We start from the raw sequence: 72,089 nt of genomic DNA, 5'->3' as shown, positions 1-72,089 counted from the left end.
TAGAAATGAGTTATAAATGCAATAAATTTGCGATTAAGCTATTTCACAAAAAATAAAGTTTAAATTTATTTAAGTAATATTTTATTTAAAAATTTTTATGTTTAAATTGTAATGAAATTTTAAAGAACAGCTTTTCATAGATTATTTGAAATTTGTTATCATATGATAAAAGTGAGATAGATAATCAATAAATCTTAAATTAACACTTATTTTACACGTATCACACGGGTGTAATTTCAGTGCAACAATGCCTGAATTTCAGTTTACGCTCACTTTTCATTCTATGAAATTTACAAATAAAAGTAATAAAAAAATATTTATTCGCATAGAGATAAGAAAATGTGAATAAAAATTAAAAAAAAAAAAATATGTAGCAAATAAGAAGATAATAAAATATCTAATAGCTATGCAAATAAAACAAAATGATGAATTAATAAAAAAAAAATATGAATAACAATGATCAGATTTATAACATTTTCATAGATTTTTTCGTTTCGTTTTTTTTTTTTTTAATCATCAAATTGTCATTTTAAAATTGTCTGTCTGATTTAAATAACAAATATGACAAAATAATAAAAAAAAAAGATAATTTCTGACTTAATGCTATTTCTTATTGTTAAAATTTTTTTATTCTATTCATTTCTAAAAAAATTATTCACTTATCCAAAAAAAAGAGATAAAACATAAAAAATAAGCAAAAAAAAAAGAAAATATAGTTAATAAAATGAAAAATATTGTAACAATGAAGTAATACATTAAAATTTTTGAAAATTTCCTTATAATGATAGTAAAAAAAAAAAGATTAAAAAAAACGAACGAACAAAAGGAATAATTAATTCAATGAAATACGATAGAAAAGAAAAAATAATAAAATAATTTGAAATTGAAAAACTTAAATAATGAAGAACTGAATTCAAAGCAACTATGCTTATACACATATATATTGAAAAGCAATGAAAACAAATGAAAGAAAGATGAAAGGTAGAAGGATGACGAAAAATAATGATGAAGGAAAGAGGTAGAAGAAAAATGAAAAAAAAAGAAGGAAAACGATTAGATAAAAAAAAAAAGTTGAAATTTCTAATTGCTCTTTCATTCTTTCAATTTTTCACTCTTTCACTCAACCATTTAACTTTTTACCGTTTTTAAATATTAAATTATTTGATTGTATGTATGTTTTCAACAACAAAAAAAAATTTTTCTGACTAATCATTTGCTTACTTTGTTTGCTTGCTTGCTTATTGTTGAAGAGTTAAGTAATTAAAGTTGTAAAAGAAATGAAAACAAAATGAAGAAATGTTAGAATTAGAGAATGAAGTAAGGTTATAAGCTATATTATATGTAAAATTTCTTTTACTTTTTTCTTTTACATTTTAACTCTTTATATATTAATGTGATATTTTAAAAAAGAAGAATTAAAAAAATAAGAAAAGAATAAGATGATAAGGATGATAATCATCAATTAGATGAAAGAATTATATCGCATCGAAAAAGCGATATTATTAATTAGTATCAATTCTTCACTTTGATCATCATTACCACTATCATTATTATCATTGTTTTCATCGTTATTATCATTATTATCAGTGTTACAAAATGAATGAAATAATATCAGGACGATAATTTCATATTATGCTGTTCTCAAAGCAGAAAAAATTGCTTATTTATACTGTCAACGAAAAAAATACGAAAAGAATGTGATTTTATCAAAAAAAAAAAAGTAATAATAAAAATAAAGAATAAGTAAATAAACAAATAAGTAAAAAAATAGAAAAAAAAAGAAATTAGAAAAGAAAACTTCAGACAATGAGAAAATATGAAAATATTTTTGATCAAATTAGGAAAATAACAAAAACACATGGGATAGTGTTAATACTAGTAATTTAAAAATGAATAAATTTAAATTATTGTAATGGAAAATTATATTGATAAATTTATATGTAGTTATTTTAACTAATTTTATTTCACTAAAAAAAAAAATTTTCAAATTTTAATTAAAAATTTATTAATTAATAAAATGATAAGTCAGTTATGTCTTTCTTTCTTTTTTAGTGAAAAAGAATGGAGTGGAAAATTTAAAAAAAAAAAAATAATAATTCAATTTAAAACATTTGAAGATGATAGTGTATGATTAATAATTACTATCAATTAACACATTTTTTTTTTTGTTTAAAAAAAAAAAAAGAATGATGGATAAATATTTTGTAAAGATCTAAAATAGGAAAGGATGGCGAATAGAAATTTTTTCAATTCCAATATTATGTTAATGAAAGTGTTAGCTATGGAATGACACAGCTAATAGATAACATTCCTTTTTCTTTTTTTTTTTTTGTTATATATAACCATTATTATAGGAAATATTAGCTAAAAAAGTAGGAACATATTTGAATTGATAAAAAATATAATTGCATACAAAATTGAAATTCTATTTTAGATTAACTTTAATATATTCAATTTAAATAAGAATAAAAAAAAAAAAAAAACCAAAGCAATGAAATAAATGGAAATAATACGATGAGATAAATAAATGAATGAATTTAAAAAATTTGAAAAATTAAATATATAAAAGTTGATGAGCTCCGTATCATTCTATAGCTATAAATTGCATTGAAAAAGAAAAAGAAAATGTAAAATAAATATTAAATTTAAAGATAAGAAATAAAAATGAATAAAATGAATTTTTTGATTCCAAAATACAAAAATGCAATGAAATTTTTGAGAGAAAAAATAAAAAAAGAGAACATAATTTGATGCCGGCTAAAAATAGAATAAATGGTGGAAAAAGCAAATTCTTTGATTTCAAGAAGTACTATCAAAAATCATTGTTCGTTTTTTTTTTAATTTATCATTTTATCATATTTTATCTTTTCTTCTTTCTTTCTTTCCTCTTTTCTTTTTTTTTTTCTCTTTCTTTTTATTGTTCATTTTTTTTTTGGCACGCTACTGATCTAATCTTTTATCACCTTTAATTTTCAACTTTTAATTCGTTGTTTTTTTTTTCCTTTGTTTTTATTTATTTAATTCTTTCGCATATTTTAATTCTCATTCGTCACATCTTTTCTTATCCGTAATCTTAATTCTTTAATTTTAAGCTTTTTTTTTTTTCACATTATTAATTTAATTCTTTATTGTATATTTTAACTTTATCATTTATTTTTTCAACTTTGTATTTTTGTATCAAAAAAAAAATTTTTTTTATTTGAGAGATAAATTTTAAAACTGTATTTTATGCTTTTATTATCATATTTTATCATAATTCGAAACTTTTTTTTTCTCTTTTTTTTTTTTAATTTTATCCTTCATTTTAGTAATTTAAAGTGAGATAAAAGTATTACGTATATGTGTGCGTATTTATACGTATGTATGTGTTTTGTGTATACATGTATGTATGTTGTATGTTTTGATTCCAAGTAAGAAAAAAAAAATTGTTACTTATAAAAATAGCTTATCTGCTTGAAAAATTATTTATAGGCTGAAAAAAAGTTGAAAGGCAAACAATTTTTTCATTTAAAAAGAAAAAAAAAAAAGAAAAACATTGTAAATCAACGAACAACTTGTGGATGTTTTATATATATATATAAAAAATCGTTTTAAAAATATTAAAATATTCCATAAAAATTTATGTGCAAAAATTAAATTCTTTTTTAAAAAATTTTTTTCTTTTAAAAAGAAAAATTTAATTCTAATCTATTTTTATTTTTTATAACCTCTCTTCTTTTATTAAAATCAACTACTTCAAATCCTTTTATTTAAATTAACTAATTAAAAAAAAAAAAAAAAAAAAAAAACAAACAAATGAAAAAATAATGATAAAAAAAAAAATGACGAAGAAAATATTTATCAATAATTTTTATCTATCATTTTCTTCTTTTTCTTTTTTCTAATTTTATTTTTCAATGTTGAACGTTTACTACAAAACTGTTAGTTGCAAAAGAAAAGATAAGCAAAATAGAATGAACAAAAAAAAATTAAAAAAAAGGAAACGAAAAGGAAATGACAGAATGGGAGGACAAATTTCAGACCGGTTAAATTTTTCTTCATAATGTAGTTGATGAATTGATCGGTTGATTGGTTGTTCGTTTAGTCCATTGGTTTATTGGTTATTTTATATTTTTGGTTGATTTTTTGGTTTCAATTTAGTTTTGGTTGTATATAATTTGTTTAAAAATTATTTATTTTTTGAAAAAAAAAAAATGTTAACCCATGATATGTATTACTATTTATTAAACATTTTTCATTTATTTTGTTTTTGGTTTTCTTTTATTGAAATTAATAAATCTATCTTCTTTGTCTAAAATAAAATTTATTTTTTCATCCCTTTTTTTTCACACCTTTTTTTGAAAAAAATTAAAATAAAAAACATGGAGAGAGATTGATTAGAGAAATGATGTGCAATTTTTTAGTGATACATTTACGTAACAAATTTTCAACTAATTATTTCCTAACTTCTTGATAATGATTATAATTTTTTAAAGTTAATCATAGTTTTCAGATTAAATTACTTTATTCTACGATGAATTTCAAAGAATAATCATTATTTTTTTGATAATAATCATGACTTCCTAATTTAAATATTTGTTTTAGAAATCATTTGCTGAGTGATGGTTATAATAATCATAATTTTTGAATTTCAATTCTTATTTTATGATGAATTTTTTAGCAAATAATTTCTTTTCATTTTTAATTAAATAAGCAAAAAATTAAATTGAAAATTATGAAATTTTAAACTATCATTACAACTAAAATATTACTGCTCAAATAATTGATCCGATGTTTTAGATTGAAATTTAAAAATCTTTCATTTGTTTTTGTTTTTGTAAATAACAACATTTGTTATTTATTCTATTTATACCACATGCTGTGAACAAATGTTTTGAATTGAAGTCACATTGATTGATTTGACATGGAAATTTAGTAAACTATTTATCGATCATGTAGTTGCTATGATTGTCTATTAAAATCACATTTTTTCTCTCTCTTTCTTCTCAGTACTTTCCCTCATAACTATCAAAAAATGATTGGAAACATATTAATTAATTTGGTTTAAATGAAAAAACAGAAAAAAAATAAAGTATTTTTTTGTTTACTCAATAATTTAATTTGTTTTTATTTGTCTAATTTTTCCATGTTTTTTACTGCTATAAATAACAATATTAATCATTTCAAATACCATTAACAATTAGTATAGCAATTGGATTGTAAATACCATTTGAAAAGAAAAAAAAACGGGAAATTTCATCTTATATTTCATTCAATAGAATTTGAAAATTGTTTTTTAGGTGACATTTGATGGAGTCATTGCGATCATTTGATCCAAAAAACTATTGAATAGAATAAACAGCAATACGAAATATTGAACAAATAATTACAAAAGTTTACTTTTTTATTATTAAATGAAAATTTCTTATTAATATAATAATGATAAATGAATATTTAGTGATGGAAGGATGAATTATCAGTTAATTTATTTTCTGCTTAATTTCTATGTAATTGTTTGTTTCTTTGTTTCCTTTTCCTTCTTTTTTTTTTTTTTCATTTAAATAAAATTGTTTATTTAATTCGTTAATTTAACTGATTGATATTTTAGGATTAATTGAGGAAAATTATTCTCGATTAGTGAATGATGTTGAATACCATTTGTTATGTACTATTTTTGATGGTTTACAGCGGATCACTATTTGTACAACTTGGATATTGGATTATTGAAACATTTTGCCTGGAACATTTCGATCAATCGCAATATAATTTGTTATTACGACAATTTCACGAATGTAAAACTGTTTTTTCTTTTCTTTAATTATTATAATTTTGTTTGAATAAACCGTAAAATATGCTAATTTTATTATAACAAATAAAATATAATTTTAATCTATAATAATCATCTTAGTAAGTAGACAATTAAGCATTTATTTGATATCACTTCGAAATTGTTATTTCTAGAAATTCTGCATGTTTGTAAACAAACATTAACTTCGTATCAGAATTTTTGATTTATTTTATTGCAAATGATTGAAAAGAAATTAATTGCAAAAGATTAAATATTTAACACAATTTGATAATAAAATGATAAAATACTTTCGAATTATCAAAAATAACTTTTTTTTTTTCATTGTTCAAAAGAAAAAGAAGGATTGTTTTGAATTTTTAACAATTGAAATTATTTTTCAGAATAATATTGCTCAATTCAACATTTTCTTATTATTGTAAAACTATTGCGATTAATTTGATCGTAACAATGATGCGAATAGAATAAATTATACTTAATTTTTTTTTTACAACATCATATGATGAAGTTTATCATCCATGTAAGGTTACTTAATTTTTATTTGTTGTATGAAATTTTAACTTTATGCTAAAATTCCTTTCATCTATTTACCATTTTACTAATTTGAAAACAAATTTATTGTATTTTTTTTTTTCAATTTTTCTCACTTAAAAAATAATTTACAAAATAAGGAAATTTGTAATGAATGTTGTAGCAATTAATAATAATATATGAATAGTTGAAAAATTCTTCCTTTTCCAGAAGAAACCAAATTTAAAAAAAAAAAAAAAGGAAGATTGGGAGAGAAAATGAAGTGCTGAAAGAGGAATGAATGAGAGGAGGAATGGAGGAATGAATGAATGGAATGAATGATTGAATGAATGAATGAATGAATGGAATGGAATGGAATGGAATGGAATGAATGAATGGAATGGGATGAATGAATGGAATGGAATGGAATGGAATGGAATGGAATGGAATGAATGAATGAATGAATGAATGAAATGAATGAATGAGTGAATGAATGAATGAAATGAATGAATGAGTGAATGAATGAATGAATGGAATGGAATGGAATGAATGAATGAATGGAATGGAATGGAATGGAATGGAATGGAATGGAATGGAATGAATGAATGGAATGGGATGAATGAATGGAATGGAATGGAATGGAATGGAATGAATGAATGAATGAATGAATGAATGAAATGAATGAATGGAATGGAATGGAATGGAATGGAATGAATGAATGAATGAATGAATGGAATGGAATGAATGAATGAATGAATGAATGAGTGAATGAATGAATGGAATGAAATGAAGTGAAATGAAATGAAATGAATGGAATGAATGAATGAGTGAATGAATGAATGAATGAGTGGAATGGAATGGAATGAATGAATGATCAATTTTAAGTGTTACATTCGTTTATGTCATTTCCCCTCCTCTTATCATGAAACAACATTATTGCAATCGATCAGTTATCACTCAGGGACAGATTATATCGATACGATCTGTAAACGATAAAAACAATTTCTAGGAACAAAATTGTTAATGGTTCCACATTCCATTTGATACTCTTTTAGAAGTTATTTTTGCAATAAAATAGAAAATTCTAATTTACTTTTGTTTTTAAAAGATTTAAGATGTTTAGTTTATTTTTTTTATTTATAAATTCAACTGATATAAATAAATTATTAATGTGCTATTGTAAGATTTTGCATTCCTATATATATATCATAATTTATATTAATTAATATAAACAGGATTAATTGATGGAGAGATGGAAAAGATTGATTTTAAAACAATTTTATGAAACATTACGTTTTTTTTTTTTTTTTTTTTTTGTTGAAAAAATGATCATAAATTCATAATTCATGTAAGTTTTATTCAAAAATTATTATTTTTTGTATTGTGTTAAAAAGAAGGAAATTAAAAATAAATTTAGAAATTAAAAATTTTTGGCATTATCCTATGGGAATAGTTTATCTTTAGTCATTATTCTTGCAATGAACAAAATACTTTTTGTTCTTAGAAATATCTTGAAAAAAAAAGAAAACGAAGAAAATTTTTTACTAGAATTGTGAATTTATTAAATATTTGAAAGAAAAAAAAAACAAATTTTCTTAATCAATCAATTTTTAAAATCATATAGGATTAACATTCATTTTGAGTTACAATTATCAATATACATATTTAGATCTATTAATTAGCTCTTCATAATCAAAATTTCATATTAATCAAAAATTCAATGTAATAATTTAATACAACAGTAAAAAGGATGTATTAGATTGTAAACATGAATAAAAATTTAAAATAAGGCAAAAATCGTTGACAAATTACAATTTTAATAATTGGAATATTAATAAATTGTTATCATGTACTAATTATTGTGATGAAAAAAAAGAAAGAAGAAAAGAAACATTGAATCTGAAAACTAAAACGTCTGATTAAAAAATTTTCATATTCAGTTGCATTAATGGACATTTCAGGTTGGTAGCTGGTGAATTCTGAATATCAATTCAAGAAATTCGTTCTTCCACTTTTTTCTTTCGAGTTGAAAAATGTTCTAAAATGTTAAAAAAGTTTTAACAATTGCAGGTTTATTTTGAAAATAGCAAAAATTCAAAACGAATTTTTGGTGATTTGCGACTGCAATTTATCAAACCTTATCAATTATGCATTATAATAGAATTGGATGTTCGATTATATTATTTGATATTGTTTGATTACAAAATTCATCCATCAGCCATTGCTTATCAGTCTTATATCAGTAGTATCGATATTTAAGATAGGAAATATTTAAAAAAGAAAAAATCTGGAACACAGAACTAAAATAATTTAATTTCCGGTCAAAAAATTGTATGCATGAGATATGCAAACATTCATTATTTGCTAAAGTTAGATTTTTAAATTTGCTCAAGATCACTTCAAACAAGCACTGATTGTTAACAATTGAAATTATTATTGTCAATATCGCTACTTTTATTTATTTATTTATTTTTTTTTTTAAAAAAAAGAACAAAAACAAAAAAAATAATAATAATTCATCAATCTATTCAATGATTTTAATATGATAAGAAGAATGAATTAAGACGAATATGTGAAAAAGAAAATTTAGGTAAGAGAAGAAATATATAAATGCTATATAAATTTTTATAATGAAAAAGAAAAAAAAAATGCAATAATTAACTTTAACATCAACTTTTTCCTCTCTCCCTCTCTCCCCCTCTCTCTCTTTCTCTTGTTATTATTGAAATGTTTTATAAAAGATTGGTTTTAATTTAAGAATGATGTAAAAAAACAGAAAACAGGTTGTAAATATAATTTCAATAAAAATTTAATCAAAATCAAAAGCTACCATAACTTACCTTTAAAATTTTTTAAACACCATTTTACATTGCATCAATTATGACTAAACAATTTTTGCGTACTAAAAACAAAACAAAAAAAAAAAAGTTATAGAATTTATTTGCTGATTTGCTGATTATCATCAACTTTATCATCAACATTTCTTATGTTATCGATTTTTCTAAATGATTCTTTGTTTGTTTTTTTCTCTTTTTTTAAACTTGATAACTTAAAGTTTTTTCTTAGTTTTTTTAAAAAATTTTTTTTTCTTATTCGTTCGCTTTAATTTAGTAATTCTAACAAAGAAAGAAAAAGGTAAGGGAGAAAGCGGGAAAGAAAATCATTACATGGTTCCCGAGATTTACGATTTTTGTATATTGTTTTATTAAAATTATTAAAATTAAAGAAAAAAATTTTTTTTTTAAAAAAAAAACGAAGTAGCTAATTTTGAATAAATTGATAAATCGTTTTATTTTGCAAATTCATTTACCATATGTGTAACTTTTCCGCTTTACTATTTTTTCCCTTACGATTATTTAATAAATATTTTTAATTCGAAATAAATAAATAAAATATGTGGAAGTTCTACAAAGCGAAGTTATTTTTTAAATCTGGAAAAAATTTGATGATACAAAATTTTAATATTTTTCATTTTATTGTTTTGTAGAACTTTTCAGTTTTATTAAATTTGCCGTTTCAAATTACAAATATTGATGATTTAATTCGAGAAAAAATGAATAATGTTAAAGATCAAACTTTTCTATTTTGAATTTAATTACAAAAATGATCAAATTAGTTTTTCATATCTAATCTTCTGGAAAATTGATATGTTTTTCTTGCTTTTCTTTACTCCTTAATCATCTTTTTTTTCTCATTACTTAATACTGTACCATTATCATGTTAACTCAACTTAGAAGTTAGAATATTAATTAGATTTCATTGAGAGTAGTTTTAATTCTTTATTTTTTATCACCAGATATATACGGAGTAAGCTAATAAGTCAGAAAATAGCAAATTTAGTTTTTCATTTTGTAATTGATAGCAATTGAAATTCCAAGTTATTCTTCTTCTGTAATAATTACAAAAATATTATCCATTTTTAAATCTTTGAAAATTTCTGGAAAAAAAGTGCAATAAATTATTCCTTTCAGAACATTTATAATAGTTATTATCTATTTTGTCAAAATTAATTTTAACGATTGAACTAGCAGTAAGAAAATGTAAAATATTAATTGAAAAATTTATTTGGGAAAACGTATTATTTATTTTTTGTGAAACTACCATTTAAACTTTACAAATAGAAAGAACTGATAAAGAATGTTTTTCATCTCAATATTGTTTAATTTGTATCATTTTCACAGTCAAAACATTAAAAACAAGAATAAAAAAAAAAGAGAGAGAGTGAAAAAGAAAAAAAAAATGCAAAAATTGAAAGTAATGATAATGTGAAGGATTGATGATGGATAAGAAAAGTGTGAAAGAGAATAAAATAATTAGGAAAAAAAAAATGTTGAAAAATATGAGAATAATATGCTAATAAGTATATTTTTTAATTTTACACTTTTAACAGACCAATAAGCGCCAATAAAAATTATCAAAAGTTTTATGCTAAACATATCACAAAGTTAATCGAATGTTCTTGTTGTAAAATTTTAACTTTATCCATTCATTTCTTTTTTTTTTTTCTTCGACTGATAAAATTTGTTTTTTTTTTTTTTTTGTTGCTTTTGTTTTTTGATGGGATACTTTCTTTCGTTTTCTTTTTCTTTTTTTCATTAATACTTTTAATGCAATCGATTAATCTCCACGTGATAACAAATGATAATATAATTTCAGGTGATAAGCGCCTGTTCGCATTTAAGTTTTTTCGTTCGATTTTCTTTTTATACTAAAAAAGAAAAAAAGTGAGAGGTAAAAAACTGGAAATTTATTTATTCCGGTTCAAATCAAAATAACAAATTAGTAAAAATACGCAAGTAAATACACTGTTCAATGTTATAGACAAAATTTAAAATTGAAATTGGAAATATTTGGTGAATAATTCAACTTAATTTTAATAATATATATTAATTGATGAAAGATGTGATAATTTATTAATTAATAATAATCTTTGTTTTTGAAACTATTTAACTTTTAATATATTGAATAAACAAATTATGTTTTCAATATTAATTATTACAGCAAGAAAAAAAGATAAATGCATCGATTCAAATTATTTTGTCCTGTTAAAATTGTTTGAAATTTCAATTTTCCCATCATCATATTTCATTTCATTGCCAATATTACATACATTAATTTGCTTTAATTTAATTTAATTATAAATAATGAGAATAGAAAACATAGTGTTAATTAGTTCATCAAGCTATCCTTTCATGTATGATCAAATTAAATGATAAAAATTAATTCATAATGTAATCAGAATATGATTTCACAGTGAAGCGCAATCAGCCAAGCAATATTTGTTGGTAAATGTTTGTTCGTTTAAAATAGTAAGGAAAAAAAGAAAGAAGAAGAAGAAAAAAAAAAGGGAGCAAATCAACTCGATTTTATAATTTATATGTAAAAAATTTTTTAAATTTTACAAATTTCTCATATTCCACTTTTTTTTTCCCTCTCACTGTTTTTTTTTTTTTTTTTCAAACCAAAAATGACAGGTAGAAGAGAGAGAGAAGAAATTGAGAAGGGAAGATGATCAACGTAGATGGATGAATAAATAGTACCGAGGAAGTGTAACAGGTGGGGGAGGGGAATATGGGGGAGGGGAGAAGAGGGGGGAAAGCACACTACCGTTGTCGATTCTCACCGTGCAATCGCTATCAATATATATCAGTCCGGGAATGATTAGTGGTAGAGAATGTCATTCCAAGCATTCTTCGAAGTGTTGCACCTAAATCTACCGATAAAAAGAGCAAAATCGTTTTGTTTTTCCTCATTTATAGCGCCTATTCAACCCTTTTCTCCCCTATTTAAAATATCATTTAAGTTTTAATCATTTAAAAATATATCAGTTTACTTTTGCTTTAACTGATAACCAGAAGAAATCAAATAGTAATAATTATCATTGTTTATATAAATCTTTTTCAGTTTTTTTTTATGCAGTAAATTTATTGTATTATTTAAAAAATAAATAAGATTATTGTATTATTTAAATATAAACTTTTTTGTTATTTAAACTTTTATATTTATTTAAAAATGGAAATAGTAACAAACAAAATATGTTTATTATAATTGGTCAAAACATTCATAATAAAGGAATATTTAATTATGATAATAATGACAAATAATTTATTAAGGCTTAAATTTTTATTAATAATCATTCGTACAGGAACATTTCTAAAAATTTTGGTGTTAAATAGTTTACGATTAAAATAATATTGTAAAGGATTGTCTCTGTTTTTTTTCTCATTATTTTTCTTAGATTTAATTATGATTTAAATTTATCATTTTACTAGTACAATTAAAAAAAAAACAATTTAATGTAAAAATATTTGATAAGTTGTGTAAACAAGTTTCTATATATGTATCTTTCTTTCCCCAATCAATCAAACAAGTTATCAATCGATCAATCAATCAATCAATCAATCAGTCAATTAATTAGCATTCACACTTCATAGTTCATCGTATGATAACTTTGACATAACATAGTGATAACATAACAGTCAATATTTATCATAAGCACTAAAATTGCCCTAGTTTTGATAATTATTGCTGTGAGTGGCATTAATTGATCATTGTGATAATTGACATGATAAGTGAATGTCCGTATTAATACATATTTGTGGATCATTTTGTAGTAAAGTCGTACAATGTACAAAGTTTAAATTTATAAAAAATAACATTTATTAATGAAATTATTAGCTAACTGATAAAAATTGTTGATTTAAGCATATCTAAATAATAAAAAATTTAATTTAGGTATAATATGTGTAAGTATAAATGAAAATAATATATTTATCTGTATAGAAAAACATATTAAAAAAAAGCATACGTTGACATGTAAATGCACATATTAATAATAATATTTGAAACATTTTATATTGTCATTAAAGTATAGTGGCAAAATTATGTATGAAATATGCCAAACAGTTATTTTCATCAATTGATGCACCTTTTCCATTGTATACCTTTTATCTATAATTATGTTATTTTGAAATATTAGTATTGCTTTATGAATTTGATCTTTTGAACTTTTTCTTCCTTTCTTTCCTTCTTTTTCTTCATCTTCGCTTAAATTTCTTTGAATTTAATCCATTTATTTAAAAAAAAAGAAGAAATTATTATTTAAAGCTTCATTAGATATATATCTATTTATGTATTTCACTCTAATTTTGCTTCCTAAACCTTTTTTTTTTTTTCAATTCATTTATTTTCGGAAAGGAAAACCAGGACATATTAATACTAATTAGTTTGTATGATATGGTTGAATGCTTGAATAAAAATAAAATGAGTTCAACGGTTACATATTATGTCATAGTATTATTATTATTTCTTTTTTTTTGCTTCTTTTAAAGGTCGTTCTCATTTCAGTAATGTTGATAATAATGACAGGATAATATTCATTAATTTCTTCTTCTTTTAGCATCTATTCAAATATGACTTTTTTTTTCCTTTTAAAATAATCATTATCATTTTAATAATTGTTTGTTTACTTCGTTCTTTAAGTAATATTACAATCTTTATTGTGCCAATAACTTTATTAGAATAAATTTGCATATGAATATATACGATTATGCTAAAAAAACAATCATTTTGTTTTAATCAATCCACTCTGGCAAAAAAAAAAAGAAAAAAATCCAAAGTTAAGAAGAGAAGATAATAATAAAAGCATAATTAATTAAGTAATATCAAATAGTCAGAGAAATATGCCATCATTATTTGTAGTACTATTTAATATTATCACTATATTCTCTCTTCAAAGATAAAAAGAAGAAAGAAATAATAATTATGATTAGTAAAAACAAATTTTTTTTTTCTAAATTAACATAATTATCTTTAATCATTGCTTCTTTTCATTAAACACTATTTTTTTTTTTCTTCACATTTATTATAAAAAAATTTATTAACTATTAATTATAACATAATAAGAGGAGAAAAAGAAAAAGAAAGGAAATCTTTCAGGTAATTTATAAAAATAGAAAAGATATTTTAAATTGTTAATTTTAAAAATGAACAATTCATTGCTCTTCTCCTCTCAATCATATTGATACTACATACACATTCATAACACAGTCTTATCCTGTTCCGCATTTTTATCCATGTTAATATCACGGAATAACAGAAAAACAGATACAGTATAGTTTAGAAATGGGTGAAAAAAGGAGGAAGGGAGGAAAATTAGAAGAAAAAAAGGAAAGAGAGGAAGAAAGAGAGAGAGAGAGAGAGAGAGAGAGGGGGAGAGAGGGAAAGATGAAATTGTGTATGAGTAGGCCGAATCGGAAGTAAAAAGAGGAAAGAGAAGTGGAAGAAGTGGAATGATTATTGTGAAAACGACATGGTGAAGAACGATGGCACGAAGACTACAAACGTTCAAATACTTCAAATTTGCAAATTCCAGTTTTGCAACGACAATCAAGGCCTGCATTCCATTCAGCTCTTTCTCTCGCTCTCTCTCTCTCCCTCTCCCTCCCTCTCTCCCTTAGTTTTCTCCGCAAAATGCCGAAATGTCATCCAACCAATCTATCTATCTATTCATTCATTCATTAATTCATTCATTTATACTTTTACTCATTCATGGCATCAAACCATTTATGGTGTCAACATTTCCTGGAAGAGAGAGAGAGGAAGAGAGGAATGATTTGATCTTTTAGTTTCCGATAAAGTTTCAAGCAATATCCGCTTGAGCTTAACTTTTCATTTATTTATCTGACGGAAATAATATTATATTTGTGATAATTGTCAACGGTAAATTTGTAATTCCTCATTTCCTCTTACTTCGTTCTGTTGACCTTTATTATTCCTGATTTTTTTTTTTTCTCCTTTTTTCAAGGTCTCCCTATTATCATCAAGCATGAACCTCAAATATCATCTCTATTATTCTCATAGTTTCCTCTTCATTCTACTTTTATTCCAAACTTTTATCCATTTTACTTCAAACAAACTATCATCTTTTTACATCAATTTTCATTTTTCATTCAGTCATCATATCGCACATTCCATTCATTCAACTTTTGTAAATTTTCTTTAATCTTATCCTAATTTATATATATATATATATATACATTTTTTTTTTAATTTCCTTTTTTTTTCGATCTTTCAGCCATCTTTTTTTTTTCTTTTTCTTTATTGTAAGTTTGAAACATTGTTGAACAAAGACCAGAATAGCGGCACAATTTTTTAAATTTTTAAAATGTTTTATTCATCAGGAAAATTGGTAAAAAGTGCAACATGAAATATAAGTAATTTTGAAAAATTAAAACTCTTCAACTTTTCAAACTAACCAGTTATTTGTTTATTATTTGCTATGTTAATGATAAAAATTTACTCCCTAATTGTAATGCGAAAAATCAAGAAGTAAACTATATAACCATCAAAAACTTATTTACTTGATGCTTTTTCTGTTTTTGCGACTGACTATAGTTTACTGTCAATTATTTTATTTAATTTAATCATTAAACTTACTACTTTATCTTTATTCATTCATTACTGATATATTATAATCAAATCAATTTAATAGAATGATTTCATTGACAAAAATCACTTACATACTTCCATTTCTATTGCTACTATCATTTCCATTTTTTTTTTTTTTTTTCTTTTTTTGCAACACTATATTTCAGCAAATACTTTTGTTATTGATAGAAATGGATCATTCGTATAACAAAATTTGGAAATTTAACTTCAATCGTATATAAATTATACACAAAAGCACAAAATAGTTGATATGATCATTTCATCAATACAAGCATTGCTTCTTTATTTTTATTTTTTTATCTTTTTTCCATAAATAATAGTTATATTAGATGTAAGTAAATGTGAAAAATTCATTTTGATTTCTACAATTTGAAAATTTTCTGTTTTTTTTTTTTTTTCTGTAAAAAAAAAAAAAAAGAAGAAAGAAAGATTATAACAATACGAAGAAAAGCATTCATTATTATACAATCACTCTATACCAAGCATTTTGTAAAGACATTTTTGCATGAATATAACAATATCTGATGTCTGAAAATATTATTGAAATTAGAGTTTAAAAACTTCTAAAATAGCTTTGAATGTGCATTACTAATGAAATAATATTTTAAATTAAAAAAATTTCTTTTCTAAAAAAACTTTTTTTTTTGCTTTTAGGAATTTGTTAGAAACGAAAAAAAAAAAGAAAAAGAAAAGAAAGGAATAGTTTAAATTACCAAATGCAATGTACAGTTGTCCAATGACCCAACCACCGACATTATCAATTAATCTACCGTTAGGTAATCTAACAATACCTGTTCGTATATCACCATCTTATATACCATCAACAATTATATCACCACCAGTAACTAGCACTGTTACTTCATCATCCATTGTGCCACCACCACCATATCATACGATAAACATAAATAGCATACCATGTGATGCGGATATTGATGTTGTTGGAATTACCGATGTAGCACGTGATGTACACCTTGATGATGATGATGAAGAAGAGCAATATGATAAGGTTAATATATAAACTTTTAAAATTTCATTTCTTTAAAAAATTAAAAAAAAATTGTTGAGATTTTACGAAATTAAAAAAAAAAAGGAAAAGTATTAATTTTAGCCATTGGATTTATCGCTTAAAAAACGTGAAATGCGCTGTTTACCATCATGCTCATCCATTTTGAAATCACAACCTCGGCCAACCGTTATACGAAATGGTTATGGTATATTTTATTTTTTAGAAAGAGAGAGAGAGAATTGAAGAGAGGATAAAAAGATGAGAATTAAAATTCTAAATTTAACATCAACAATTGCTTTTTTTTTTCTCAATGAAATCAATTAATTAATTGATAGATGCAAATATTGTAGCGAAAAGGAAAAATTTTTGTTTTATTATCAAATTACCATTAGTGCAAAATTTTTGCAAGTACTTTTTTTTTTTTTTCATGAATTTATTGCATCCTTAAAAAGAAAACAAAAGAAAGAAAAAATTATTTTATATTCAAAGAAGAAAAAAATTTTTGATAATTGTTACTATTATTAATTATTATTATCATTGGTATTGTTATTATTATTATCACTATTATTAATTATTATCATCATTATCATTATAGATAGGTGAACAGATGAATTTATGGAAATAGCTTATTTCTGTTTTCTCTTTTTTTCCATCCGATAAGCATACTTTGACAAATTTTATTTTTTAATGCATCTTTTTGCTAAACTTTTGCCACTCAAATTTTTAAAATAACGAAAAAAGAAATTTATTAGAGAATCGAAAAATACCTCTGTTATAAATAATTATGTTTCATGAGACAAATAATCGCCTTTTTTTAACAAAAATTTCCTTTCATTAAGTTTATCCTTCATACATACCCCTTTCTCCCTTTTTTCCCACTTTATATTATCCTCTTATCACATTCTTTTGCATTTTTTCTCCTATTATCTCCTCCATAGTAATTTTTTTTTTTTTTAAAAAAAAAAGTAATTAATTAATAGAGGAGAGAAAAAAAAATCCTCTTATATTAATGAATGAAAGGCATTATATAACATTATCTATCGTTCCAAATCATTTATTTATTTTTTTTTTGTCCTTTTTTTTTAACCTTATAATGCAAGCATTGCTTGTTTTAATTATTCATATAAAAACCACAGGGTCCGTGAATTGTTTCCGAATGTATTATGCAATAATAGATCATTTCCGGTTACTAAAATTTTCTCACATGCTGACCAAATTACAATTTAGAGCAAGATAAGGTGAAAAATATTAAACATTACTTTCATTACACAATTTCATTCAGTCAAAAAAAGAAAAAAAAATTTTTTTGGAATATATGGCTGATACTTTTTATAATCATTATGTAAATGATAATTGATAAAAGATAGTATGAAATGGATAAAGAAGCATCTAAAAGGAAATTGAAATGATTAAATGAATCAATCATAGCTAAGATCAGATAAACTGGATCAATCAATAAATGAATAATAGAATATTATTGCAATATTTTAAGTTACAAATATATTTTACACTGAAACTTTACTTTGTTTCTTTTTGCTTTTTGCTTTTTTTTGTCTCTCAGATTTTACAAGTTGACAAAAATATTTTTGCATATGAAAACTTTGATTGGTATCGATGACAACTGGTATTAAGTGTAAGAAGGAATGTCGGAATATTCTTTTATGAAACAAAAAAAAGAAAAAACGAAAAACAAAAAAATTTTGCTGAAACATCAGATGATCGTGGTAGATGATAATGGTGATTGGTATTGTCGATGATGCCGATCGCATTCTTTTCCAATTTTTTGATTTTCCAATTTAAAAAAAAAAAGAAAAAAAAAGAAAAAGAAAAAATGGCATCAAGTAATTTTTTACATAATACAAAAAAAAGTTATGAAAATTTTCTTTCAGTTAGCTTTTTTTTTTTCAAACGTTTTCTTTTCAAAAAAGAAAGAGAAGAAACAAGTGAAAAAGAAAAGGAAAAAGAAATTACGACTTCAATTTAACACTTTCACTGAATAATCCAAAAAAAAAAAAAATTTTTTTTTTAAATTAACGAATGAAAAAATGATAGCTATACTTTGATATCAGAAATAACTAACATATCAATATAACAAAACAACATTGAACATTTACTGCCAATATATTATCATATTTTTGCATAATCTAACTTTTTATAGATTACTTATAAAATAATGAAAACTTAGTAGAGAAATGTGAATTCTCGAAATATTTCAAATTCATTTCTCAGTAAAAAATATGGATTTTTTAAAAAAATCTTTTCATGCATAGCTTTTTTCTTTTGTATATTTTATGTACATAAATATTTCCGTAGTTTAAAATGTTAGCAGAAGCGAAAATTTTGTTAACATATGGGAAAAACAAAAAAAACAAAAAGCAAAAAAAAAAAAAAAATAAGTAAATGAGATATTAAAACAAAATTAATTGAACAAGAGTTTCTGACGTTTTTTTTTGCTATTTTTTTATCTTTAAGCCATTTTGTTTGCTTGAATGAAATGAAAATATTATCATTAGTAATAAATTTATTTGGAATATCAAAAAATTTCAATATTAAAATTTGAAAAAAACAGGAAAAATTTTTAATTTGTCCACTAAAATGTACCTTCATTTTATTATTTTTTTATTAATCTGAAAATATTCAACAATTATGAATGATTATTGTTAAAATTTCAACTTTGCTGTAATTTCTAAAAATTCTTATTGTATTTTTAGTACGACGTAATGTTGATATGCGTCGATCAGCTTCCTCAGTAACATCACGACCCACTCCTGAACCAGATGTTTCGGAACATTTCCGGCGATCGCTTAGTGGTAAATGGCCAAGACGGCAAACAAATTATGTTCATTACACACCACCGGTTCAAACTGATGTTGACAAAAAAATTTCCGGTGATAATTTAATCTGTATAAATTATGATCCATATGTAATCCATTCAACAATTTATTTTAATCATTAACAAAAATTACAAATATGTGCACAATTAGCCACATTAGATATATCTAAATTTTCAGGATCACTACTACACCGTAAAAGCAATCAAACAACCGGTTTACGAAGCACTCTATCATGTAGCGTAAGCTCACCACAACAAATTGTTGTGAATAATTCCGGAATTGAAAGTGAGCAATTGAGGTTTTTTTTCATTCAAATTAGGAAAATTTAAATAAAGCAAATCTGAGAAAACCAAAGTAAAATGAAAAAATTTTTTGTTACTGCAATTAAAAAATAGTGATTTTATCTGTATGCAATATCATTTGATTATTCTAAACAAATGTCATAATTCTTTTAACAGAAAAATAAACAACAAATGCTTTTTACTATTTGAAAAAAGAAATTATTTTATTTTTTTTTATTTCTTCTAATTTATCTTTTTTGTCTTTCATAAAATGCATGGAACGTGCATTTTAAAATTAAAAATTGGATTATGGAATATCTTTAATATAGATATTTAATATAATTTAATGGTAAGAAAAAGTTAAATATTATTATTATTGCAATGAAATTGACTGATATTATTCCACCTACTATCACTGATCAAGGTTGATAAACCAGTAAAGGATTGTTAAAGAGAGCTTAAATATTTTATCACTTATTATCTTTCTATTATTTTTTTAAAACTCTGTTATGACTTTCAGCTAATTTTTTTTTCTGATGAAATAATCAAGTATAAGTAACGAATTTTGAGTAATAAAATATATCTATATGAAATTTCAATAATTAAATTCCTTTTTCCTTTTTCAGTAGAAGATCACTTTCGAAAAGCACTTGGAGCAGAGACTTACGAACTTCTTCGTGGAAATCGCTAAAATTCATCTATTACACATTATTTATTACTTGCATTCGATTCTTTTCTCATTCATATTTATTCGTCCAACCATTATTAATGATTAAAGGCATTATTTTTTTCATTTCAAAAAAATAAAAAAATTATTGTAACTTGTAATAATTGATGAAAAGTTATGTTAAAATTGTTTACTTTAATTTGTAGTTAATTTAAATAGTGTAATTTAAATTGTATCAACATTCATTTAGATTAAAATTGATCGAATAAATGATTGTACCTTTTTTTTTTTTTTTTTTATAATCACTAATAATAACATATTTTCACTCATTTTTTCAACGATAACTTTTTTTTCTCGTTTTTGTTGAAATAATTAAAATGAAAATCTCTGATGAATAATTCACAAATCATTAAGCATTAAATGATATAATATATTCTTCTCCAATTCATATAAAATTGATTTCACATAGCAATGTAATCAAACATTTAACCAAATTTTTGTTTTTTCCTTTTTTTTTTTTAAACTTACCACATTTCATTTTTTTTATTTTCTCATTCATATTTAAAAATTATCAGAGATTTATTTGATAATTTTAACATATCACAGTCTTTTTCTAACTTAATACAGTTATCATAATAGCTATATACATACATACACATATGCATTCATTCATTTTTTGGTTATATTGTTGTAAACAATTTAAGCTCTATATTTTAAAATATATATTCATTTGATGCTTCTGGAACAGTATCAAAAATATAATAATTGATCAGTATGATGCTGACAATTTCAATATAATTTCATTGTTTCTTAATGTCAATTATTGATAATATATCATTATTTCATTTAGCAATTATTGATTAGTCATAGTTCCGGAATGATCATCATTTCTATGTATCATTTTAATTAATTGTAATCTAATATTTATTTATTTTCACATATTAAACACATGTTTATCTTATTTCCTATCTTTTTTCAAACAATATAATTCAATTTATGAAATATTTGATGAAAATGGTAAAATTTCAGCAATGTGTAGAGCGACAGCTATTTGAGCATGTTTTTAGCGATTGCTAAGACAGAAAAGAACAAAACAAAACAAAATAAAAAACAAAAAAAGTGTGTCATGCTGTGTCTGTTTATTGAAAGGACCAAAATTAGGATCTTTGAACTGTTGAAGTTGATCACTGACCAAAATTGCCTTTATGTTTTGCTCTGTATATAAAACATTCTTAATTACAAAAAATTTTTTCACTGAATAAATTATTTATTATCATTATATTTAAATCCATAAACAGATACTACAATAAATCTTTACAAATCTGTTTATTTTCTCTTTTATAAAACATTATTTTTCAAAATATGAGATTTTCTACAGAAAGAAAAATGAAATTAAATTTTATTACAATCAAATTTACTATTGATTTGATAAAAATAATGCAACTGAAGCAATAATCCATTTGTCCGGATTTTTAGTACATGGCATTTGAACTTTAGCAATTAACTGATTTCGTTCAGGTGTTGCGTAAAGTGGTACAAATATTGATTTATCTTTTTCATACACATCCGAAGCATCCTGAAAATATTTTTCAAATCTACATTTCCAGAAAAAAAAAAACTTGTTCCTTCATTTTCACTCATTTGAATGTTGCTTTTGCATCGCTTCATACTTACCGCAGATATCCAAGCAATGTAAAGATTTGGAGCTGTTGCAACAGTTGGTGATGTCTGTTTTATTTCAACGATATGATCTTCAAATAAAGCTCCCTGAATGTGAATTCCGGATATTTCCATTACATTTTCATTCTTCAGAAATGCACCATTCCATGCAGTACCTAATTTTAATTCATCCATAGATATATGTTTTTTCCTGAAACTAAGTATACTTTGTTAAATCACAAGTAGGAAGAATAAATTTGAAACTGTCGTGTTAAGAAGTAAAAATTTCGAATTCAAAATTAAATTCAATTTAAAAATAATTATTTAGCACAACCTTGCAGTTAATTGCCGTAAAGCATTAAAGAATGCAGTAGGTCGAAAAATATTGCCAAGTTTGATTGGATTAGCTAATATTTTATAGCTATCATTGATATGTGATAATTGTTCGATTGATTTAGCTTTATGTATTAAAAGTGATAAATATTGAGCTGGATCCGATGGACCTCTCCATGCTTCTTGCCACTCTTCTGGTGTCTATAAATAAATGTAAACAAAATGAAAAGTGTCCTAAGGAAGATTTTATTGACGAATACATCAATAATAAATAAAACTCTTTGTTTTTTTTATAAAAACGAAAAGTAAACTTGATGCATCATTAATGCTCGTGCACCATTAGCAATTTCTGATGTGAATAATTGTATGCCACGTAAACATTTACTTATTGCACCAAGGTATTTATGCACTTTTTGAACCTAAAAATTTTTACATTTCAATTTCATTGCATATTATTAAAATTCAAGTTTATTTCTCTTTTTTCAATATATCAAAAATTATTACATATAATGTGTACCAATGTTATTGCATGAACATATTCCAGAGAAATAATTTCGAGAATGAGATCATCAGTATGTTGTATCAATGGTACATTCATGGAGTGTAATGTTGATTGAGAATTGAGCTGCTTCCAAAGTGTTATAATTGGATTCAAAGCTTTATTCCATACATTCCTGAAAAACTTTCACTTTATTTTAATTCATTTCATATCATTAATTTGCATTGCTAATTTGCTCAAAATTGTCATAACACTATGTATTATATCCATGCAATTTTCATCTTACATCCGATAATTGCTAGCTCATTTGATCGTTTAAATTACATTCATTATGTATTCATGAATGCCATTTAAAGTGATCAGAATTGTTGATAAATCATTTAACAAACATTTTTCGAAATCATTCAGAAAAAAAAAGTAACATGTTTTTTTTTTTCTCGCTTGACCAATATATTTGTTATAAACAATTGGTTGAGCATTGCTATTAAAACAAGAAATAACACCTCTCAAATGTAACTTCGGTAGCCACAGAAATTTGCATGCTACGTATTTGCAGAATTGTTTTATTCATTTCCGCCATTTCACGCGCAGTACTTATATTTGAGGATAAACCAAATAATGCCGGATTGTCTCCCTCAGGTATATTTGTATTAATGATGTTAATATAATCCTGTTAATTAAGCCATAATAAATTCCTTTCTTTTGGCTCCTTATTGTAAATTCTATTAATTAAAAGTGAAAAAAGAACAATTTCGAAAGTTATTGGAGAAATATTTAAAAAATCACTCTACTATAGATGTAATATACTGAAAAATATACCATAATATTGGTTGAAAATGGGACAGTAATGTTATGAGCAATTTCAGAAGCATTCATGCCAATAATGGATGAATTGAAATAGCGTTTCAAATAAACAACTAAAACATTCATATCAAAATCATTGTCAATACGTCCGCCATACGCAACTGTTTGTATAAGACCACGTAATAATTGCCAATTAGCAGCTGAAAAGGTAAATTTTATTTTGAAATGTAGGAAAAATAACTGATTTAAAATCATAATTATTCGATGATTTGATATGTTACTATGATTTCTTCCGAATAAAACTAGAAAGTAACAAAATATAGTGACTTCCATAAAGCAAATCATAAAATCAATCAATAAATCTATTGAGAAAAAAAAAACATTTCAAATACTTGACTACCCCCCCCCCCACCCAAATAACCTGAATAATTACCTCATTACTTAATGATTTTGCTAAAGGTTTTGATAGGTGTTATTAGTGTTATTCTTTAGAAAATAGGCTAACTCTAATGACGATTAAAGTCACATATATTTTCAAGCATTACCAAATCGTTCAAAAAACTGGAATCAAAAAAAAAAATTTTACACCTTTGTCATCTTTTGTAACTTCTTCAACAAACTTCTTGGCTACTCGTAGATCGCTGTTACTAAATTCATAAAATTTCGACCAAGCCTAAAATCGTTATTTCGTTTATGGAAGTTAACCGCTGATCAACATGCTGTCTATTGTTTTGCTGTCATAATATGACTGAAATAAAATTTAAATAGAAATTCATTCTCACTCATCTTTAATGAATCTAGTAATTAACATACAATCAGTTCTTAATGCAAGAAATCTTAATTATAAACTTGGAAAATAAATAATAATTCATCATTCTATATTTTTTGATACTGTGCAGATAAAAATTGCAATAAATTTAGTTTAAATTTAGCCAAAAAAAATTAGCTATTACAACTTAATTACACCTGTTACAAACATTATTTAATGGCTTAACAAAATTGAAAAAAAGCAGATATTTTCTAATTATCTAACAGATGAAGCACTCTTTCAGTCAATTTTTTTTTTTTTTGAATAAAAGAAAAAAAGAGAAAAAGTTCTTCATTTTTATTACAATTTTAACAAAACTTCACGAATTCCGATGGAAAACCATACCTCAGGTATGAACATTTGTCGCTCCTGTAGAAGTGCATGTAACCAAGCTAACATAAATAAACTTTGCAAACAAAAAGCACTAAAATTGAGCTCAGATTGTTGCCATTGAGCATAAATCCTTTTCATATTATTCTTAATTCCAGGTGGTGCTTCGTAAACAATTTTCAATGAAGTTTGCAGTAGCTGCGGTGAAAAATGTTCATTTGATTCAGATGTTAACCATAGACGAAAATTAGGATCATGTTTTGATGCTAAAAATTCCTGAAATTAACTTATTGTAACAATTTATTAATTTTTTTCTTGTTTTTCTTGAGGATGAAAAAACAAATTGATTTTTGAAATTTGGTGAAAGTAAAAAAGGAAAAAAAAAAAAACATAATATGCTAATAGGTTAAAATTTTTTCAGTTGTTACAAATTTATAAAATTATAAATTTTATTTGATACCTTTTCGATTGCCGCTAAATCATTGATGGCAAGATGTAAATTTTTCAAGCATACCCAACCACCATTTGTCGCACATGTTCGAATTGCTTCAAGAGCAGCTTGTCGTTGTCCTTGACCCATCGAAATTTGATAGAATTTCGCACTTGATATTTGTTTTCGAGCTAATTCTTCCAGTTCCTTCAATAGTAACTTCTTCAGCGTAAATTTATTACCATTTACCAAAAAAAAAAAAATAAGCTGCTATTACTCGAATTTGAAATTCATTATGAAGTACTAAAATTACACAAAGATTATAGAAAATTCTAACATATTAATTTATTTTGACTTTACTTTAAAATTCAAAGTTCAGCCGTAAAAAATATTGAAGTCATTGTATCACAGAAATTTAGCTCGATGATTGATTACATACTAGCTTAGTAAAAATTTTTGTATATAGTACAAAGACAACAGTGAAATAGATTTCAATTTTCGGCCACAAAAATGGTTGAAATTTAACTAATAGCATTGCAACTTTTTTTTCGCTGTATTTTTAAGACAAAAATTTAGAATATATCAAGAATACTTGTGAAGGATCTGCACCGGGACTAATCAATATCATGATCGGCTCATTTTCATTGCTTTCTGACTTATAGATCGACTTCAAATCTAGTGGTGATGGATTGATTGATGGAATTCCTGAAATTCCAGCTAAAAAATTTTGGCAATGCTAAATCCAGATAATTAGCATACAAATGGATTAATACCAGACCTAATATATTAGTAACAAAGCTAATCATAGTTGAATAAAGTCTCTCTGGTCGAATAGCCTGAATAACAAGTAATTTCTGAAATGCTGTTAAAACTGCATCGATAGCAGGTGGAAATGCTGTTTCGCAGTTTATCGTGCGAGCAAATTCACTCCACAATGCTTGATCCGTAAAGCGAAGATTGTTAAATAATGTCGGCAAATATTTCTGCAAAATTTTCTAAAATTTCAAAATTCATAGTTCTATTAGAAAAAATTTTAACTCATTTAATAATTATAAATTTATGTATTTGACATAATCTTCATTATAGTAATTTAAACTTCTAAAAAAGTTACTTTAAATCAACCTGCAATTTAGCAACATTTGCTTTTCGTTCACTACTGATCCAGCCAATCTCTTCTACGGAATAAGCGGTGGTATCATCAACAATTAAACCAGTAAATAATTCCCATTCCTGAAAAAGAAAAATCTTAGTTTGACCTCATTAACTGCTAAACAACTGATATGATGATGAATTTTTGAAAGAGTTATCAATACAATATCAATTAGTTTAATTCACTTAAACAAAATTAAATTCATATTAAAATGAAATATTAACATTTTGCGCAAAAAGAGATGGTTGTATTCCATGAATAAATCGCATTGAAAACATTAAACGATCTTTTTTGAAAAGTGCGCGTGATACATATTCATAGACTGTGTGTTGCAGTAATCGTCGTAATTTTTCCATTCGTCCCACTGTACTTTCCTAAAATGTCAACTTAACATCAATGTAAAATTTACGAATTTTTATGTTTTCAATTTACTAAATTTTTACTATTAGATTTTGAAATGCATAATAATGAATACAAACGAAACAGAATCAAAATTTCATTGTTTTATAGTCTAACAAATATGAGTTGATATAATTGATAAAGCAGTTGTAGTTTTATGCATCTGGATAAGTTCATTGTGTCCAATCATTTTACTTCAGTGCATCTGGTAATCAGTTCATATTATCTACTATTCATTCTTATCAGTTAATCATTTTATTGGTTTAAAAAATTCCAATAAATTTTTTTTTTTTTTTGTTCATTTTTTCTATAGCAAAAACTTACTTTAATTTTGCTGAATGTACGATTGTATAGGTTTATTACAGTATTAAGGTTGAAGTTATACATAGGATCTTGTTTGTGTAAATCCTGAATAATAAAATATAAATTACTTGTAGCTTCTGCTAACGGTCGATATATATCTTTTTCCTGAAAGAAAAAGAATAATACTCCAATAAACATTACATATTTCAATTAATTAAGAACTGAAATTAGAATAATTCTTATTTTTGAAAGAAATGCAACAGATGCGACAAACTTTAACAAATTGTTTTTGCAATTTATCAGCTTCAGCTAGTGATGCTGCAATCGTTTCTGCATTTTCTTTGCTTTTATTTAAAGAATCCAATAAATCCGTATTATCCAATAAACTTCCTTCGGATGAAGCCAATGTCTTAAATATAATAGTCAAATCCAAAGAAAAAAAAATTTCTTTTTTAAAAATATGTTTGCAAAATAAAACGAAATAAAATGCTATGATGCAATGATTAAAGGTAAACTAATGTGGTATTTGAACTATATATGACAGATTAATGTTATAAATATTATTTTAGAAATATAATTAACTGTTCACAGTGTCATGATCTACGATAAAGGCTACTTTTCCAATGCAAAAATTATACATGAAAATAGGCATCCATATGTGTATTCAGAGAAAAAGCAACCAAATAAATTAATTAAATATGAATTTTTAATTTGTTTTTGCTAATTTTGTTCAATAATTTTTAATAATTTACTTGCAAAAGTGATTGTTCAATATCATCAAGTTTAATTTTCATTTGTTCCACATCACCAGTCAATTCATTCAAACGTGTTTCCAAAGCCGGTTTTTCGATTTGTATTGCCAATCCGAGCATCTAAGTGAATTAGCTAACATATATAAAAGAATCACAGAATAGTTGTACAAATAGAATCAAATTTCATTAGGATGACTAACTTTCAGATGATAATGAAGTATTTGAATTTATTTTTTTCACAAAAAATAAATTGATATTTTTTCAAAAAAAAAAAAAGTGTTGAACATAAACCTGAGATGCAAGACCAGTTTGTGTGATACTGAAACATATTAAAGTAACAGCTGCCTTAGATGCTTGATCCAATTGCAATAAATTATTCTTAGAACAGATATACAATCGAAAATTATCATTATAATCAACAGCTTTTTCACCAATTTGAACAATACGTCGTGGTCCTAAAAACAAAGAAAAAATTCTATTCTTGACTGCGTGGAAAATTTTAATTTTAATTTTTTTCATTTTAGATTTTTACCACCTGAAGCTTAATAAACGAAGGTGTATTACTCCATTATCTACTATCACCTAACTTTCTCAAAACACATTTTTATTGTGGAAGTAAGTAATCTTAGTAGATCTTTGCTGTAAAAAAAAAAAAAAAAAAAACTTTACTAAGAAAAAAAAAAAAATCTTAGCTACTAACACTTCAAATATCCGAAGATTTCTAAAAACTTCATCTCATATATTTTTTTTCAACAAGCTTCATTTGTCTTTTTCAATACGTTTAAAAATTTGTAACAAAACTGAACCTTGACTTGAAAAATCTTTTCGAAGAATATTCATGAGAGTAGGTTCAATTTTATTTACATCATCGATAAGCAACAATTTGCCAAAACGAACAGCAAGTTCAACCTAAACTAATATTATAAAGATGAAAATAAATACACTTGTCAGATTAAGAAATTTATTTCAAGAGACAATTTTATTTCCTTAACAATTAACCAACATTCAACTTCTTTTTTCATTTTTGATTTGTCAATAAACAAAATGTATACTACCTGAATAAGGAAGTTAGAATCATTTGCATTTACTTTTTCCACTTGTTTATCTTTCAAATGTTTCATAAGAAATGAGGATGCACGTCCGCTAGGATCGATGATTAGTGGTATTTCCGTAGTATTAAATAAGATCATAGCATTCTCCTGTGAAAGTGCATCAGTTGGAAGTCCTCTATTACTCCAATTCAACTAAAACAAACCATGGAAAATAAAATAAAATGAATTACAATAGTGAAGCAAATACTAACAAAATATTAATGTCGAGACAATTCTTGTATACTAAATCATCATTTTGCGCTTTTCTTTTTTTCCATTGAAATTGCATCTCATTTAAATAAACTAAGTATTAACAACTAATGTTGCTTTTTTTGAATGAGAGTTATGTCGAGAAAAATGCAACTTAAAATTTCACCAATAAATAACATACCTTCTCGGTTTCCATAACACAAAATTCAAGTGTACTGAAATTGTTCAAATTGAGAAGTCCCTTCCATTTGTTCAAAATTTCATTTCGAACTTGCTCTGATTCTGAACCGAGAAATGTTACAAAAGCAGCAGATAAAAGAGAACCTTTTTCCAGCTGCAAAGAAAAGCAAAAGTTGTTTTCCAAACTTCGAGCACAAAATACAAAACCAGTCTTTTAGGTTAAATTAGATTTAAAAAAAGAAAAGAAAAAAAAAATGTCAATTAGATTTAAAAGTGAACCTTTAAAAGAAAAAAAAAAAAACTCAAGAAAAAGAATTACACAATCAAGTTCATTTTGTAAATTGCCAATTTGCTCTTGCCATCTCTCATATTCGCCACTAAGTCGATCTATAAGAGTACCAGCAACATTAATCGTTTCCTGCAATTCCAAATTTAAAAATGATGAAAAAGCGCAAATATTCAGTGAAATGCGCCTTATAATGATGATTTAACATTCGCCGCCAAACCCAAAACCAAAATATTGATAGTTTCTGCTAAATTAGTTTTATTTCTTAGTTCATTGCATCTCATTTGTTTGTCTATAAATGGCTTTTCAAAAAAAAAAAAAAAAATCAGACAAGCTTACTTGCTGTTTATCTAAATTAATTTTTATTTGTGTTGCTTCCTTCATATGCATTTCGAAATTGTGCTTCAATTCAGCAACTCGTTCATCGACTGTTTCTAAACCTTTCGATAATTTTTCCATTTGCTTCTCGGCTTCATTTAAATTCCTACAGTTATTTTATAAGTTTTCAAATTCATTTCATTCTAATTCCTCTTCAACAAAAAAAATGCCAAATATTTTCCACAATTTATTGTTAAATTAAAAATTATCAAAAGTCAAAAAATCATCAAAAATCAAAGAAATTCGTTACATATCAACAGTTTCACTTTTTTTTTCACGTATTTCTTGTTGGATTATTAGTAATTTTTTTTAAAAAAAAAAATTATTAGTTATAACATTAAATCACTAATCAAATTTATACTTCATGCAAATGCATTTCCTGAATGATTGTACCTTTAAAAAAAAAAATGCTAACTTACTTAATCAAATCATTTTTCTCTTTTTGCAATGGAGTAACACGCTCCAAAATTGTCGAATAATCTAAATTTGCTCGAACCCATGCAGCTAATGGTGCAGCTGCTGCTGATGCACGTTTTGCATTCTGTGAATAATATTCATCAGAATCATGATAATAAATAAAACAACAATCACAATTAGCTTATAATAAAATAAATAATCTTTACATTAGCATTTTTCAAAAAACCAAAAATGAATAAAAGTTTCATTTAATTTATCAACTTAAATAGCTTAAATAATTAATTTGTTTTTTTGGAATTTTTTTACACATCCATCTTGCTATTAATGTTAACGTTATAAAGAAGAATGAATAATTTCTTAAACTTGTTTAATTTGTTTAGAGATGTCGTGAAAACTTCTAACCAATTTCATAATATCATAAATCATCGCTCCTTTTTAAATTGTAAACAATCTTACGGTTTCAAAAATCATCTCTTCATAAATTTGGCTTCTTAAGATTTATTACTTATGAATTTTATATAAAATTGAAATTAGCTTTCATTTTAATCTCTTTGTAACACTTCAAATTCTTCACACATGTGATTTTAATCTCTTATTTGTAAACACCTCCAATTCTTCACATACATGATTTCTATGTTGGACACGCCTAATCCTCACTCATATAAATTCAGTTCTAATAAACAAAAGGATTATGAGTTCTCTTTTTTATTGCTCGGTTTATTAAAAAATAAAGGTTTTTTAATCTTCCTAATGTATTGCAATTATACAAATATTAACCAGATAAACCTTTTACGACAAGAGAGAAAAGAAAAAAAATTCCACAAAAAATTTTCATAGAATACAAGAACAAAAATTTCCCTTTTTTGTTTAATATATACTCATTGCTATAAGTAAAAAATGAATAAGAGAAATTTTTTGAATTTTGAACTACAATATATAATAAACTTAATTTATAAAGTTAGGGATAGTTTTAATGAATTAGCCAAATCTTACTTTAACTAACATATTGTTTAACCTATCATATTGTAAAAAAAAAAAAAGAAAATTACTAAAATGTCAACAATAACCAACCTTTGGATCAAATGATGATTGCTTGCTTTTTATAAGAGCGGTAACTCTTTTGTTGACATCAGGTGAAATTCTTCGAGCATCAAAATTAATTATTTCATCTTTCACTCCATTTCTGGCCAAAAACCTATAATTAAGGTGGAATTAATTGACAAAACTTGAGAAATGTTGAGAAATGTCCAATTAAAAGCGACTCAAACAATCAATAAAAAGTAATTTAAGCAATTTTAGTTTAAAAAATAAAGAAAAACGAATTATTTACTTTCTCATAGCTTCCCAGGATGTGTCAAAAATACCCATAAATAATAATACAGCTTGTAAAATATCTCGGATTGCTTCCGGTGGAGCTCGTAAACTTCGGATTTCAGATAAGCTTTCCGATTTAATAGAACCAACTGCTTCACGTGCTTCACGTAATATAGGTTCTACCTGAAAAACGCAACCTATTCTTGATATACTTCATTACCTGTTATTAATTTATTTAGCTGAGCAAAATAAATTTTCTCAGTCAAAACTAAAGATAAAGCAGTTTTTCTTCTGCAAAAAAAATGAATACCTCACGTAATTGTTCATCAATTAAACTTTTCTGTTTCTCAATCCTTTCATTTTCTTTCGCTGTAGCCAATTTAAGCTGCTCCATATCAGATCGTTGATAATTTGCATTCTTAAAAATATTAAATTTAGTAAAAGCACCCGAAATGAAAAATAAAACAAAACAAAACAAAACTTTAGGAGACTTAAGTAATATTGGACTAAATTTGTTAAAAATTTTTGGACTAACTTTATTAAAAATAAGATTTTAAAAATTATAAAAAACAAAATTGAGTTATTTATTTTATACAGGCAGAACTGAATGTTCTAAACAAATTCTAAATAAACCGTCATGCTTTGTGATATTGCTTTCAGTGCCATATCTGCGTCACTTTGTTTTTCAGCCAATAATTTACTTTTTTTAGCAGCTTTTTTTTGCATATTGGAAACAGACTCTCGAGCTTCCGTTAATTTACCGATTCCGGCCTGGAAAATAATAATAAGAATAACAGTAATACGGTAGGTGTAGAAAAGAAATGCAATTTTGTTTAGTTTACTTTTTGTACAAAATTTAAAAATGAAATATAATTCCAAACCAATATTATTACATTTTGATTTCGTTTAGTCTTAAAAATACAAAAATTCAAAACTTTTAGTCTGTTAGATCGTGTTTCAATAGCAGTTCGTTTTTTATTCAAAATACAAGCATAGTTTTCGATAAATCGAATATATTTTGCTGGTGGTGCTATTTCCGATGGACACTGATGATAAATTTGTCCAAAAGCAATTAGTATGTCATTTGCTGCTTTGATGTTGTGCCGTGATAAAATTAATTCCGATAACTGGAATAATTCATAATCAGCAATGCAATTAAATTTTTCGATTTTTTTTTTCAGAAAATTCCTAGAAAGTTTTCTGGTAGTCAGTTATTGGTAATCAAATAATAAGTTTAATTAAGTATTCATAAGATAAAAATATCTTTCCAAACTAATTGCTTATGATAAACCAAACGTAATTCATTAAAAAATCATTAATGAATGGCACTCAAAATTTTCCCAAAATTTTGGCCAATATATTTAAGAAACTTTAATTATAAATAACCTGTGACAAAGCATTTTTATTCCATGTTTCATTCCAAATGATTGAACATTCTTTATATAACGATGGATTTGATGAGCATTTTAGTGAAAAATTAGTGTCATCAACATTTAAAATAAGAATAATATGCAAGTTTGCTTTTACTTCTAAAAAAAAAAAAAAAAAAAAAAAAAAAAGATTCCTAAATACACTACCTATTAACGATAATAATCACTTCAAGAAACTTTTTTTTTGACTTGATCTAATTGGTTTTAACGTCTAGAAGAGTAATTTCAAGATGAAGTACGTGTTATTACACCTGCATATGTTGTTGACAATCAATAAAATTATTTTTATTTCTTATTCACTAAATTTTCGTCGATAATAATACATCGTTGTCCCTCAAAAATCTAAAATTTAGCAAAAAAAATAAGTAAACAAAAATAAAGGATAATAATAAGAAAGAAAAGAAAAACAGGAAAACTTACTCATAACAAAATAAGAATACAAGTCACCCTGGAATGCATCTTGCGAAGCTTGTTCACGTAAGCTTACCAAAAAGCTATCAAATTCCTGAGTAGTAAATATTCCAGGAATATCACCAGATGATAATAATGAATTTATTGATTGCAGAAATGCATCATGCAGTAGCTGATAATCTTCAATAATGTAAACAATATGTTTTCCATTTATTGCTACATCCTGGATAACCTGCAAAATGTTTGAAATTCCTAAAGGTAACTTAGATTATGAATGTGATAATCGCTCAAATCAGGTATCAATCGATTAAAGATAGGACGAGACAGAATAAAGTATGTTTATTTCACATGAACTGAAATTACATACCGTTTTCAAATCATTTCTAAACTGTTTGATTCCATAAGATGATGTCAACTTTGGCGAGAACACAGGCATTTGATGCATATTTGCAACAAGCGATGCAGCTTCACGTCTTCCCATGCCAGCTCTTCCAGCTAACAATAATGAACCACCTGAAAATTCAGAAAATCAGTTAACAATTAGATGCACTATCTTATCGTCAAAAAAAAAATGAATTTATAATTTATATGAAATTTTTTTCTGAAAAAAAAAAAAAAAAAAAAAAAAAACGCTTAAATTCAAGCTTTGGTTATGCAAAGAAATTGAAGAATGAAAATGAAACATATCGGGTGTTGTGATTACTCGATCAATTTGAGAGCATAATTTGACAAATTCATCAAAAATTGGCATTTTAAAATTTGCAATTTCGAATTCTGAAAATCAACACAATTAAGGATTGAAAATATAAGTAATACTTAACAAGCTGTTTTAAATAATTAGTATAACTTGTAATTTCAGTAAAGTACTGTAGCTATCAGTCATCAGTAGCGCATAATGATTTTCAACAAATGTGATAAGATGAGAACATATATGATAATATGAAATATACCGTATCGATTAACTGCTTGTTGTAAAAGTTTAGCGTACTCTTTACGTGGTACCATCGATAATGGTGTACCTTTCAACATGGTTATTGCGAGAGCTCCTCGAGCTGATACGTATAAGTTATCTAAAAAGATAAATTCTTCTCTCTATTATCGAATCGAGAAATTATGTTTGAGCATTTCGTATAATTTGTTTATTGTTTGTATAGTTTATTGCACAAATAAAGAAGTAATTTTACTTTAAAAATATAAAAAATTATACTTTCAAATTAAAAAAAAAAAAAAAAAAAAGAAGCTAACTACCAAAACCAAAGACTAATTTTCAAATAATTTCAAGAATTCGAAAAATTAAAGATAAATTTCACCTTCATCACTGTGTACTGTAGCTGACGATAAATTATTCCTAATAATATCTTCGAATCTATAAAATTAACATAGATTTATTGTCAAACATTTTTCATTCAACATTAATTATACTTCAATAACATAAAAACTTTACTCTAACCTTAATAACATGCAAACTGCAAATAATTTGCAAAAATGACAAAGATACAACAAAACTTTCATATAAATATTCTCTCCCATATAGATTACCTTCATAATATTTCTTACTGAGAAATACCTATTGTACTACTTACCTAACTATTTGAAGTAATATTATCTGATTATTTTGAATTTCCTCAAGAAAAAAAAAAAAGTATTTACCTTTGTTTATGTTCATCATTCACCAAACGATCTTTGAAAATTCGTCGACATTCATATAACATTGAGCACAAAAATTTTTCACCAGCATTAGTACCTGATTATATAAAGATAATTTATATTTGTTTACTTTTCATGATTATGTAATCACTATTTTATCATTTTCAAAAGAACAAAGATTATCACATGCAGTGAGCAATTAGATAAAACAAAAAATAAAGAAGTTGAAAGATCCAAAAACAATGATACCGGCTAATAGCGTTAAATTTTCATATTTCATCTATATTAAATTTTCGACACTGTCTATATATATATTAAAATTTTCAAAATCTATATATATTATCTATATATATTATTAAAATCTATATATTAAAATTTTCGATATGTTAAATTTTCATATATCGATACTGTCATCTAATATTTTTTGTAGCATTTATAATTATAGGAAAAACTAATTCTATTAGTTATAATGACACTTACTGTCAACGATAATGCAAAAGAATCGTTACTGATGATTAAATTACCAAATAACAGTTAATTCTTGTTTAACAACAAAATTTTACCCAACTACTTGCTAGAATATGAGAATTTCTAGAAGTTGAAATCTTTTCCACTTAATATAAAATAATAACCCCTATATATATAATAAACTTATACTATTTATATAACAAAATGCAAAAAACAAGCAGATTATAACAGAAAAAGTGAATTATAATAAATAATAAAATTACACTAAATACCAAAATAAAAAAAAAGAAATAAAATCATACGAAATCCCATCGGACTAAAAATTATTCATTGAAATCATTAATTTAATACTCATTTCCCATACAAGCTAAGCTTATCTGCATTGTTTGTTAGGAACGAAAATGCATTGGAATTTGTCCCTAATTAGATTGTTTACAATTATCAGTTCCTTTTATTTAGTTGACCTCTTTTATTGTTTGTTGCTTCCTTACTAATTGTAAATTATATTAGAAATTGAAAAGGTTAATAGCACTTCGTTTAGCTCTTTTGACCTCCTTTGCGGGATTATAAATCACTGTTATGAGTTAAAGCTTACTACATAAGAGTTATAATCTTTATTGAGGTTAAGTTCTCTGAATAAAACTAATTCCTCACACTTTCTGATATTGTTTAGCAATTGCAATCAACGATAATTTTTATCTCAATAAAATAAAAATTGATCAAACATCGTCTTCTCTACAAAGCAACAACTATTCGGCTCTCTAATCTACTTGAATCAGACCTCATTTCATTTACTGGCACTCATATTATCATATTCACATTATCAGTGTGAAACAAAATGTGAAAAAATACCAGTAATATCGTATCTTGTAAGAGAAAATACCCAATTTGATAAATCTTTTAGCGTGAACACATAATGTGTTTTATCGGTTGACTTGAATGAATTTCGTATGTCATTAAACAAATGCACCATAATACTTGCTAAATCATTTAATCGATACCTTAATGGTTCAGCTGAATCCTGAAATATTTTTAATGAGAAAAATTTCATATAAAATTATATAAAATCAATTATCTTTCGATTATTATTTAATTCATAAAAAAAAAAAAAAAAAAAAATCATCATAACTGCAATCCTTTGCTTGCAATGTAATTAATTGAAAAAAAAAAAAAGATGAAAGACAAGATAAAATAATGATACTTAATGAAGTTTACTTTTAACAAAAATGTTAGATATGAAGAATAGATGGTTATAAGCTCTTCCTTTGTTGGATATTCAATTGTACAGATTCTAAGTAAAGAAATGAAACGTGGTGGTAGAAGACAATGACTTTCGTCATTAGCCAACGTTATCGATAATACTAACTGAAAATAACGCTTCGATTAAATAAGCCTTCATTTCAAGTTCTAATTTAAAACAATGTCTGTGGACAAATTGCAGTGTTAATGATTAATTAAATATTCTTTTGTCATTTCAGTAATTAGGAGTACTATTTTAATATTAACAATTGAACTTGATAAGTGACGTATTAAAATTAATATGAATCACATGGATTTTAATTTTGTCAATTCATAGTTTTCATTCTATAACTATGGATAACCATTGTAAGATCATACACAATCATTAGAAAAGCATTTAGCTATACAAAGAGATTTTTTTTTTTATTTTAAAATATTTAATAAACTAATTTAAATAATTAAAAAATCTATTTAAAGTTGTCCAAAACAAAATCTCAAGAAAAGCACAAACTTTTTCTTGCTTTTTTTTTCTTTTTCAATAATACAACTTTTTTTGGAAACATACTTGAATATTTTCCAAAGAAATCCACTCTAATTTTTCATTATAATATCCTTTATATGTGAGAAGTTGTTGTAGAAAAGCGATTATTTCACAAGTACCCCATTTGTCCGGCTTTACAACATTAATTGATTTTATATAAAAGACCAAATTTTGCTTCTCTTTAGGTTTAAGCACTCTTCCAGATGCACTGCTAATTTGTACACAGTACTGCTGTAATAAATCGAGTACTTGTTGAGATCTGAAATTTGTTAAATATATGAAAAAAAGAAAAAAAAAATTTATAAAATTCCATTTCAAATTTTAAAAAAATTCCCATTTGATATTATAAAATAAGCAAATTATTTTCTGTAAATGTTTTTTTGTTCTTTTCTTTCTCTTTTTTTCATACTATAAATTATGAAATTGTTCCAAAAAAAAAGAAAAGATGAAAATAAATCATTAAAAAATATGAATAAATGAGAGAAATTCACCTACCCTGTTTGAGCATTACAATGAAGTACCATTAATTGACTATTTGGATCCAATGCCAAACAGTATCGTAACAAACATTCTTTTCCACTACCATCTGGACCGTATATTATAAAAGATTGTCTGTTACGATTATTTAGCCATGATGAAATCTTCAAATTCAAAATTTTTAATAATCATAATCTAAACATTTTGTCATATGTTATAGATAAATGTAAACAATTAAGCAATTTGAGATTTGGAAAATTTTTTTTTTTTAAATTTTTATAACTTAAATTTTGTTGAATAAAAATATTCACTTACAATATCACGATTAGCTTGAGCATTAGCAGTTAAAATATAGGGACGATCCATATTTAATAATTGATCACTGTTATTTGTCATATTCATTTCATCTGTATAAGCTAACAATGATTTTGTTCGTTTGTCGTAGTAAACATTTCCGGGATTTTGCTTATCCGGCAAGTTTACTTCATTGAACACAACCTAAGAAGCTAATGAATAAATTATACATGTTTCTATGCTTCATATCAATTTACTAATTGAATTTATTATAAAGATGAAAGTATAATTTTAAACATCAAAAATTCTGTGTTTTATATTAATGTTAAAATGCAAAAACCAGTACAAATTTATGAACCTCAATAGCAAATTGATTTCGAAATTTTGAATTAATGTTCGGAGCTAATCCACGATACAATGCTACCAAAAATTCATCGCATGTTGTCACATCTGTTAAATGACTCAATGCATTTTTCACTATAACAATTTTACTTACGCTTATTTCAATGGTTCCTTTCGTCAAAATCCAATCTAAGCATCTGAAATTTTTACTGATTTTATGTAAATGTTATTTTATAAGTAACTTTTTAGTCTCTAGCTATAACAAGAGATACAATGAATCTAAACTATAAACTTTCCGCAAGAATTCTGTAAAAATAAAAGAAACTGCAAATTTCAACCTGTAGAAATGATCACGAATCCAAATGGACATATCTGGATGAACATCGCTGTATTCATTAAGCCAATTACTAATAAAATCTTCAACACTCATATCTTCCTTGCTGTAAAAGCAAATTAAATTATAATTTGGATTAAAATTGTCAAAAAATTATAGAAAAAGAAAAGATTAGCATATTTAATTAAGTTGTTTACCAATGTAGATTAGCACAATTGTAACATCAAAAAATGACTAATAATAAAAATTGAACCTAACAAGTATCACACCCATTCGTGATATTGTTGCCGGTGATGCATTACTAAGACTATCGGTTTCAAAAATGAAATTAACATTAGATCCAAACTGAATTCTTTCACCAGATGGCATTGTAAGCTGTAAACTCAAAAATTTAATTTAGTCATTGAATTTTTGATGTAATATTTTACATCCCATTTTTTCTATCTCAGCATTTTACCAATCTATTAAGAAAATAAGAGATGTGCAAATGAAATATGAATGTTCAAAAAAGAAAAAAAAAAAAAAGAAAATTTACCAAACGATTATCATCAAGCACCGAATTAAGTGCTTCAATCCATTCTGGATCAATATCACCGTCGCAAATAATCCATGCTAATACATTACTATCTTTAATAACTTCTCGAGCAACTGTTGTTAACACACCATCAGACCATTCACGTGTATCCATATCCATGTATCCCAAAAGCTGAATTAAAATTTATCAACGATATTGAAATGACCAAAATAGCTTTTTCAATTCTCATTCATTGTGAATAATTTTAAATAGTTCTCTCTATTACTTTATAATATGATTTATTGCATTTATAGAAATGAATAATTCATTTTTTTAATTTAACGTTTTTCTTTTTTTTTCGTCCCCATTAACTTACTTTTTGTTTTGTCATTGATTTTGGATTGATACGATAAGTTTTTACTGGCTTATTTATTAGTGACATAGCTTTTTGAAGTATTTTCCATATGGTTGATTTGCCTGAACCACTCGGACCCAACAATATTACGCCCATTCGTTGTCGCATTTGATCGTATAATTCAAAGATTTTTTTTATCTAAATGATAAGTATCTTGTTATCATCACCAATTAACATAGTAAAATAAAAATTCAGCTTATAAATTATCATATAACAGAGAATACCAATGCATGATCATATCTAACAGAGAGCCAATAACAATATGAGTTATATTTTGTTACATTTTGAACTTATAATTTTATATTTTGAAAATTTTATAAGTTATATTTTGAAAAACTGAACCATATAAAATAGTCCTAGTAATGTTAATTAGTAATAAGAATAAAATTACCTGCATATCAGTAACCGTTATCTTCAATTCACCAGCAACTAATTTAATTGGTTCTAGCAACTCGTCAATCTGAAATTATTTTTTGAATATATAAATTTTTTTATTTTCACATACCTTATGCTAAAATTCATTGAAAAAGAAAACCTGTACGGTGTCTTTCTTAATATTTGAAAAGACATCATCGATCAGAATGCTAAATCGTTTAGAATCTTCAAAGGTGAGTTTTGATAATGTATTCAATGTCAATGCCTGTAAAATTTCCTAATCTTAAATATATATTTTGAAATTAGAAGGAAAAAAAAAAGACAACGATAAAAAAAACTAATATTTCTATAATTGTTATTATGAATGAAAAAGAAAATAATTAAAGATAAATTTATAAAAGTCTGGAAAAAAATGAAAAATGATACATCAACAACCACTTGAACTTCATTTTTATCCGTTCTCTTAGCTAATAAATTACCACAGCTGCGCAATACTGTTTTTAGTGCCCTTAGACCCCAATCATAATGCTGCTGCGAACTTAACATTTCCCTTAAAAATGGTATTATTTTATTTAAATTAGCCTAAATATCACATAATTCAAAATGAAAAAAACTTTTAAACAGAACTGTTTTTACATTTTCCTAAAATTATCGCTCTAATATTAATTTGTGCCCAGTTTTTTTTTTTTTTTTTTTTTTTTTTTTTTTCTATAGAAAATCCACAATGATAATAGTCGAAATTTCATTTCAAATCATCTATTAATTGAGTTACTTACCAAATTAATCAAATGATCTATAAAGTTCTAGCAAGTTAGTGAATTAAAAAAAAAAAAAAAACAAGCTAACTTGCTAAGGTTGAAGATTGATACCAGTTTTCGTGATAACTTCTTTGCATCGCAAAAACCTTCCGCACTCAAAAGTGTTTCTGCTAAAATAATAAAAAAAAAATCATATATTTTGAAGAATCATAGTAAGTATTGAGTAGAATTTCCTCTCAAATTATTTCATAAAAATAATTTTTAATTTTGGCTATTTTTTTTACAACAAAATGAATTTCTTATAGTTTGCTAGGAAAATGATAACAAACCGATAAGTTCGTTGTCCGGTACAGACATAATAATTGGACGAAATAATTGTTTAAGATTGTCCGGTAATTTCTGTCGTCCACCATATCCTTTGCTTACCGGATTCAATGTTATGAATATTGCTGAATTTAAATCTACAGGGACCTAAAATTTTATTCAATATTAACAATAACAGTTAACGAGTTTTTTTCCCGTATGATCATAGGTTTTAAAAATGCAGCCAAGTGCTCACATTTCGATCAGCCAGCATACATTTTCCTGATCGTAATTTTATTGCATCTTGAATAACCTGAATTTGCATTGATACAGCCGAAAGCACTGTCTGAAATTTCATGTTAAATGTTTAATTTTTTAATTTTTAAATTTACAACAACTTTGATTAACAGAAGAAAAATGACCTGATCTAAACGATTAAACTCATCAAAACAACCCCAAGCGCCACATTGTACCAAACCAATGAAAATACGACTCATTGAATAGACATCAATTCCTTCATCGCAGTTAAATACCAAAACTTGTCGTCCAAATAAATTTGCTAGTGCCTTAAATTTTTGTCCTACGATTAATTAAAGTAAATTAAAGTGATAGTAGCACTAATTTTATCTACTTTTATTTATTTCATTTATATTAATCATTGTGCTGAAGTAGTATGATATTGCAAACAATTTTACAACATATATACATACTTTGACAGATTCAGTTTTTCCAGTACCTGCAGGACCATATGGATTACCACCAAGACCCATTGACATTGCTAAATCATTATCTTTTGTTGAAAATTTAAAAAAAGAACAATATCAAAAAAAAAAAAAAATCGTAATTAAATCAATCAAATATTCCATTGTAATTTAAAATTGAATAATAATTATTTTAGGAATAAACAGAAATAAAAAATAAAAGTTTTGAATAATACATACCTTGTGTAAGAGTTAGATAGCATTTATCAGTGAGCGGTGTATGAACTAGTTTTGGTGCATTACCCTAAATTATGTTATTAATAATTTTACTATTCAAAAATAAAAAAAATGATTCTGAGTTAAATTGAATTAATAAATATTTTTGTTCAGATAATAAACCTGATATTCGTAAGTGTAATCAAATCGTGTATTAATATGTCGTATTATCACATGATCCTTTGATTCCAGATAATATCGTAGTTGTTTTTGCCAAATCCATGATGATTTAGTGCTAAAATTTATTTTTGTTTTCATTTAATGAATAATCCAAAAAATTTTTCTAGTAGTAACATGCAATATTTACTTAAGCATAGATTAAATAATTTACATAATTTAAATAGAAGCGATCTGTTTCGAAAATAAATAAAAATTTAAATTTTTATTATTTATAAATTCTAAAATAGAATTTCTTATTGAATTCGATTGTTTTCCCATTAACAAATCATAACTGTCACAACTGGTAAATTGATAATTAGATAAATACCCATTTACTGAACAAAAAAAAAGTGAAATTTAGGAAAATAAGTTTCTTACCAAGGTGAATTGTTGATTAGTTCATCGACAATACTTATATTATGAATTACATCCATTATAAGTGCTTTTAATTTAAGTTTTAAAACATGATCTGATGTTTTTGAATTAATATAATTTGCTAATGTCTGTTTTAATTGTTTCTGATAATTTTGCAAATCACCTCTACCATTTAAAATTCGTTCACATGCTTCACAGAAACGAATTTGTTCCGATAAACATAGAACCTGAAAAATTGTTTTTCGAACTACCAAACCAAACAATAAAAATTTTCATGCAACCAGTAAAAAAATAAAAAAGAAAAACCTGTGATGGATATTTGCCTGGATCAGGTGATGTTTCAGTAACACAATTTATGATCAATTTTCGGATTGTATTTTTCATTTCATTCGAAAGTTCTTGCAACCATTTCTGAAACAATCGTCATGAAGTTAAACTTGATTAAAAACTATATTAAAATACAGTCATAAATTGCTTAAATTTCTACACTTTTTCCTTTCATTTGTAGGTTTGAAAAAAAAAAAAAAAAATTTACTTCCGCTTCAGGAATAATTCTGACTGGTTTTGACAGCTGAACAGTTTCACCATCACCGGAAACCATTGCAATTATCGTTTCACCATTATCACCAAATTTAACTTTATGAATTCCCTATTAAACATTTCAGATTTTTGGAATTAAATTCATGCTTCTAGAAGATTAAAGAAAATATTCATTAAAAAAATGTAAAAAATCTTTTTAAGTGCTATTAAAACTCAAAGTGAATTAAGCTAATTATTAATTAACATTAGCATATCGTGTTTAGATTTTTCACATGCTTCATTTTTATCTATGACTAAACGTTCAATTTTAGATTTAAATGATTATTACATCAATTCAATTACTTTAAATGGAGCATACCTGGAAAAGTTTTTTGAGATGTGTTTGAATTACTGTTTCATTCATCAGTTGACCTAACATTTCCAACAGATCGTCATCACCCAAGAAATAAAATCTTGGAAAAGCATTTCGTTTTTCCTTTAAAAAAATACTCAAAAAAATATTTTTTCTCAAAGTGGTCATTAATATTATATTAATTTTATGATAATATTAATAATACTGGAAATGTTAGAAGGTGAAATATAATATATTTAAATGTCTTTTTTTTTTTTTTTAGTAGTGTACAAACTTCAAGAAATTGATTTAAGGCTTTCTGACAGCGATTAAGTTGATCAATAATTTGTTCCAATGTACGCTTCAAAGAAGTTCGTGTACTCAAACTAACGATACGTGAATCCTCAACCACATCTACAAATTAATTTTTGTTTTATTATTTTAAAACCTTATTGAAATCCAATTATATACTTAAAATTCAATAATTTTATCATTTTACTTTCTTTACTTTCCCCTAGAAATTTTTAGCTATTTGGTCAAATTTGAAATTTTTGATTTTTACAATAAAACTAAAAGGCGGTAAAGTTTTCATCAATTAAAAATAAATGAAAATGATGAAAAAAAATAATGAAAAGAAAAAAAAAAATGATGAGAAATCCTTGTAATTTCTTTAACTATACGATAATTTTAAATATTTATATAATAAATAATTTAAAAAAATAAATAAGTAACCATTTAAGACGGTACGAAATTCAATATCAACTCGATTGAAGCGTGATGCTTCAGATGGAAGTGATCCACGTCCAAAAATTGGCTCCAAATAAATCCATTTACGCTGTATTTCATTCATCCATTGTATATATTGTTCAGTTTCGGCTAATCTAAATTTAAAAAAATAAATAAATAAAGTAAATAAATATTTGCGTAAATTTAAAATATATAATTTTATTGCTATTTGAGTGAAATATATAAATATGCAATTAAAAACGTAATATTGTAATAAATATGATAAATGATATACCGTGTTTCCCATATTGATGTTTTATCAATAAATTGAGCATAATAGGAAGAATTTTTTAGCGATTGCAGTAATGCTTCACTATCTTTCACCTTAATTTTAATGAAATTTATAGAATTAATTTCATAAAATTTAATAAATCTATAAATTTCAATAATTTTGCTAAATAATAAATAAAAATGTACAAAAAATTTGATGAAAAACGATGAATATGATATAAAATGCAAGTATAAAGATCGATACATTTGTATTTTGCTTCTATTTTGATCAAAAATTGATTAACAAAATTTCAATATTATATTGCAAGAACACAAAATACCGAATTTAATGCATCTTTCCAATCTTTGATTATTTTCACAACTGTTCCATTGGAATGTTTGTAGTCAATTAGAACAAATTCTGCCTAAATTTTAAATTTTATTCATTTTTTTTTTTTTTTTTTTGTTTTTGAAAAATATGATGAATAAATTACTGATAAACAATGAAAGATATTTTTTTGTCAAATAAGAAAAGTTTAAAGTGGATTAAAAAAAGCAATTGATGAAGTTAATAAATTGAAAACAATAATTAAAAATAAATGAGAAAACCTGTTCAGCCCAAAGTTCAAGCTCTTGAATAGCTTCACGAATTGTAACTTCACCTTGAGCACGTTCATTTAAATTTTTTAATGCTTCCAAATTTTCGATGATCATTTTATGAACATTCAATAAATCACCAAAGCGCAAATGTTCCAATGTTGTACCTTTCGGCATGCCCAATATTCGAAATAACATTAGCCAATGATCACTGCTTAAGATTTCACCACGACAGTATTTCAAACCAGCACTCATTTCCTAATTTAACAAAATAAGATATACTATAAATAGCTTATTTCATCAAATTATAAATAAAATCATTCATTCCTGCTTTTTAATTTTAATAACCTTATCAAAATTTAGAAATTTCATCAAAATAGCAAAATTTTTGCTCTATAATTAGATGAAAAAGTAAAGTTGTTATCCATCTTACTGATAATATGCTTTCACAATGCTTATAAAAACAAGGAAAATAAGTTCTTTTTTTTAAAGGAATATTAAAAAGTAGATGAAAATTTCATACAAAAATATTTTCTGATTGATAACTAGAAAAAAGAAATTAAACGAAAAAGGAAGAGATTTCTTTAGTTTAAAATAGAGAATTAAGTTTTTTTTTTTTTTTTTTTTTTTAATTTTAAATAGGGTTTTAACTCCTTAATAATAATAAATGATGTTTCAGGCGAAAGATTATTATTTGACATAAATTTAAGAAATTTGGCAAATATTCAGCATTTTTTACCTTTAATTGATCAATGTCCTTACGTAAACGAACAGTAATATGTGCAGCTGGTAAACTTTTCAACTTATCATCCCATTCATGCAAATATTCATCAAAACGATAAGTTTTTGATCTGCAAAAAAAAGAAAAAAAATTGTTAAAAATTAGTAAAAAATTGCTAAAATCCTTTAGTAATTGTCAAAAAAGATTAGAAAATATCCAAAAATATTTCAACTATATTCTTTATGATACTATTTATTTTACACAAATAATCATTTAATTATCATTGTATTATCACGTAGAATAATCCTATGATCGATCAGTTATCATCTCTTAAAAGCAAGATTTGAACAAAACTTCGAATTAAAAAATTAACACTTCAATTAATAATGACTGATTAGTAATAATCTAATGGTGATAAGTAACAATTACATTTACCTGAACAAAATCCACTCTTCGTTAGCCATTTCTTGTAAGCCAACATTAAATTGTTCATACAGTAACCAATTACTTTCACAATTTTTAAGATCAATCTCCATTTCATCAAAAAGTGGCATTTCTGATTTGTTGATATCAAATTGTTCACATTCTGCTCTGAATATCATCAACAACAACATAGGATATTGTAATAATCAAAATTCATTGACAAAAAATTTTTTTTCACACATTATCTCTCAATTTTTTGTTCTGAAAAATTTTCAACATATTTATAATTCAAGAATGCAAATACTTAAATAATAATTTACATTTATGCATTTTTTCATTCATAAATTTTATCATTATCATATTCTAACATTTTTTAATTCGTAACTTTTCTTATCTATTCAAAAATTTACGTGAAAATATTTGTAATTTAATTTTATCATACAGTAAGGCGTCGCGTTTTCGTTGTAACTCATCGAATTCATCACGTTTTTCTTTGATAAATTGTATTGCACCAAGTAAGGCATTTCTGTCATCGTCAAAAAGCTCATTTTTTGGTTTGAATTGATTCCAGCGAACAAATAATTTTTCAATTTCATCATTTAGTGATTTCAGACGTGTTTTAACATTTGATTTCAGTGTCTCCACCTAATAAACAGAAAGAATTAAACAATGCTTAATTGATTTAATCAAGCTAACAAAATTATAATAAGCTATTTGATTAGTCCGTCATAAAGTTAGTAAGTCTTTCTTTTTAAATTCATAAACGTTGGTTTAAATTATCAATTAATTAATCAAAAACAAACTATTTGATTTTTCAAATTAGTACGATTATTGTTTCAGTAAAAACCAAATGTTATTACTTTAAATAAATATTTATCAAAAAAATTTTTTTCTATTTTTAATTAAATAAAATTTTATGGATTGGACTGGATAACTATAAACATTCACTGAAATTTTCAAAATGCAATTGGTCTACATTTCTCTGCCTAATATGCTAACAAAAAGACGATGCTAATATTTCATTTTTTTTTTTTTTTTTTTCACAATAATAAAAAATATGAAGAAAGTATTTTGATAGATGAAAATGTAACAAATAAAGTTTATACTTAAATTTGATTTTAATAATAAACCTGTTCTTTAATCATTAACTGATGGCTATCTAACATTAGCTCAAATTTCTCCCATAATTTTAAAACAATTGGTAATTGTTCAGCACCACTTCCGCCAACTGATCGTAATAAAACATTTTTTTCCTCAATTGAATCAAGCATTTTCTTCAGCTAAAAAAAAAATTTTTTTTTTTTATTGTAAAATAAAAAAATATCAAATGTGATATGCATCATGATGTAATTATAATAGAATTAGTTTAAGAAGACCTCTTTATTAAATTTTCCAAATTCGATATGCTTCTGATTTGCATCTGCAATTTCAGCAACTGATTGTGGTCTTGAACTGAGTACTTCAATTGCTTGATTTAAGAAACGATTGATATCCTGGAAGAAAATCAAAGAAAAAAAGCAGTCAACAAAATATATAAATGCGATTTCTATTCTTTAAAAAAAAAAAACAAAATCCCCACTGCAATTAATTGTAATTAAATTTTAAAAAATTTGCATTGTTTTAACAATTTTTTTCATTAAATTAATTAAGTTAATTTACTACCTAATTAAATGATTACAAAAAATATTACGTGAATTTCATTATTAATGGAATATCTTAACGTCCATATTAACGTGTCGAAGAGACGTTGTAGCATATCATCGACAGCAATTTTAACGGCTGATGTTGAAACAATAATACATTCCAATTTTACTTCACTGTAATATTTCACAAATTTTTTAAATGTCTTATTTATCATTAATATTGTTTGTGATGAAATCGTGCACAATTTAGGATGAAATTTTAGTTAATGGCTTAGAGTTAATAAAAAAAAAAAAATTATCAAGTTGATAAATTAAGGAATTTTGTCATTTAATTTTTGTGAAATGGAAAGAGAAAAAAAAATCAATTAGTAATGACAAATGCAGAGGAAAAAGAAATTTAATTGTTGTTTTATTATTATATGTATTTTTTTATTTTGAGATTTTAGCTTTAAAAAAAAAAAAAAAAAGAGATTAAAATTACTGTGTTATTATTCCTAATACTCATACTTATTTATATTCTGTCGCTTCTTTAAAAGACTTTCGTAGATAGCAAAAAAAAAAAAAAAGCTATTAATACAGAATGGTCGAAAAAAATATTAAACCTTTAAAGACCAAAATTAATTGGCCAATTTTAAATTATTAATGTTTCACCTTGGCAGTTTTTCAGCATCTCTTCCTTTCACCTTCAGTAATTTGATTTGATTTTCCCAGTCTTCAGCTTGTTTAAAATGTTTTGTAATTAAGCTTTCCAGATCAACTTGGCCTAGCACAACCCAGTTCTATAAATTTTTGTTAAAAATCAACAAATTTCAAAATTTGCCACTTAAATTATTATTTTATTCAATTTTTATCTTTTATTTAACATCTAACTCTATTTTAAATCAAAATTTTTGCTACACAAATTGATTGTTTCTTGAAAATCAATCATATAAATCTATATCATTGTTTATCATTTCCGAAAAAAAAAAGGAATGGAAAAAAATTATCAGTAAAATTTTTACCTCAAATTCATTTCCCACATTAACAAGCTTTTCGAATAGTTGTTCTGCTTTTTCATAAACACTCCAAAATCGATTTGCGTTATATTCGATCATTTTTGCAAACAATTCATTAGCCTAAATATCTAATGAAACTTACTACATAATAATAAATGATGAGATTGAATAAGTTGAATTTATTTATCATGAAAATTTGACAAGCAAATTTTCAAAATTTATAAGTAAACTAAGAATATACATTCTTTTTTTTTTCATTTTGATATATTAATCACTAAATATTTGAAAAAAGATTAAAATGCATGCATTTGATATGATTTTAGCTAGTAAATATTTAAAAATGCTCTTTTGTTTACTTGTTCACTTTCTTGAACACCGCGAAATTTCTGTGGAATACTAATAAATTTTCGCAATTCGCGATAATATTTCGCACGAATTTCTTCTAATGGTGGTCGTAATTCAAGTTGCTGATCTCTATAAATATATTAATTGAAATTAAAATGAAATGCCAAATTTTCACATACAATATAAACATTACTTTAATCTATTAAAAATTTATTTAAAAAAAAAAAAAAAAAAAAAAAAAAAAAAAAAAAAAAAAGATAGAAGAAAATAATGTTACAAAATTTATTCATAAACTTTACTTAAACACAAGTTGAACTTGAATTAACGGAATTTGCTTATGAAGACTTTCGATACCCCATTGATATTGCAATTGTAATGTCTGTAAAAAAATAAAAAAACAAACAATTTTAAAATTTTAAGATGATTTTTTTTTTGAAAGAAATTCGAAAAATTATAAAAAGAAATTCTTATAGGTAACAAAATAAAATTCTTTATTAACCTTATAAAGTTGACGATCCCAATGTGATAACCATGGTATCATATTACTACGATTACTGATACTTCGTTCTTGCTCTGCTATTTTACTTCGTATCTCACCCATAACATCTTTCCATTTATCGATTTCTTTTAGAAGATCCAAATTCATTAGTTGTTTTATCTTGTCACAAATTTCGCTATGCGCTTTTCGTAATCGTCGTAAAAATAATGAAAAAATGTTGATGATTGATTAAATTATAAATGAAAAAAAGAAAATTTTGCATTTATTCTTTTTTATCATATTTTTTATTATAATTTAATATTAAGTTAAATTTTTTATCATAATTAAAAATATCCATTTAATGTTTGCATTTTTAATATTTAAACATAATATTGAATTTTGTTATAAAGTTATAAAATAAAAATTTTGCATTGCTAAAATTAAATAATGATAACGTTGATTTTGAATAATATTTTTTGTTCATATTTATCAATTAATAAAATTATGGTAGTTATCAAAGACAAAAAAAAAATGGAAAAAATACCAAAAAGTAAACGGGAAAAGAATGGGTTAAAATATACCATATAAGTTTACCTATTATGTAAAGTTAAACGTTCAGCAGCTGCCTGTAACTTTTCGATGAATTCTTGAAGATGTTTCGGATTATTCCAGCTAACCGCATTTGTTGTTGCTTCTTCACCTTTCTTTCCGGATAGGATTAATTTTTCAAATGCTAAAGCTTCGTCTAACATCATTGCTTGTTGACACGGAAGCATCTGCTGATCCACCGAATTATAGAAATGTGCCACCTTCAAATGTGCAATTTTAATTTAGTCTATTAAAATTGAAAATAAAAATAATGTAAATCAAATAGGACAAATAAGATTGCAAGATAATAGTCAGAATTAAACAAAATTATAAATTATTATAAAAACTCAAAATTATTCCATTCTATTCCAATCATTGATTAATTTATCAATTCAGTGATAAATTGTAATCAATAATTAATTTATCACTTTGGATTATATAAATTTAGCTAATGTCTATTCTTTTCTAGTTTTCTTAAAATTCTCAATAGCTATCAAAACCTAGACATAGTTACTTTCATCTACTATAAATAAAATATTCCTATCAAATTTCATAAAAAAAATTTTTTAAAAAAAAGAAAACAAACAAACAAATGTAATAACCTGTTTAAGAATGATAGCATATTTGTAGAATTGTTCGCCAGTATTAGCACATTCAATAATTTTTTGCGGTAAAACAAATCCAAGACCAATTAATTGACGTACTTCTCTGAGAAGGCGAACTAAACGATCGCTATAGTTGACAATCAAATTACCACCTTTCTGCTCAATACTCATTAGTTTACCACTTGTTTCAAGTGCAATTGAATTTGTCGAATTACAAACTAATTTGATCATTTCTTGGCACCTAAAACTTTTCAATTATATTTTGAACTTAAAACGAAAAACTGAACTAAATTTTAAAATTCAGAAATATGTTAAAAATTATTTTGTATATATTTGATAATACTTAACATTTTGAAAACTCCACAATGTGATAGTTTTTTTTTTCTTTAAATTATTTCATTCATTATTAACTCTTTTTTTTCTTCCATTCGTTTTTTTTTTTTTTTTTTTCAGTTTTAAATTTATTTTGCTTACTTACCAACTACTAAAGCAATCTGATTCTAACGAATGCATTTCATCAATTGCATTTTGAATTTTTACTTGAATTGTTTTATAAGTTGCTAAATCGTTTAACAATTGGTCGCATACAATCTTGATATTTTCAATCTTAAAATATATAATTAATAATAAATTTAAGCTAATTTTTACAATAGATTATTACTTTATTGCTTTTAAAGTTAACCTATCATTATTTATTATTTTCGGAAAGTTTAAAAAAAAATGAATAAAATCAAAAAATAAAAATTTTTCAAAAATTTCATTGTAATAACAGCATCAAAAATCATTATTGTGCTATCATCCATGTCATAAAATAGACTATTTATCAGATTTTTTTTTTTTTTTTTTAACTATTACTCTATCAAATTTTTGTTTTTAAGCTTTAAATTAAAGGAGAAAAAAAAAACTTAACAAAAGTTTTAACTTATAAAATTACCTTATTAATTTCTCGTCGAATCCAAATAAGTTTAGCAGCAATTTCTGTAAGATATTGTCCATTTGGTATATCACTGGTTACAATTCGTTCAATTACTTCACGTTTTTTCATCTCCACCGCATTTACCAAACGACTAAGCAATGTTTCTCTGAATTTAAAAATAGTCTACAGATTTTCTTCTTTAAAAAAAAAAAAAAAAAAAAAAAAAAATGAAAAAAATATATTTTAAATTATCCATAAAATGTTAAATAAAAAAAAGAATGAAATTGAAGTATTATTTACCTTTCCATTAAAAGTTTTTCCTTGATACTTGGACGATTTAAAAAATGTTTAAATTTAATCAGATTAGTTATTGCCTGAAAATTTAAAATTAGGATATATAAAGCATAAAATGAAATATAAATATTATTGGTAAATAAAATTTTTTATGTCATTGTGATTAGTAATTGTAGTGCAATTAAATGTTTTATCAATGAATTTGCTGTTAAATTATTTGCATAAATTTATTAACACTTTCCTATTAGTTTTATCAGTTATTAGTTTTGTAATCTTTTACATTTAGGATATAATATACTTTGCTGTTATTTTAATTCTTTACAATTAATCAAAATTTTAATTTCAGAAGAAAAGCCAGATTTAACTAATCGATAGAAAAATTGGAGGAAAAAAATTTTTTTTTTTTTCGAAAACTTACAGCATCATCAGTGAGTTGATTAAATTGTAAACGTTTCCTTAAAATAGGTAATGCTCTTTCCACAATTGGTTCAATGCATCGTTCTACTTCCTAAATTAGTGCAAAAATTAATTTTTGCAAAATTAGCAATTTGGTGTTTTTGTAATTACTTCATAAACCCAATTAATTAAATTAGCAATTGTAAAACAAATGTAACAAAACTTTTCCTTCTTTTAAAAAAAAGCTGTAAAATTTGAAGTTAATTAAAAACTTACTAGAATAAAAATAAATCAAAAATTTGATGTTAAAATTAAATTGTTTAAACATTCAAATATTACAAACAGTATGAGTAAGTGATTCCATTTCCAGAAATTTGTATTGTTGACATTTTCTTTGTTTCAAAAATTTTCAAATAGCAAAAAAAATAAATTTAAATCTTATTGTTATGAATTATTTACTTCATCCTAAATCTCAATAAACAGTGCAAAACGAAAATCTTAAATTAAAATAATTTCTAATGAAACTAATGAGACTAAAATAAGAGTAATAATAAATGCAATTATTTCACCAATAATTTGTTTTTCCAATTTTGCTGAACAGAAATATCATAGGTAAATATGGGCATTGTACCAAAAATATTTCGAATAATTTGTTCCATTTCTTTTTGCCCATTTTTATCTTTTATTAATTCAGTCATTTGATTGCTTAATAATTTCAATGATAAAATCTGTAAAAACTAATTATTTTTATATGCTTTATGTGGACACAATTAGAAAATTTCTTAATAACTTAAAATATTATTTATCATTTTTAAAAAACAAAAAAAAAAAAAAAAAAAAAAAAAACAAAACAAAATTATTATAAAATTAAATGAATCATTTGTTTATTATTATACTTATTCATTATTATTTATTATTATATTTTTACATATTCACTTATTACTTTTTATTATTATACTTTTATCATTATTGTTTTTTATCAAAATTGTTACCATTGTTATTTCATCATTATTATTAGTATATTTTCATTGAATTTGCAATATTGAAATGTTTTAAAATATGAAAAAGTTTGTGACGCAAAGAAATTATTTGTAATATCATCTCAATAAGTAATGATATATACACATACTTTATCAGTATGTTTTTGAATAATTTCAAAAATTGAAATTATTGATTTATCACCATTCCATGGATTATCAATATCTTGCTTCCACTGTTCAATAAGTGTTGTAATTACAAATTGCCACTGTTCGCAAATGGAAATAATTTGATGTAAAATATCGATTACTGTAACATCGTTCCATATATTATTAATTTCAATTTTATTTGTTATCGAATTAATAATTAGTGCACCTGAAAGAAATTATTACGCATAAATTAATGAAATTTTATATTATAATTTCGAATATTTATATTATAATTATTATGCAAAATGAATAAAACTACATTGAATAAATAAGTTATATTTAACTAATAGATATGAAAATGACTAGCACAAAGTTAGCATTTCATTAGAGTTAGTATGTACGAGCAGTGTAACAAACTTATCACTAAACGAAGCTCTGATATTGATATGATAAGGATTTGTATCCAGCAAACGACACTAGTGATAATATCAACATTTTTGACACTCATAAACTTATTTTATCTATTCACAACATACATTAATACATATAATTGGCATTATATATAATTTAATGAATAAATTATATTTTATTAAAAAGTGACCAGAAGTAAACATTAATTTAATAAAAGTCTAATCAAATTGCAAATTAAAATGATTATTGTACGATATGAGATAATTCATTTTCATTATTTTATTAAATAATTTATTATTTGTTGATCATTTTGAAATGATCGTGTTTTAGGTAAAAATGATATAAAATTGCTGTAAAATTAACATTTACAAAAAATTAAAAAAAAGAACGATCAGTTTACCGATACTATCGATAATATGTCTCATATTATTTTGTGGAAATGATGGTTCACAGTTCCAAAGTTGATTTAAACAATCTTCAATAGTATCAATAACTTCATAAATTTCATCTATACGACAACTTGTAAGCATTTCAAGTTTCACTTCAAGAATTTGAAATACTTGGAAATATTGCAATGCAGCATTGTCCTTTCGATTTTTCCAATAATTAATTTCATCATGTATTGATCGTCTTACATGAATGTTTTCTAAATTATAATTAAAATTCAGAAAAAAAATTTTTAAAAAACAACTAAATAAATAAATGAATAAATAAAGTAATCTCTAAATAGTAAAAATGCTTAAAAAAGAAAAAAAGACCTCTTTTTTTCATCCTAACACATATATAAGTAAATTATATTTTTTTAAATTTCAACCATTATTCAAACATTTTTTTTTCTTTTCAGAAATATAACTTACTTTTGTCATTCTTCGGTTCCATAATCATTTCAAGTTCATTTAAAATTGTATGTAAATGGCTATTTGCAGATGTTTCGAAATTATTTTCAGTTGCTTGTTTGAATATCTTAAGTTTTATTTATCATTATGGATATTTTATTTTTTTTTATAAAAATAGCAATAGTTCATTGTTAACTTCATCACTGAATTTTTAACTGGAAAAAATTGTTAACTAAAATTTGAAATAATTATTGTAAAATATCTATTTAAATTACCAACTTCTCTCACTGAACGAATTAATGCATCCGTTGGACGCCCACGTAATGATAATACTGATATTTTGCTCTTAAAATTATCCAATGGTAATGCAATTGCTTCAAGTTTATAAAAGATCACTCTCAGTAAATCCGGATCATGAATATTTCGCATTTCATTCGTAATATCAAATGCTCCTTTCTGAAATTTGAAATCTCTTCTTGAAATTTGAATTTTTTTTTTTGAATTAAAAATTTGTTTAATTAATAACTAATATTAATAAAATAAGTCGTGAAATGTAATAATCACTTATATTAGAACCTTCAGTATATAAATTTCGTTTTTCCTTTTCTTTTCTTTTTTTTTTTTAAATCGAAACCGAAAACGATTTGATGAAAATTTTCCAAAAATAAAGATTGAAAATAACAAAAAGTTTGCTAACCTGTTCATCTTTGGCAATAATTAACAATGGTGTATTGGTATCACAAAAATTTTGTATTGGAATCAAATTTGGAATTTTATTTTCCGATAAATTTAGCGCAAAAATATGCGATGCAACACGTAAGATATAATGACGTCGAGGATCATTACGTTCGTAATCCATAATTCGCTATCTTAGTAAGCGTATATTATTAAAATTTATACGTTTCTAAAACATCATTCTAAATGCAAACTTTTATTTTACAATTGCCAAAATTTGTTTATTAAGAAAAAAAAATTTCTGCTAAATTTATTACTTAAAAAAAAAGTATTGAATTTAACAAAATTTATGTCAACATTCGTGTCATATCAATTCACTACTTGTCGTTTTCTTTTTTTTTTTTTTTATTTCTTTTAAATAAACAATTAATTTGAAATCATCTTTTGAATATTTTATTTGTTCTAAAAAAAGGAAAAAAAACAAAAGCTAATTTGAAATTAGTAGTTTTATTAATTTTTACAGTTATACTGTTATATCGCGTGCAATTATATATATTTATTTATAATTATTGTGAATTTAAAATTTTGAAAGCTATTAGAATTTTACATTTTTTTTTCTTTGTATAGTTACTATAAATGTTTGTATAAAATACTTCATATATTTTTTTTTTTTTTTTCATTTTTATTAATAATATAGTAAAATAAGCTGTTCATACAAAATTTCATTACTTCAAAACGATACAACGATTACTAATGTCAAAAAATAAAAAAGAAGAAAGTGAGAAATGTCAATTTGTTTAGTAATAAAAAAAAAAAAAGAAAGAAAGAAAAAGTAGCTGGAAGTGAAATTAAAGAAGACATCAAAGATTGATTGCAAAAATTTGCAAAAAAAATGTAAAATTATTTGCATGATACATTTTGTTCAATCGTTTTTTTTTTTTTTCAATTTAATTTTTTTAATTCATAAATTGTACATTAAAAAATTTATGTTATTTTTTAAAATTTTCATTGAAGTTTTTGTTATAAAATTCATTCACAAAAGCTTAATTATCATTATATTTCAACTTTTTTTCACTTATTTTTTTATTTTTCCTTTTCAGTAAAACTTTAATTTGGGAAAATTTTTTCTCAGAAATACTATAAGAAAGCAGGAAAATAATGGAAATTGTTTTTTTTTTTTTTATTTTTTCTAACTAATTTAAAAAATTTTCACTAAAATACTTTCTTATAAATTTCTTTTAAATAATTCATAATTAAAATATTTGACATTATACTCTCCATTATACTTCATCCATGTCATAATTAAAGTAATACCTATAATAATAGCATATATTAGCTAAGAAAAATTAAAAAGCATCAATTTCTACCTTTTTTCTTAAATTGATTATTTTGAAAATTTTAATATAGAAGGTTTAATTTTTCAAAAAGGGAAAAAAAAAATTATTATTTCAACAATCAATGTGTACTAATAAACTTTAAACCCTTTTTTTTTTTCTGTTTCTTAAGCAAGGATTAATAACATAAATCATTTTAAAGAATTAAAAAATGAAAGAAACGAATGATTCGTATTGGAACAATGATATGATACGATGTAAAATGCTAACGAATAAATTGATTGAAAATGTTTATTATAATTCGGTTGCCATGGTATTTACAATTATACAAGCCATCCAACTTATGCTCATTTCAAGATATTTCGGATAGCAACGGAGAAATGAAAATTTTTTCCGGTATTTTAATAATTTACAGAGAATACTTAAAAACACTTCAATTTTTCATCACTTGTGAAAAAAAAAAAAGAGTTAAAATGTTAACCAGTAAAAATTTTCTGATAATTTTTATTTTTTTAAAAATTTCTAAAAGTGTTTCAACTTTTTTTTTGCCTTGTGTCTATAGGGTGAAACAAAAAAAAAAAGAAAAAAAATGAAATCACTTGATTGAAGCAAAAAAAAAGTTTACAAAACCTGTGTATACTTCGTTTTTTTTTTTTTTTTTTTTTTAAATACTATTTATAAAGAAAAGAAAGAAATTGTCAAATTTTCCTTTCTTTTTTTAAAAAAAAAATTCATTTTTGCTTTGAACAAATCATTGAAAATGCATTAAATTATCATCAATCCATTTACTTTTAACCATTTTTTTTCACTTCTTATTTTTTTTTTTAAAAAAACTTCTATCACTGCAATCATTTCATTTATCTATAAATTGTGGAAGTTTTCTGATATCAATGTTATTCGTTCTTTTTGATAATTTAGCTCCTTTCCAACATTATTTCTTTTTTCTTTTTTCATCTTTTATCATTTCAGTTAATTGTGCTTTTTCATCATGATAGATTCAACAATTTGAATATTTCAAATATTAAGTAAAAAACTGTTGAAAGATATAATTTTTAGAACTTATATTATTAAGATAAACAATAATGATTTTCATTCCTTTTGTATCAATGTTTCAAATTAACTTTTTCCTTTGTAAAATTTCTACAATATTACAATATAAATTGAAGAATTTAGAACAAACAAACAAACAAACATGTATCTGTGAATGGAAAAAAAAAGGAAAAAGAAAATTGAAAACATAATTAAAATATTTCATTATTAATAACGATACAATTAACATCTATCGCTCGAAAAAAACGAAAAGAAGAGAAAGAGAGAGGAAGATTTTCTAGCATTTTGTCCCATTTGTGACTTAATTTTTTTTTTTTTTTTTGAAAAAAAAAGCTGATTATTTGATGAGTAATATGCAAACCATGGAAACTTTTTCAAACATCGATATAATTAAACAAATATTCACAAAATATGCTTGGATGCATTTTTCACATTGGTGTTACCCTACTGGCTTGTCGCTTCTGTTTACTTTTCGCATTTGAAAAAGAGGCGTTTTATTTGTCGTTAACAAAATTTCGAAACCAAATTTCTTTTTTCTCCCTCTCTCTCTCTCTTTTTTTTTTTTTAATTTGTTAAATTGGTTTGTCTGAATATAATTTTTGAAGTTTATTATTTCAATATTTATATTTAAGCACATATATGTAGGTGTGTTAATTTGATTAAAATATATACATATAGTATATACTTCACGAAATTTTAAACATTTTATCGTATCCATAAAAATGATTCGTTTTTCTGTTTTTGTTTTTTTTTTTCCTTTTTTTTTTTTTGCAATGAATGCGAAAATAAAAGGGAAAAAAACAATCGATTCATCATTTTTTCATTTTTCATTTTTTTTTCTTCTGTTACTCCCTCTCCCTTCTTCTCTTCGTCTCTCTATGTTTATGTCTTCTCGTTTCTCAAAATTTTTTATGAAAAGTTCATTTTTATTTCTCTTTCCCTTCCTTTCATCTTTTAATCATTTTAATTCTTTCTCCCTCTTTTCTTCTCTGTTTCTTTTTCTCTCTCTCTCTCTCTCTCTCCCATCCTTTTTTTTCAAAGGTCATTTTGATGTGTAATTTTAGCACATCTTTTCAAGTAAATAATCAATTCATATAAGCCTTAAACCTACTTATAATTGATTACAATTCCTTCAAACTTTCTTTTTTTTTCCTTTCCCATTTTTTTTTTCAATTTCTCTTTTCTGTTAATTTTCATCTCTTTCATCTTTTTCTCAAATTTGAATTTGTTATATGTTCAACATCTCTTTCACTTCATAACAATTTTACTACTTCATTTAGTTCTTTTTTTTTTCTTTCCGCTCTTTTCCCTCTCATTTTATCTTTTTACTCTTTTTTAAAACATAAAAATTAATGCTTAAATAATTTGGTGTCCATTATATTTTCAATTTTTTCATTTTTTTTTTTTCTTCTCATTCTCCAATCAATTATTTCAAATATAATAAATACATAAAGTGCATAGATGTACACATATTCATATCTGTTATAACATATTTAATAAAATATTATACCATAATATGAGTGTGCAATGTAAACATAAGCACACACACATGCACCTATATATGTATACTTAAATAAAATGTTATAAATTGATTTTTCTTTTTATCGTGTTCGTTATTACTTATAATTGTTATTGCCACTACTATCATTATTATTAAATATTATTTCCACAGTCATCTAGTAACGATAATAATAATAGCAATAATAATAAGTAATAATGTTAATAATAATAATAAATAGTAATAATTAATACACTAAAACTAGACAAAGAATTACTGAATAATACGGCAGTAAAATTACGAGAAACGAAAAAAAAAAAAAGAACATTTTTAACATCAAACATTCTCCCACTTCAACTATTTTATCAAAAAAAAAAACTTTTTTTTTTCACATTTTAGTTGAGTGTAGCTCATTATTTTCGTAGCATTCATCTGCTGTTAGCTCTTTTTTCTTTTTTTTCTCGGAACAATCATCATTAAAACCACTAATTACTATCATTACTGTTATCATTACAATTTGCTATCATTATCAGCTGGAAATATTATTGTCACTATTAATTAACTGTTTAAAATAACGAAAAAAAGAAAAAAAAAATCAGAACAATCAGTGAATCAATCGAATGGCATATTGTATTGATGTGATCAGCTGTGTAATTGCTATTATTGTTCTTGTTAAATCAGTGAACATTGATTTTAATCCATTATTTCATGACAATTGTGCTGATTACAATCATAAGGTAATCAATTAATTATCATCTATTTCAAATTCAAATTTAAAATGATAAGATAAAAGAAAGAATGAACTGATTAATTTCAAAAAAAAAAAAAAAAAGAGAACATTAACAAATCATCTCGATTTAAACTAACTGAGATTGATCGAGTTTTATTTTTCCTGTTTGAAAACTTAGGAATAATTTAGATAATGCGAAAAATATTTTCAGGATTTCACATGCACTGTCCGTTCAGGTATGATAATCTTTTTCTAAACATATTTATTAAAAATTCCGGAAATGCATACATTGTATTCTCATGAGAAATGATATATCTTTTTTCCGTTTATGATGAATAGAAAAATGCTAATATTGCATTGTTATCTAGCTAAAAGAAATTCATGAAAGATAATGTATGAATTAATCGGAATTCATAAATGATATATGTGATCGGCTGGGGCAGAATTCATAAATGATCAAATTTAAACTTAAATTCCCATTTGATCATATATTATCGTAATATGTTAGTATGATAACAAGTCGGTTAGTATCGAAGCATAGTAGTATAACGTTTCTGAAAACAATCAGCAATAATGTTGACACATTTATTGCTTACCTGAGTTTAAGCAATTCGAATTATCAGTATTCAATCTAATAAATAAATCATATTATCATTATATCACTGCTATAAATATCTATTTCTAAATGAAATAATTAATTAAGTAACAAATATCAATAATTATATTATTAATTATTTTAGTAAAATGCGATGATAGAAATATAACAATCAACGAAAACAACGATAATATTGGCAGGGTAACCAATACAACGATAACATATGCGCATGACATTCGAGTGGAACCATTTGCCCGTGTTGTTACCCGTTATGCTCAGCAAACTTATCAATTATCTGTTGATATCTCATGGCAATTACCTCCAAATAGTTCGTTTATCACTTTCAGCATAAATTTACTTATGACAACAAATTAATTATGATCAACAATAATAATCAATATGGTTGTTAATTAGTGATAATTATCACTGATTATCGACCGTACCACTTAAAATTGTCGAAATAGTTTGATCAATTCCATCACTTACTGATATTTTCATTATTCTTTTGTGGTATTTTTAACCAGTTATTTAAACAAATTAATGAACGATATCATACAATTTTAGCCAATTATTTCAAATATCCAAAATTGTTGCATGTTAATAACGATGATATATCACATTCAAATTAGAAAATAGTAGATAGTTGTTTACCAATCCTAAATTGTTAGCATGATATTGCTATTAAAATATTTTCAAGTTCGAGAAAAGAACGCAAATTTTAGTCCCTGCTAAAAAAAAAAAAAAAAAGGAATTCAATTTATAATTAACAAATTTTTTCTTTTTCTCCCTTTCTAAGGGAAGAATAATCAGTATTTATATTTACAGAATTGAAAAATTCTTGTTTGTTTTTTGTATTCATGGTGTTAAATAAAGTAGCGAGAAAAAAGTTAATGACCAATTGATGATATCTGGGGGAATAAATCACAAATTATAATAAATTCATCATATTTTCAAGTTCGGAAAAAGAATACAAATTTTAGCTTCCTAAAAAAAATTCAATTTCTAATTAACAATTTTTTTCTTTTTCTCTCTGTCTCTTCCTATCATAAAATATTTGCAGATTTTACATCATTGCTATTAGGATTTATACTGGAAATTAAAGATGCCTCATCAAATCGGTCATGCTTTTATTTTGATATTTCAAATTCTAATTGGAACAGTAATTTAATTGCTAACGTGGTTTGTTTCATTTTATTGTTATTTACAATTATATATTTTTTCTTTTCATCTTTTTTTGTTCATTTGAAGCAGATTAAATACTTTCTCTCTTTTTTTTTGAAAAAAAAGAAGGCAACTCTGCCTAATTATTATTTTTTTTTTTTTCAAAAAAATGTTTAATTTAAAAACTAACTTTGAGATTGTTTTTCCTCCAAAATTCTTGATATTTCATTTTTAAAATTTTTCGAGACTAAATTTAATTATCTTTTTTAATTCATTTTTAATTTCTGATTTAAAAAGTTAACTTCGAAATTGTTTCCTCAAAAATGCTTTACATTTCAAATTTTTGAAAAACAAGATTTAGATGCAGTTGAAGTTTTGAAATTCAGTTTTGAGACTTTTTTTTTGCAAGAAGTAATGCCACTCGAATTTCAAATATTGAATTCTTCAATGAAAGAAAACAGCTGAAGGTTCAAGAATTAATTTGGAAATATATTAGCATTAGTTGAGTGTTGCAAACTCTTAAATAACTAGTAACGAGTAACAGTTATTAATTTATTTTTAGCCTCGATTTCATTTTGCTTCCGAAAGTTTATTTGAATTTAACGAAACTTATGATATTAAATTGATAAGTTTATCGAAGAGAAAAGATCATACAAGAATTCTTCGAAAGCATGTTCTGATGCCTCATCATCCCGGTAAATATTCATTTGTTTATTTGTTTGTTTGTATTTTTCTTTTATTTTTTTAAAGAAATTTTCTGAGCATTCAACTGGTGTAAAAAAAAAGAAGAAAAACCGATAGCAATGAAGCAATATTTCGAGAAGAAATACTGAAATTAGGTATGAGAGTTTTAAAGAAATTATAATTAACAAAATCAATTTAGTAAAATAGTTCAGTAATCAAAATCAGGGATAATTTTTTTTTTCTTTTTTAGAAATTTATCTTGGAAAAATTTGATGCGGTGGATGAATAAGAAATCTTTATGTCCAAATTTAGAAATGAAATTTACGATTAAACTTTAGAAATTTATCTAATCACATTTTATATAATTTTAATCTTAGTTGTTTTTCTTTTCTTTTTTTTAGATTATTACAATGATACAATAACTGAACACGATTGTAAACGAACATGTAATTTATTTATTTTTTTTTTTGAAAGTTTAATCATATACTCAATTTGTTCCAACTTAATCTAGCACTCAATTTTTTTCAAATTTTAATCAAATAAGAATTACACAAGTTGATGCGAGTAAGTGTTTAAATGAAAAACATTTTTTCGACAAAAAAAAATCATTACTTTTCACACTTTCAATGGATTTTTTCTTTTGATATTTACATCTATGAATTTTTAAAATTAATAATAAATTTCGTTTAGCAAATTTGCAAGCATCACGATGGACTGGCGGATTTCGACGTATTTTAGTGCATCCATTAGCACGGACAATTCAAGTTGAATTTGTTGGCGCACCACCTCATTACTGTTTCGAAGGTTATGAAGTACGATTGAAGGATGAAAGTGGCCTAGAGTTACTTCATAGTGCAGTGGTACCAGTTGAATTGATGTATATGGAATACTTTGGTAATCAAACTATCCTTTTTGGCCAGTATAATTTTACCGATTTAGAGGTACCATTTAAAAAAAGAAAAAAAAAAAGAATTTTCTGTATTTTAGATAATTAAATTAAGCATCAATAGTTCTTTTTCTTTTAGTAAATAAATAATTAAAAATTTTTTCTTTCAACTGATACAAATTTTGAAAATTTTTGATTTTTTTTTTTGAAAGCTACTTGTCATGTCAGTAAATTTTCTTCCACTATAGCATTTACGCTAATATTATAATATTAAGTAAAAATTTTTATCACAAATTTTATCATTTTAAGTTTTGAAGTCAAATCGATTACTGTACACACCCATACACACATATATATATCCACTCATCCTACTTCTTTTTGGCACAGAAAACCGTTTTTACTGGAATGTACTGAATAAGAAACCGTTTGCCCTGTACTTTTCATTTGTTTACAAGAAATAAAACTAATAAATAAATAAAATAAAATGTTACCTTCTTCAGGTTGATCAATATTTCATGCCATCTGTTATACCGATCGAGCGTTCTCGTGATGGTCGTTGTCTTTGTCCGGTATTAAGCACTAGTCCGTTTGATAATCGAATGGTATGTTCCTGTATTGCTGCCGATTGGCATAAAGTTCGAATTCAAAGTAAGCCTAATTTATGATATTATTGAAATTAATGAAAGGAAAACTATTGTTGATTGGATTACTTTTTAAATGTTCCAAATGTGAATGAATTTTCATCTTTCTATAATATTAGAATTTTAATCTGTTAAGAAAAAAAAAAAGGAATTTTGTTTAATTAAATTTAAACACGAATTTTTGAATTAAGTTTTCTCATTTTCTTACAATTAACTTATAAAATTTCATATAAGAAAAGGCTTTTGAAATCTACGGAAAGTTTTAATCGTAATTTCAGGAGTGAAAAAACCATTGATTATTGTACCAGGATTGGAACAAAATGCTACTTTAATTTTTCGTGCTAAACAGAGTGCTTCCGGATATATATGGTAAATATTGAAATCTTTTTCACAACTAAAATGTAAAAAATAAATTTGTAACTTTTATTTCATATTACCAAATTACTTTCTGGTTAAGAGTAATATCACAAAATTATATACTGTTCATCATTAGTTTCCTTATGCAAACTAGTGATATTAACTTCTTTTCCAATTATTTCATTTAAATTACCTTCTTGATGAAGTTATCTATTGAAATTAAATTCTTTTTGATTAATAGACATTCCTTGTTGTATTAATGAAATCCATGGAAATTTTAATTTCAATATGAATCATCTAATTAGACATCTTACCTCTTTCACTTTACTTCAATCTGGAAAATTATTTCAAACTTTTAATTTATTCTCGCAGATCACTTCGTCATAACAAATTGAAATGATGATACTTAGCAAGTATATTCATTTCTTGGGTGCGATTTTCTTGACGCAATTTAGTATTTGCACAGTCGTTTGTCGTTATGCGTAAAATTTTTGGTGTTGAATTAAAGTTTATTTTTGATAATTTTTTGTTTCTAAACTTTCAAATTTAATTTCATTACAGGACAATAATATTGGTATCAATGCTTTTGATTATAAGTTTGATGATATTTTTTCTACTTTATGTTTTATACTTATATCACGTTCGCCGTCGATTAGCTAATAAAGCAATACGAATACGATTTGTAACAGATCGACCACATTCAACAACCCTGCCAATATCATCCAATATTCATACACCTTTAATTCGTATTGGTTTGATTTCCTTTTAAACTTCAAAATTTTTCTTTTTCCTCTCTTGGATATCTATTATGTATTTTATTGAACAATTTAACACTAAGATTTCTTGGAAATTAAAAAAATATATATATTCGTTTAATTATGAAATTTCTAGAAACCTCAAATAAACTCTTCAAAAAAAAAAGCATTAATTTAATAATTTATTTTTAGCACGACTTAATATTTTACTAATTTATTCGCATGATAGTTTATTACATGATAAATGTGTTTTATTCTTTGCGGAATATTTGCGCAACGTATTTAATTTCGATGTCCATGTGAGTCGTGTATTTTTTAAATTTATTGACAATATTTTTTTAAACGTAAATGCACGTTTGATAAAATATATAACTTATTCATAAGTCTAATTAAATCAATTTAACAATAAGATATTTGAACTATTATTTTAAAAAGTAGCAAAAATGAATTTCCAGTTGGATGTTTGGGATATAACTGAAATTGAGCGCAACCTTCTGGATTATATCACTGTGTCAATTTTGAATGCTGATAAAGTGATTATTATCAATTCTGAGGGAGCATATTACCATTATCGATGTAAGATACAACACGAATATCGCATTGAACGAAAGGATCCAGAACCACTTGATGGTTTATTCGACAAGCAAATTGATCAAGCATTACTGTAAGCTACCTATGAATGATTTTTTTTTCTTTTCAAATTAGTTATATCAGTGAAATTCTTTAGAATTTTTCACATAACTGGAATTGGCCGATTATTTTAGTAAGTTAAATTATCATAATTATAATATCATCATTGTTAACATCACTAAATTTGACTAACAAATTCTTAATAACATTATAAATTTTGATTCATAGTTATATTGATGAGATTTTTTGAAATTATGGATAGAAAAGCTGTTAGGACTTAACTAAAAAAAAAAAAAAAAAAAAAAAAAAAAAAAAAAAAAAACGATTGTTAATTAATCTCATCAAAGAATGAAAAATCTATGAATCTATTCAAATATTGTTTTAAATTTAAACTATTTAGTTTTATTTTTGATCAGTTCAGGCATTCATCAGTAATATCAGTTCGATTCAAATATACGTTACCTTTATTCGTTCTACCACCATTAAACTGCTCATTACAATATATTATTCCCGACAGTACTGCCGCATTAATTTCTAATTTAATCAATTCTGATGCTAAAAATGACTTACGAATTACTGTATATAATTCAGTATACGCAAAATTAATAGACGTTGTCACGGAAACGTCAAAAATGTTGGAAAATGATTCAAACTGGTTCATTAACACTCATTGGCGTGTAGCACGATCAGTAACTATTGATAAACAAAATCAAATTTCAATCTCACATAGCACGGATAAACTTATTGAGGAATCCGAGAATAATGATGAGAGAAAGCTATCAATATTGACCCAGTCAAAAATATTATCTGAATTACCGGATGACGGTAATGGAAGTGTAGCAGTCGCTTCCTCTGAAATACTTCCGGAATCAGAAAACTTAGCAGATGTTATACAAATTCAAATTACTGCAACAGCCGACAATAATGTCAATGAAGCGCATAACATAACAGATCAATTTGATCAGTCAAATAATTTTCCGATCACTGATGGTAGTAATTTGTCTAAGAAAAAAATTAGCAGTGATGGACATGATTCCGGTTTCATTTCTGGAAAAGACATTACAAATACCTAATTTTATAATTAATTTTTTTTTTTGATAGCCTTGTAATATGTGTACAAATTTGCCTCATTTATTTAAAATCTTCACTTAAACTATAAACAATATATGAATTAAATCATCAAATTTAGAAATTTTATTTTAATCAAAGTATTTTTAAATTTTAACACAACAAAAAGAAGTGATCATTGAAAAAATTATTAATATTTGTTAACAAAATGTAACTCTTCAATTATTCCTTTATTTATTATAGCACGCGCAACAATGATCCGATCAGTTTTGATCGGATCATTGTTCATTGTTCGCATTTCTACTCATAAAGCTTAGTTATTTAATTGCAGCGATCTTTTAATTCTACGGTTAATTAATCATTTCTTATTGTTGTAATAAAAAAAAAAAGTTCTACGTTATAGAAAGTTAATTTAGTTTAATTTAATGTGAAGTTATTTTACTTTGATGTAAAATATTTCACATAAAAAATATTCTGGATGAAATTGAACCTCATTTTATTAAAATACTTCATTTCATTATTGCAAGTTTGATTTTTTGTTATTGTAAATAGCTACTGTGATATTATCATCGTTGTTGTTTATTGTTATTGAGATAAATCAATTGATCTCGAAATGTATAAAATTGTTTTTTCCCTCTGTTATTGATTTTATTTTGATTTCTTGTAACAGTCAACAAAATGCTCAAAATTGTATAATTTTGTTTTAATAATTGATATCATAAAATTTGATAAAAATAAATGCTTTTATTTGCAAGGAAATATTGAACATATCAATCTTTGCTAAACTATTCATAAAATTTGTTTTTATGAATTTATCAGTTGATGAAATAAATAACTCGCATAGGTAAATAATGTGATGATTCATTTCCATTGATCAGCATAGAATCATGCATAAATTGCTGAATAATTAAGAACGAGATGGCTACAATTCAGATTAATTTAATTATAAGGCATAAGTTCAGGTTTTATACAAATGTGAAACTTCCATGGAATTTAAACGAAGTGTTACTTTATAATATTAAAAATAATAAACGTAATGGAGTTAAAAAATGAATGCTATATCATTGAAATTCCAACGACCTTATAAGAATCTCGCCAAATACTGGCTAGTAGTAATACAGATTATAAGAATTGGATAATGAATTAGGGTTAAAAACATTTCGGAAGATTTATCAAATTTCAGCCATTAGCAATCAGGAACCGTTTCTGTTTCCAATTTTAGCGGATTTTTGTTGGTATCAAAATAATAAGAAGCAACAAATTTCAAATTCCATCCATGTAAATCTGGTCCAATTATTATTCACAGTGCTACAGCGATTAACATAACAATTAAAAAATATTTTTGAGTGAGGAAAAATTCTATTTAAAAAAGTGATTTGGCTTCAATTAACCAAATGAATTTGTTAATTCCAAAATAAAATTAAAAGAATAATAGAACTGTAGTTGACAATTGATAGAGAAAAATGATTCATTTAATGTCGAAATAGAAATAATAGTGTGTTTGTTGTTATCATTGACTAACGGATGATTTGTTCGACACTACGAAAATCACCCGTTATCAAGTTATTTGTAGTTATCATTAACTAGCAAATGACTTATCTTGCGTTGTCAATTCTTATCATTGATATACGAATGATTTATTTGGTATTGAACGATTCATCTGTTCTCATTAGCTAGCTGACAGATGATTGGCTTGGCATAGTTTACGCTTTCCACAAAATTTTTTTCTTTAAATTTCTTTTTTCTGCTTCCCAACAATTTTTTTTTTTATTATTGTAATTTTTAGCAAATTTTTCTTTTTTTTAATTTTAGAACATACGTTTTTAATCAGTATTTTTTTTTTCAATTTTATGGATTAAATACTGAAAGATTAAACAAATAAGTAAAAAAATATGCAGCGGAAAATTGGGAAATATATACTTGTAGATTAAACTATTTAGAATAATTTGATTAGATGAAATAAATTAAGAAATGGGACAGTGAATTTGAAATCACCGTGAATTATGATTTTTGATAAAAAGTTGAATTAATATGATGAGACAATTTAAATTTTAGAGGAACTTAAAACAAATCATAACTATTCAGCACCTATGTAACAAATAAATTTCAGGAACGGAAGAGTAATAATGGTCAAATAATTTTACAGTTTACAACAACAAAAAAAAAAAAAACAATGTTTAAATAAAACTGAAATTCATTTGATGTCGAATTATACTACTGAAGTTTTTCAAACTTAACTTTTTAATTGTTTCTCTCTTCACCTAAAACAATTTTTATTATTGAAATTTCGCTCTTTTTTGTGCCAATAGATGCAAAAATTTTAGAATTCTTCAAAAACAGACAATTAATTGATTAGCTATTTTTTAAAAAAGAATATAATTTATCAAAAATATTACGTGGATTAATTGTTATCGAACCATTTACCATCATAAATGATTATTTGAAAAGAAAAATCACAATTTTGCTCTTTCGACGAGGATGATAAAATGTTTAATTATAATCTAATAACTGGTTGTAATGAATTTATTTTCGTTTAGATATTCTGAAAAATAATGTTTGTGTTTTGCTTGGAATGAAAATGAATTCAGTTCATAATGACAGCTGCAAATGGAATAAGCAATTCCTATTGGAGAATCAAAGAATATAATTTAATTTAAAGTGACGTTTTCATTAGGTAATGCGAATAATTGTAAAATAGTTATTTCTAGATTATCAATAAGACAACACACTTTCAGAGAATTAAGAAAAATGAGTTTTGATAGTATGGTAAATGGGGGAGAAATTGAAGGAGGAAAAAATACATCTTTAGTGATTAAATCAAACTGATCGCCACATTTCTTCTAAATTTCATTCCAAAGTTCAAAATTTCCTCTTGTTAATTGGATATCAGTTGCGTCTTATTTTATCTGATTCAAACAAATAAGCTGGAGTGAGACGAAAATGAAGCTGAAATAGTTAAGTTTGCTCAAGTTGAGACGAAAATGATTCAGGTAAATATTTTATTAGTGTATCCATAACAATAACTTTCTACCATACAAATTCTTAAATGCATTGTTTTACCGGTAACTAACAATCAGGAAACATCTAAAGTTTCCCTCAAATGATCAAGTAACTATTAAATTTAGAATCCCATACAGAGAATTTGAGAAGTTAAGACGCTAAAGTTGAACTCGCAATGAGTATATTGAAATTGTAAGATGATTCCGATTATTTTATCGGTATTCCACACAATTTCCGGTTCAAAAAAAAAAAGGAATGCTTGCAACATGAAGTTCTTTCCTACAACTATTCCTATAAAACATGAGTTGAATGTCTAATTAAAATATAAAGTCTGATGATGTATAAGCAGTGATCGAACATTATTACAAAGCTTGTAAGCTCTTGAGAAATGGCGATGATAAGCATCGGATTTGCTGGATGAAATAAGAATTGAAATCGCAATGAATGAATTCATTAAAACCGTAAGATGATAACGTGAGATGCGAACAAGATTCAAAGCACTTTCTAAAGCCGAATTAACGCCAAACAGAAATGGTTGCAGGTTGCAGTTTCGTGATTTTGTTGCAGCAGAAATTTTCTGAATCCCGGCAAAACCACTGTATCTATGAAGTGTACTCAACAATTCGATGACACACACCAAAAACTGCAGCAGTTTTAGCCAGCACTGATCAACAGAAAAGTTCAATTCATCAGACCAAACACCAAACAACAAATCAGTGCTTCAGAGGTGAAACGAATTGCGTTACGAAGTGTCGCCTTTCTTGTCATACTGATTTTTCGCTGTTGAATTAATAAAGACGTGACTATTCTTATCATAATAATTTGAAATTCATGAACAGAAAGTGTAATTACTTCTGTTCATAAACAAAGTAACAGCAAGCAGATTATAACTTATACATAAACTGTTAATCACTGGTAACAATGATTTGATTTATGAACCGGACAAATCACATGTTATTCAATGACAAAAAACAAATTAATAGCGGAAAAATCATCAGTTAATCAGTGATCACACCTGATATTTGATTGCTAGAAATAATTTAATTATTCATAACAAAGCAGTTATTACGATCCAACACCGTTCTAGGATACTATGACAGTGGAGAAATGAATCAGCGATCGGAGAGTTCGTATGTGAATTGTGCAGTAGTGAGGTGCACGCCATGTTACAGTGATTTGATTTTGTATAATTATAAAAAAGAAAATTCATAGTCGGCAAATTACAAGAAAGATTTATCTTTATAAACTTTTAAGTAGTTGAATAATTTTGGTTTTGAAAAGTCAAAAGGTACATTTCATAAATTCCAAAACACCACTCTTTGTTGTAAACTAATTACCTTTGATAATTAGTTACCTTTGCTTTTAGGACCAAAAATCTGCCCTATCAGTCCAGTATTACCAAGCATTGCTATTTCTTTAGGCTTCCATGCATAACTGCTGCCAAAATTAAGCGAATATATTTCTCTCCAGTAAAAAAAACAGAGAATTTAATATTTACATGGTTTAAAAAGAATGAAATTAATCATTTAATTACCATCCAACATTTTTTTGAATATTTTACAATCATAATTATTAAAACTGTCTGTCAGAAGAAGAATGATCACATCGACTTAAAATCAACAAAATTGTTAATATGTTCAAAATATTTTTATAATGTAAAGAAAATTTTATTTTGCTACCATTTTGAAATGCATATTTTTACAAATTCATTGCCAAAATTAACTGAAAATAATATTAGCTAAATGATTTTAAAATTCTAATGCTAAAATTAATAACTATTATTCAATATTGTACTAAGATTATTTTGAAATTTACCACTTTTTCTGTTAAAAAGAGTTGAAATTTATT

The 72,089-nt window shown here is 24.6% G+C and overlaps 5 protein-coding genes across 7 annotated transcripts; 3 read left to right on the top strand and 2 right to left on the bottom strand.

Annotated features, from left to right (window-relative positions):
• Positions 1 to 6,284: 6,284 nt before the first annotated feature.
• Positions 6,285 to 8,554, top strand: Bm17892 (Uncharacterized protein; the record flags this gene model as incomplete). The annotated part of the gene is made up of 2 exons (XM_043073231.1): positions 6,285 to 6,305; positions 8,366 to 8,554. The coding sequence occupies 2 exons, from the start codon at positions 6,285 to 6,287 to the stop codon at positions 8,552 to 8,554; spliced, it is 210 nt and encodes a 69-aa protein (XP_042929165.1).
• Positions 8,555 to 16,466: 7,912 nt separating this feature from the next.
• Bm5300 (Uncharacterized protein) lies at positions 16,467 to 20,557 on the top strand (the record flags this gene model as incomplete). Its single annotated transcript, XM_043073230.1, has 5 exons — positions 16,467 to 16,751; positions 16,854 to 16,956; positions 19,463 to 19,639; positions 19,763 to 19,870; positions 20,493 to 20,557. The coding sequence occupies 5 exons, from the start codon at positions 16,467 to 16,469 to the stop codon at positions 20,555 to 20,557; spliced, it is 738 nt and encodes a 245-aa protein (XP_042929164.1).
• A 1,393-nt stretch (positions 20,558 to 21,950) lies between these two features.
• Positions 21,951 to 50,172, bottom strand: Bma-che-3 (dynein heavy chain isotype 1B, putative; the record flags this gene model as incomplete). 2 transcript variants are annotated; one of them, XM_043073228.1, is made up of 76 exons in its annotated part: positions 21,951 to 22,109; positions 22,208 to 22,403; positions 22,527 to 22,726; positions 22,837 to 22,944; positions 23,043 to 23,199; positions 23,528 to 23,694; positions 23,844 to 24,028; positions 24,417 to 24,501; positions 24,982 to 25,242; positions 25,427 to 25,603; positions 25,989 to 26,101; positions 26,175 to 26,379; positions 26,519 to 26,626; positions 26,771 to 26,920; positions 27,270 to 27,413; positions 27,523 to 27,657; positions 28,001 to 28,120; positions 28,292 to 28,455; positions 28,807 to 28,909; positions 29,056 to 29,244; positions 29,483 to 29,635; positions 29,801 to 29,899; positions 30,107 to 30,251; positions 30,565 to 30,686; positions 31,634 to 31,757; positions 31,893 to 32,059; positions 32,187 to 32,294; positions 32,510 to 32,647; positions 32,812 to 33,003; positions 33,263 to 33,405; positions 33,727 to 33,949; positions 34,085 to 34,231; positions 34,406 to 34,491; positions 34,668 to 34,787; positions 35,028 to 35,083; positions 35,368 to 35,461; positions 36,685 to 36,853; positions 37,048 to 37,197; positions 37,637 to 37,871; positions 38,108 to 38,253; positions 38,405 to 38,587; positions 38,742 to 38,922; positions 39,064 to 39,165; positions 39,313 to 39,434; positions 39,595 to 39,765; positions 39,950 to 40,126; positions 40,380 to 40,448; positions 40,524 to 40,628; positions 40,790 to 40,913; positions 41,210 to 41,291; positions 41,451 to 41,592; positions 41,681 to 41,770; positions 41,847 to 41,990; positions 42,135 to 42,202; positions 42,366 to 42,429; positions 42,525 to 42,636; positions 42,939 to 43,162; positions 43,242 to 43,346; positions 43,471 to 43,584; positions 43,834 to 43,950; positions 44,102 to 44,220; positions 44,539 to 44,687; positions 44,828 to 44,916; positions 45,144 to 45,227; positions 45,412 to 45,657; positions 46,139 to 46,250; positions 46,556 to 46,711; positions 46,986 to 47,188; positions 47,674 to 47,823; positions 47,920 to 48,036; positions 48,234 to 48,360; positions 48,838 to 48,965; positions 49,188 to 49,301; positions 49,538 to 49,655; positions 49,826 to 49,905; positions 50,026 to 50,172. In XM_043073228.1, the coding sequence occupies 76 exons, from the start codon at positions 50,170 to 50,172 to the stop codon at positions 21,951 to 21,953; spliced, it is 10,578 nt and encodes a 3,525-aa protein (XP_042929162.1). The 2 variants fall into 2 exon arrangements, with proteins under 2 accessions (XP_042929162.1, XP_042929163.1); XM_043073229.1 differs by having other exon boundaries at positions 27,270 to 27,353.
• Positions 50,173 to 50,594: 422 nt separating this feature from the next.
• On the bottom strand, positions 50,595 to 56,036 carry Bm17891 (Uncharacterized protein; the record flags this gene model as incomplete). Its single annotated transcript, XM_043073227.1, has 12 exons — positions 50,595 to 50,813; positions 51,195 to 51,438; positions 51,676 to 51,803; positions 52,132 to 52,279; positions 52,414 to 52,487; positions 52,826 to 52,915; positions 53,373 to 53,531; positions 53,933 to 54,156; positions 54,742 to 54,987; positions 55,199 to 55,304; positions 55,457 to 55,633; positions 55,875 to 56,036. 12 exons carry the CDS (start codon positions 56,034 to 56,036, stop codon positions 50,595 to 50,597), a joined length of 1,977 nt encoding a protein of 658 aa, XP_042929161.1.
• A 4,318-nt stretch (positions 56,037 to 60,354) lies between these two features.
• Bma-ilcr-1 (Uncharacterized protein) lies at positions 60,355 to 67,246 on the top strand (the record flags this gene model as incomplete). Of its 2 annotated transcripts, none has more annotated exons than XM_043073226.1 (13): positions 60,355 to 60,471; positions 60,676 to 60,700; positions 61,205 to 61,387; positions 62,120 to 62,238; positions 62,783 to 62,915; positions 63,306 to 63,350; positions 63,595 to 63,845; positions 64,291 to 64,438; positions 64,710 to 64,800; positions 65,350 to 65,534; positions 65,736 to 65,842; positions 65,999 to 66,207; positions 66,595 to 67,246. In XM_043073226.1, the coding sequence occupies 13 exons, from the start codon at positions 60,355 to 60,357 to the stop codon at positions 67,244 to 67,246; spliced, it is 2,265 nt and encodes a 754-aa protein (XP_042929160.1). The 2 variants fall into 2 exon arrangements, with proteins under 2 accessions (XP_042929160.1, XP_042929159.1); XM_043073225.1 differs by having other exon boundaries at positions 65,350 to 65,540.
• Positions 67,247 to 72,089: the final 4,843 nt, after the last annotated feature.

The sequence above is a fragment of the Brugia malayi genome (genome assembly GCF_000002995.4).
Source record: "Brugia malayi strain FR3 genome assembly, contig: Bm_v4_ChrX_scaffold_001, whole genome shotgun sequence".
NCBI lineage: Eukaryota > Metazoa > Nematoda > Chromadorea > Rhabditida > Onchocercidae > Brugia > Brugia malayi.
Note: the sequence above shows the minus strand (reverse complement) of the source record. Positions and strands in the feature narration are given on the sequence as shown.